This window comes from Mustelus asterias, chromosome 31, assembly GCF_964213995.1.
Source record: "Mustelus asterias chromosome 31, sMusAst1.hap1.1, whole genome shotgun sequence".
NCBI lineage: Eukaryota > Metazoa > Chordata > Chondrichthyes > Carcharhiniformes > Triakidae > Mustelus > Mustelus asterias.
Window position 1 is genome coordinate 5,475,225 of NC_135831.1, and position 67,500 is coordinate 5,542,724.

At 47.4% G+C, this 67,500-nt stretch overlaps 1 protein-coding gene across 3 annotated transcripts; it reads left to right on the forward strand.

Moving 5' to 3' along the window:
• The first annotated feature begins 1,232 nt into the window (after nucleotides 1-1,232).
• On the forward strand, nucleotides 1,233-55,977 carry chrne (cholinergic receptor, nicotinic, epsilon). 3 transcript variants are annotated; one of them, XR_013495765.1, is made up of 13 exons: nucleotides 1,233-1,395; nucleotides 13,618-13,751; nucleotides 16,341-16,385; nucleotides 16,581-16,690; nucleotides 19,026-19,181; nucleotides 27,017-27,114; nucleotides 29,667-29,867; nucleotides 35,242-35,356; nucleotides 38,948-39,062; nucleotides 42,237-42,444; nucleotides 50,912-51,045; nucleotides 54,128-55,089; nucleotides 55,142-55,160. XR_013495765.1 is itself a non-coding variant. In XM_078200882.1 (13 exons), the coding sequence occupies exons 2-13, from the start codon at nucleotides 10,252-10,254 to the stop codon at nucleotides 54,293-54,295; spliced, it is 1,488 nt and encodes a 495-aa protein (XP_078057008.1). In that variant the 5' UTR covers nucleotides 1,238-1,395; nucleotides 10,130-10,251; the 3' UTR covers nucleotides 54,296-55,977. The 3 variants fall into 3 exon arrangements, 2 of the variants coding, with proteins under 2 accessions (XP_078057007.1, XP_078057008.1); XM_078200882.1 differs by adding an exon at nucleotides 10,130-10,255 and having other exon boundaries at nucleotides 1,238-1,395; nucleotides 54,128-55,977; XM_078200881.1 differs by having other exon boundaries at nucleotides 54,128-55,977.
• The last annotated feature ends 11,523 nt before the right edge of the window (nucleotides 55,978-67,500 follow it).

The window sequence follows — 67,500 nt, forward strand, 5'->3', positions numbered from 1 at the left end:
CCCTTGTTGCCGGGAAACCCCTGGTGGGAGGGGGATCTCCGTTAGCGGGACCGGAAAATCCCGCTGGCGAGAACGGCTGGAAAATTCCAGCCGATTTTCCAAGAAAACCCCATTTTAACACTTGAAGATTAATCTAACCTCAGGCGCCAAAACAATTCGCTAAAATTCAGTCTATGATTATTAAAGTTTGGAAATTATAAATCAGTATATCAAACGTATAAACATCTCGATTCTTAAAGTAGAATGATAGAATTTTACAGCACAGATAAGGCCCTTCGGCCCATTATGTCTTGCTATCTATCAAGCACCTACCTATTCTAATCCCATTTTCCAGCACTCACTCCGTAGCCTTGTTCACTCCGGTGTTCCAAATGCTCAATCTAAATGTTTCTTAATAGTTGTCAGGGTTCCCACCTCTCCCACCTTTTCAGGCAACAAGTCCCAGATTCCCACCACCCTCTGGGTGAAACACTTTCTCCTCAAATCCCCTCAAAATCTCCCGTCCCTTATCTTAAATCTCTGCCCCCCCCCCCCCCCCCCCCCCCGCTGGTTACTGACCCCTCTACTAAGGGGAAAGGTTGCTTCTCATCTACCCTATCTGAGTCCCTCAGAATCATAGAACCCCTACAGTGCAATAGGAGGCTAAATTGCCCCTTAGTGTCCAAAGATGTGCAGGTTAGGTGGATTGGCCATGCTAAATTGCCCTTTAGAGTCAAAAGATGTGTAGGTTAGGTGAATTGGCCATGCTAAATTGCCCCTTAGTGTCCAAAGATGTGTAGGTTAGTGGATTGGCCATGTTAAATTGCCCTTTAGAGTCAAAAGATGTGCAGGTTAGGTGGATTGGCTATGCTAAATTCTCCCCCAGTGTACCCGAACAGGCGCCAGAATGTGGCGAATAGGGGGATTTTTACAGTAACTTCATTGCAGTGTTAATGTAAGCCTACTTGTGACACTAACAAAATAAACTTTAAACTTAACATTGTGAGTCTCTCCCTGTTAATATTCACTGCAGGTGAAATGGGCTGGGGACTTGCCGGAGTTGGTAAGCGTTGCTGTAGCTTCAGGGAGCTAGGAAAAGGGTAAGCTGAACTCTCGCAGCTTTGCTGCTTTCCCCGGGAGGCCACAGCCAGCTGTTTCGCAGCCGGATAGAGTTACCACAGGGGGGGGGGGGAGGGGGGGGGGGGAACAGGGGAAGGAGTTAATCTGCCAGCTGGCAGCCCTCAGGAACCTTCAGTGATCTGCCCAACAGCTGGGGCCTGACTGAGAGGGGAGGTGAAACCCGGTGCTGTGCAGGAAATAGCCCCTCACCGCGGGCAGAGCGGCACACTCGCGAAGGGCGCTGACCGGCTGGCATGGCCCTGCCACTTCTGCTGATCCTCTGTCTGCTGTCTGGAGGTAAGACGCATCGGCTGTCAGCTAAAATCAAACGGGAACCCGAAATGATTCCGGTGCCCCATCCTCCTCCGGCGCTGTTCCCGAGTTGGCACCGAGAGTTTCCTCGGTGGGTTTTACAATCCTTTCCTTTTGAAGGTTTTAATCCGACTGGAACTAAATCGTCACCAGTGAGCCCAAGTTGGCCAGCGGTAGGAAGGCAATGTTTTTGTGGCAGAGGTATTGGTAGGCAGTGGCTGAGGAGAGAGAATCTAATCTAATGTCCACTGGAAGATAACAGAGTTTCATTTACATCACCATGTTTCGCAGTCTCGGGCACAGCCAGGTGCCTCACTGTCACTTAAATACTTCTGAAATGTTTTCACTCTTGAGGAGCAGGGACTAATTTGTACACAGCAGGATCCCACAGAGAAGACCACATAAATCTGTTTTTTTTAAAAAAGTGATATTGTTTAGACTTCCCAATGCACGAGGCACGCTCCCTCTGTCTTTCCGTCCCCGGGAACAGGTGGCTAGGCTGGAGGCAGGGACCCTGGCTGGAGGGGGGGAGCACCCGCTCAGCTTGAAACAGGGCTGAGCGGGGGCGTCTCTTAACGACCTGCCCCGGCGAAGGATTTGCGGATTTGACCCTCATCCTGTCTTGGCTGCGTAATGAAGGCGCTGAGTCCTGGGGAGGGATTCGAACCCGGAGGTTCTGCCTCAGGGGCGCTAACCCCACTGCGCCACCAGACCTCCCAATGTTGATTGAGGGATAAATGTCTTTTTTTTAAAGCGGTACAGACGGGGAGGGAAGGTTGGGATTTGACCACTAGTCATAACAGATTATCAACTATATTACTGCAGCGTTATAGTTGTCATGTTAGCAGCAGATTTACACAGGGTAAATATTAACGGTTATGTTAACCAGCCTGTCTGAGATTGTTCTCAGGGCAGTGGGTAATTGCATTATCCGCTGGATCCTGATCAGATCCCACAACGAGCATTGGTCTCCACTGAATGGTCCGACTTCAGCCAGTTGTCCAGAATGTGGTTTGCATTTCTGTAGCCTCTCTCATACCCCTAGGATGTCCCCAAAAATGCTTTTCAGTCAATGAAGCCCCTCTTAGACGTCCAGTCTCTTGTGGAGACGAAGGAAAGGCGAGCTCGCCCAAACAGCAGTGTGATCATAACCAGATCACCTGATTTTGTGATGTTGGCTGAGGGATGAAGGTTGGCCAGGAAAACCCGCTCCCTCCCACAAAATAACGGAGGCAACATGTTTGGTGCTCACCTGGGAAGGGCAGACAGAATCTTAGTCGAAATCTGACAGTGCAGCCCTCCCCCTAAGTAATGCACTGAAGTGAGATCACTGTCGCTCTGGAGAAGCGCACAGCAGGATCCCGATAAACAGCCGTGGCGGGAATTATTGCTTGATCTGTACATTCTGTGTTCTTTCAGTCGCAGTTCCTCCTGAGGCGTGTTATAAACCACCTTTCGGAATGTCCCTGGGCATTTCAAACCTTTTCACGTTGGGTTTGGTGACATTTTCCTTCCATGTCGCTGAGCCTCTGATGAAACTCGAGTGGGAGGTCAGAGGAAATGCGGGAGGCCATTCAGCCCTTTTACACCATTTCTAGGAAGATTCAAACATGAGGAGGCCATTCAAGTTTTAAGTTTATTTATTAGTGTCACAAGGAGGCTTATATTCACACTGCAATAAAGTTGATGTGAAAATCCCCTAGTCGCCACACTCTGGTGCCTGTTCGGGTAACACTGAGGGAGAATTTAGCACGGACAGTGCACCCTAACCAGCACGGTCTTTCAGACTGTGGGAGGAAACCGGAGCACCCGGAGGAAACCCACGCAGACACGGGGAGAAGGTGCAGACTCTGCACAGACAGTGACCCAAGCCAGGGTCCCTGGCGCTGTGAGGCAGCAGTGCTAACCACTGTGAGAGGTCAGCCTCTCAAGCCTGCTTCACCGTTGAATTAGATTATGTACCTTAACTCCACTTCCTTTGATAATGCTTACTGAACAATAGTCTATCCATTTCAATTTAAAAAGCTCCAATTAACCCACAGGAGAAGGGTACCTGACTCGTACCTGCTAAAAGAAATGCTGCTTCATTTCCCTGCTAAATGATCTCGTTCCAATTTTATGGTTATGTCTCGTTAAGGTAGGGAACAGAAACCCAAAGTATGTTATGAAGTCTGACTAGACCCCAGCAGCTTTTCTATTTTGACATTAGTGTGAGGATGAGGTGTTTCACTCCAGGAGTGATTCTATTGACAAACTAGGAAACTTTTATCAAAACAAACTCTAGTTAACAATACTATAACTATAACAGATGAATTAGCTTAACTTTTACCAGTCAAAATACTTAGACATGACAAGATACAATTCTTAACTGCTAACCTATCTCTATTCAAGCAATATTCCTCTTATAGACTTAAACTCCTCTTCAAAGTCAATTAGCAATGCATAGGCTTACACGCTTGTACTTCGGCTGCCAGTCCTCAAGCCTCCAGAACACCTTTGGAGAGAGAGAGAGAGAGAGAGACAGAGAGAGAGTGAGACCTATTTTCTCCTAGCAGGTCCCAAACAGCAGCCTCCAGAGAGAGAGAGAGAGAGAGACCTCTTGCTTCTCTCAGGACCCAGCAGTAACTGCCTGCTTTTCTCTGTCTCTGTCTCCAGAGGTGTTCTGGAGGCTCGATGTTGGTTAATTATTACACTGCGGGGCAGAATGAATGTGAATGAGGTGGTCCAGTATAGAGGATCACTCCAGCCAGACATGGTGGTCAAGTGTTCCCCAGGAGGTGGTCATTATTCTGGTCGTGGGAGTTCCGAGTTTGTCTTTTCACACTCCACCTCAAAACAATTGTGGGAGGGAGTGGTGGTAGTGAGGGCTGGAGGTGGGAGGGGGGGGGCCGTGCTGGTGATGGGCATGAGGATGGTGAGAAGGTTGGTTCCACGATCCCACCAACCTGCCCTACTGTGATGGGCACTCTCTGAATCGCTGTGATACACCACACTGTGGAATGAAGGGAGCGTGTCTATGTTTCCACAGAGAATCAGCTCTTGACGGCTGCCGTGGCTATTGTTAATTTCTTTTTCCTTAATCCTTTCACTAGACGTAGGCGTCACTGGCTGGGCCCAACACTTATTGCACATCCCTAATTGCCCCTTGAACTGAGGAGCCGTGGCTGTGGGTCTGGAGTCACATGTGCAGACAAATTGGCACCGTGTAAATCAGAGCTGAATTTTAAATATACCCCTTACAAGAAATGGGTAAGGACAGCAGATATCCTTCCCTTAAGGGGACATTAGTGAACCCAAATGGGTTTTTACGACAATCGATGATAGTTTCACGGTCACCATTACTGAGACTAGCTTCCGATTCCAGATGTTATTAATAGAATTGTAAATTCCACCGGCTGTCCTGGTGGGATTCAAACCCATATCCCCCAAAGCATTAACCTTTGACATTATCACTGTGCCACCACTTCCTCTGTATATGGGGAGGCCAGCGAGATCCACACAGGGATTATATGGAATGTATGGGGTAGAAACAGGCCATTCGGCCCAGTTTCTGTATTCCTGTCTTAATTCTCCATGTGAGCCAAAGATGGAGTGAGTGCAAAGAATGATGGGACCAATTATTCCAAGTCAACAGGATCCATTCCCTCACTGCAGGGAAGATGAGCTATTTCCTGATCGCACTCTCTTACCTTCCTTCTGGTTTGATTTGATTTGATTCAAATTGTCACATGTATTAGTGTACAGTGAAAAATATTGTTTCTTGTGCGCTATACTGACAAAGCATGCCGTTCATAGAGGACATAGAGGAGAAGGAAAGGAGAGAGTGCAGAATGTAGTGTTACAGTCATAGCTAGAGTGTAGAGAAAGATCAGCTTAATATAAGGTAGATCCATTCAAAAGTCTGACAGCAGCAGGGAAGAAGCTGTTCTTGAGTCGGTTGGTAGGTGACCTCAGACTTTTGTATCTTTTTCCCGACGGAAGAAGGTGGGAGAGAGAATGCCCGGGGTGCGTGGGGTCCTTGATTATTCCTGCTTTTCCCGAGGCAGCGAGAAGTGTAGACAGAGTCAATGGATGGGGGCTGGTTTGCGTGATGGACTGGGCTTTGTGCACAACCCTTTGTAGTTTCTTGCGGTCTTGGGCAGAGCAGGAGCCATACCAAACTGTGCTACATCCAGAATGGAGCAAGGAAGAGAGAGAGAGAGAGAGAGAGAGGACCAACATTGTTTTGTAATCCTGTTGCTTTCCAACTAGGTAGCAGGTCAGCACAGGCCCTGAATGGAGACTCAGAGACACAAGAAATATGGGAGGCCATTCAGCCCCTCAAGTCAGTTCTGCTGTTCAATTGGATCATGGCTGATCGACCTGAGGAATTCGGCTGAGGGAGGGAGAGGAAGAGGAGGGCATTTAATGGCTTCTAGCATCATGGGACCTCAGAGTCTTCCTCTTACCACTCTACTGGGATCCTTTGGTCTTTTTAATTGTGGAGGTCGGGCCTTCTTGTGTTGGCCTGTTTATATTGAAGAGCTATTTTTACAGCAATATTTCATCTCTATTTAAATCTCGCAAAGAACACTCAACAAATATAGATCTGTGAAGCATTAACAAGGGTCACCTTACACCAGACACACATTCAGGGCAGGTGCTGAGAGCCAAACTTTAGCTCAACTATCTCAACAAACCCTTCTCCTCATTACAGCCTAAACACCCAGAAATGTCTCCCAGGCTAACCCCCTCCACTGTGCTACCGTTCCCAGTGTTGGTCACTGTAACAGGAGTGGTTCCTGCCGTTCACTTTAAGCTTCCCCTAAAGTTTGTACATTTTGTCATTCATCCACTGGAAGCGGGCGTCATTGGCTGGCCCAGCATTAATTACCCTGCCCTAATTGCCCCTTGAGAAAGTGGTGGGTGAGCTGCCTTCTCGAACCCGCTGCAGCCCCGTGTGGCGTAGGTACACCCACAGCGCTGTTAGGGAGGGAGTTCCAGGATTTTGACCCAGCGACAGTGAAGGAACGGACAATGTATTTCCAAGTCAGGATGGTGAGCGATTCGGAGGGGAACCTCCAGGTGGTGGTGTTCCCCATGCGTCTGTTACTATTGTCCTTCTAGATGGTAGCATCTAGATACCATCGAAGGAGTCTTGGTGAGTTCCTCAGTGCATCCTGTAGATCCATACATAGGAACACAGAACTTAGGAGCAGGAGTAGGCCATTCAGCCCTTCAAGCCTATTGCAACATTCAGTAAGACTATGATTGATTTGGTGGTGGTTCCATCTCCACTTTCCTCTCTGCCTCCTTTGCCCAGTGACTTTCTTGTTGATCAAAAATCTCTCAAACTCAGCCTCGAATGAATTCAGTGACCTGCAGCCCCTGGGGGAGAGAGAATTCCACAGACTAAACACCCTCTGTGAGAAAACATTTCTCAGCTCAGCTTTAAAAGGCGTTCACCAGTTCTAGCCCCTCCCATCCTTTGGCATGTCCGCTACGACTCTCACCAACTTTTACAGGTGCACCACAGAAAGCATTCTTTCTGGTTGTATCACAGCTTGGTCTGGGCTCCTGCTCTGCCCAAGATCGCAAGGAACTGCAAAGGGTTGTAAAAGTAAAGTTAAGTTTATTTATTAGTCACAAGTAGGCTTACATTAACACTGCAACAAAGTTACTGTGAAAATCTCCCAGTCGCCACACTCTGGCGCCTGTACGGGTAACACTGAGGGAGAATTTAGCACGGCCAATGCACCTAACCAGCACGTCTTTGAACTGTGGGAGGAAACCGGAGCACCCGGAGGAAACCCACGCAGACATGGGGAGAACGTGCAGAGTCCACACAGACAGCGACCCGAGCCGGGAATCGAACCTGGGTCCCTGACACTGTGAAACAGCAGTGCTAACCACTGTGCCACCGTGCCACCCAGTCCATCTCGCAAACTAACCCCAATCATAGAATCCTACAGTGCAGAAAGAGGCCATTCGGCCCATCGAGTCTGCACCAACCACAATCCCACCCAGGCCCTATCGACATATCCCTACATATTTACCCACTCACCCCTCTAACCTATGCATCCTGGGACACTAAGGGGCAATTTAGAATGGCCAATCAACCTAGCCCGCACATCTTTGGACTGTGGGAGGAAACCGGAGCACCTGGAGGAAACCCACGCAGACACAGAGAGAATGTGCAAACTCCACATAGACAGCGACCCGAGCCGGGATTCGAACCCACGTCCCTGGAGCTGTGAAGCAGCAGTGCTAACCACTGTGCTACCGTGCCACCCTCCTATCCACTAACTCTGTCTACACTTCCCGCTGCCTCGGGAAAAGCAGCCAGCATAATCAAGGACCCCACGCACCCCGGACATTCTCTCTTCCACCTTCTTCTGTTGGGATAAAGATACAAAAGTCTGAGGTCACGTACCAACTGACTCAAGAACAGCTTCTTCCCTGCTGCCGTCAGACTTTTGAATGGACCTACCTCGCATTAAGTTGATCTTTCTCCATACCCTAGCTATGACTGTAACTCTACATTCTGCACTCTGTCCTTTCCTTCTCTATGAACGGTATGCTTTGTCTGTATAGAAGGCAAGAAACAATACATGTGACAATAATAAATCAAATCAAATCAAATCTAATCCACCCTATCAAATCCCCCACAGGATCTTATATGTTTCAGTCAGATCACCTCATTTTCTTCTAAACCCCAAACTCTTCAACCATTCTTCATTTGCCCTATGTCCTATTGCTAAGGTTTATCTCACACAGGAATATTCAGCATTTTTCCTGTCTATGTTTGCCCTGTGAGTGCCTCCCTTCTGAACGCACCTACTTTCAAGGTAAAACATAGAAACATAGAGCAGGAGGAGGCCATTCGGCCCTTCGAGCCTGCTCCACCATTCATCACCAACATGGCTGATCGTCCAACTCAATAGCCTAATCCTGCTTTCTCCCCATAACCTTTGATCCCATTCACCCCAAGTGCTATATCCAACCGCCTCTTGAATTCAATGTTTTGGCATCAACTACTTCCTGTGGTAATGAATTCCACAGGCTCACCACCCTTTGGGTGAAGAAATGTCTCCTCATCTCCGTCCTAAATGGTCTACCCCGAATCCTCAGACTGTGACCCCTGGTTCTGGACTCCCCCACCATCGGGAACATCCTCCCTGCATCTACCCTGTCTAGTCCTGTTAGAATTTTATAAATCTCTATGAGATTCCCCCCCCTCATTCATCTGAACTCCAGTGAAAACAATCCTAACCTGGTCAATCTCTCCTCACACATCAGTCCCGCCATCCCTGGAATCAGCCTGGTAAACCTTCGCTGCACTCCCTCCAGAGCAAGAACATCCTTCCTCAGAAAAGGAGACCAAAACTGCACACAATACTCTCGGTGTGGCCTCACCAAGGCCCTGTATAATTGCAACAACACATCCCTGCTCCTGTACTCGAAACCTCTCGCAATGAAGGCCGACATACCATTTGCCTTCTTTACCGCCTGCTGCACCTGCATGCACGTTTGGGGTGGTATATTGGCACAGTGGTTAGCACTGCTGCTTCACAGTGCCACGGACCCGGGTTCAATTCCCAGTTTGGGTCACTGTCTGTGTGGAATTTGCACGTTCTCCCCGTGTCTGCATGGGTTTCCTCTGGGTGCTCCGGTTTCCTCCCACAGTCCAAAGATGTGCGGGTTAGGTGGATTGGCCATGCTAAATTGCCCCTTAGTGTCAGGGGACTAGCTAGGGTAAATATGTGGGGTTACGGAGATTGGGGCTGGGTGTGATTGTGGGCGGTGCAGACTCGATGGGCCGAATGGTCTCGTTCTCCACTGTAAGGATTCCATGATTCTATGAAGACAGAATTTCCATTTCCAACAAACCTGTCAGGACTCCAGGGAGTCCCGGAGAAAAGTACAGCCAATAGACTCTGAGGTAATGTCAGAACCAGCAGTCGATAGGTCGGCAGTAACCTTCCACGAACAGCAACGTGATAATGAGCAGATCATCAGATTATTTTGATGATGTTGGCGGGGAGATGAATATGGCCCAAGGCTCTGGAGAGAACTCCCACAAAGAGTCCAAGTTCCTCGGTGTTTTACCTCAAGCTTCTTACAACTCTTACCAACGGCTCCAAGTGTGTTGGTGACCAGCGCTGGAAGCCTTGTTCAATAATCAGCTTGACGCTACAAACACTTCCAATGTCACGCACGGCAAGAGAAACTCCAACTGTCTGAATAACTCGCATCCAATCACTGACCGCTGATCCAGAGGAACTGGAGGTTAAGAACATAAGAACTAGGAGCAGGAGTAGGCCATCTGGTCCCTCGAGCCTGCTCCGCCATTCAATGAGATCATAGCTGATCTTTTTGTGGACTCAGCTCCACTTACCCGCCCGCTCACCATAACCCTTAATTCCTTTACTGTTCAAAAATCTATCTATCCTTGCCTTAAAAACATTCAATGAGGTAGCCTCAACTGGGCAGGGAATTCCACTGATTCACAACCCTTTGGGTGAAGAAGTTCCTCCTCAACTCAGTCCGAAATCTGCTCCGCCTTATTTTGAGGCTATGCCCCCCTAATTCGGGTAACCATTTTTTTTCCCTCTAATTCGGGTAACCATTGAGTTTGCAAAGACCTCATTAGCACCTCCTTCAATTTCATCCTGAGGTTTTTCAATATTCATACCTCTGCCGCTGCTCCTTTTGGTAAAACCTGGCACTTATCTTTCAGGTATGTCACGGGATGTGAGTTTCCCAGGAAGAGGATGAGCAGTTTTTAGACAGATCAGAAGAGTACATTGTCCCACTAACAGGAAACACCTCAGTTCGGCGGTTGCACTATCCAGGGAGGACATGCGTATGTTAATCTTTACAAGGGGACAGAACCATCAAAGGGAAACATTAACGTCCTTGCCAACTTTTCATGGAAGCTGGGAAGCAGATTCCACCTAGCAGCCGGTCCTAGCTCGCAGACCAGAAGCAAGAGTGCAGAAACCTTTGTGCAGGCAATTAGAACCCACGTCTTCATCAGATGGAGGATGAGATGCTTCAGTGTGATTTGGACCGGCTGAGTGTTTGGGCATGTGCATAGCAGATGGATAAATGTGAGGTTATCCACTTTGGTAGCAATAATAGAAAGACAGATTATTACTTGAATGAGTATAAATTGAGAGAGGTGGATACTCAATGAGACCTTGGTGTCCTTGTGCATCAGTTGCTGAAAGTAAGCGCGCAGGTACAGCAGGCAGTGAAGAAGGCAAATTGTATGTTGGCCTTCATAGCGAGAGGATTTGAGTATAGGGATAGGGATGTTTTGCTGCAATTGTACAGGGCGTTGGAGAGGCCACACCTGGAATATCGTGTGCAGTTTTGGTGTCCTTATCTGAGGAAGGATGTTCTTGCTATAGAGGGAGTACAGCGAAGGTTTACCAGGCTGATTCCTGGGATGGCAGGTCTGTCAGATGAGGAGAGACTAAGTTGGTTAGGATTATATTCACTGAAGTTTAGAAGAGTGAGGGGGGATCTCATAGAAACTTATAAAATTCTAAAAGGGTTAAGACAGGGTAGGTTCAGAAAGAATGTTCCCGATGGTGGAGGAGTCCAGAACTAGGGGGTCACAGTTTGAGGATAAGGGGTAAACCTTTTAGGACTGAGGTGAGGAGAAATTTCTTCACCCAGAGGGTGGTGAATGTGTGGAATTCACTCCCACAGAAAGTAGTTGAGACCAAAACATTGTGTGATTTCAAGAAGAAATTAGATATAACTCTTAGAATCATAGAATCCTACAGTGCAGAAGGAGGCCATTCAGCCCATTGAGTCTGCATCGACTACAATCCCACCCAGGCCCTATCCCCATAACCCCATTCATTTACTCAAGCAAGTCTCCCTGACACTAAGGGGCAAATTAGCATGTCCAATCCACCTAACCCGCACATCTTTGGACTTTGGGAGAAAACCGGAGCACCCGGAGGAAACCCATGCAGACACGGGGAGAACGAACAGACTCCACACAGACAGTGACCCAAGCCGGGAATCGAACCCGGGTCCCTGGAGCTGTGAGGCAGCAGTGCTAACCACTGCTCTTGGGGCTAAAGGGATTGAGGGATATGGCGGGGGAAGGGGGAATCAGGATATTGAATTCGATGATCAGCTATGATCAAAATGAATGGCGGAGCAGGCTCGAATGGCCTACTCCTATGTTTCTATGTTTCAAACCTAGAAGAGATGTTCCCAGAATAACTCTTCAATCGTGTACGGTTTGGTAACTATAAGCTGGGCTTTACGTATGGATCTATTGAAGTGGATGTTGTTTGGGAACAGGGAAGTTCTGAAAGATTTCAGAGCTGATCAACATACATCAGATAGCAAAGGGTAATTTCTACATAAGTGGTGTGGGTGTGTTTAGTAACTGCCTTAGATTATTATAGTCCTGTTCATGTATATGTGTCTTTTCTTTATTGTGATAAATAGTCTTTAGTAAGTGTTATACTATGACTGGGCTGGTTAATTTTTCACTGGGTCTCAGACGTACCTTGTCACACTATTCTCGTAAACAAAATTATATTTTTTTTATTCATTCGTGGGACACGGGCATCGCTGGCTGACCAGCATTTATTGCCCATCCCTAATTGCCCTGGAGAGCAGTTGAGAGTCAACCACATTGCTGCGGTTCTGGAGTCACATGTAGGCCAGACCGGGTAAGGATGGTGGATTTCCTTCCCTAAAGGACATTAGTGAACCAGGTGGGTTTTCCCGACAATCGACAATGGTTTCATCAGCAAATTCTTAATTGCAGATTTTTTAAAAAATGAATTCCAATTCCACTATGGCAGGATTCGAACCCAGGTCCCAGAGAATTACGTGTGTTCCTGGATTGATAGTCAAGTGATAATGCCACTAGTCCATCACTTCTCCATCACGTAGCACCACGGACCAGTGTTCCAGGTTGGGACTCCCTCACAGATAAGATGTGCTGGGTTCGTGACAATGTGCCAGTCCCTTATATGGGTGTAGTCGTAACGTCACTAGACTTGTAATCCAGAAGTCCTATTGGTCTGAAGGAAACATGGCTTCAAATCCCACCACGGCAGCTAGTGGAATTTAAATGCAATTAAAAAAAGCTGGTCTCAGTAATGGGGACATAGAACATAGAACAGTACAGCACAGAACAGGCCCTTCGGCCCATGATGTTGTGCCGAGCTTTATCTGAAACCAAGATCAAGCTATCCCACTCCCTATCATCCTGGTGTGCTCCATGTGCCTATCCAATAACCACTTAAATGTTCCTAAAGTGTCTGACTCCACTATCACTGCAGGCAGTCCATTCCACACCCCAACCACTCTCTGCGTAAAGAACTTACCTCTGATATCCTTCCGATATCTCCCACCATGAACTCTATAGTTATGCCCCCTTGTAATAGCTCCATCCACCCGAGGAAATAGTCTTTGAACGTTCACTCTATCTATCCCCTTCATCATTTTATAAACCTCTATTATCAGCCTCCTCCGCTCCAGAGAGAACAGCCCTAGCTCCCTCAACCTTTCCTCATGTGACCTACCCTCCAAACCAGGCAGCATCCTGGTGAATCTCCTCTGCACTCTTTCCAGCGCTTCCACATCCTTCTTATAGTGAGGTGACCAGAACTGCACACAATACTCCAAATGTGGTCTCACCAAGGTCCTGTACAGTTGCAGCATAACCCCACGGCTCTTAAACTCCAACCCCCTGTTAATAAAAGCTAACACACTATAGGCCTTCTTCACAGCTCTATCCACTTGAGTGGCAACCTTTAGAGATCTGTGGATATGGACCCCAAGATCTCTCTGTTCCTCCACAGTCTTCAGAACCCTACCTTTGACCCTGTAATCCACATTTAAATTAGTCCTTCCAAAATGAATCACCTCACATTTATCAGGGTTAAACTCCATTTGCCATTTGACCTTAAAACAAATGGCAAAAAAAGCATCTGGTTCATCAATGTGAACAAGAAAATCTGCCATCCTTACCCCGTTTGGTCTACATGTGACTCCAGACAATCACAGCAATGTGATTGGCTCTTAACTGCCCCCTCTGAAATGTTCTCACAAGCCACTTTGTTGAAGGGCAATTAGAGATGGGCAACATGTGCTGGCCTTACCAGCGACACCCGCATCCCATGAGAGAATCAATAAAAACCAAGCTGGAAATCTGAAATGAATTCACCTCTACTTCATCTACAGCGAGTTGCAATGTGGAAGAAAAGCTTTTGGATACGTTGATGGCCAACTATGACAAGAGAATCTTTCCGGCCAAGTTCTACGGGGACATTATTGATGTGACACTGAAGCTTACGCTAACCAATCTCATCTCATTGGTAAGGAAATTCTTTGCAAATGCATTAAAGTGTCAACATTCCCTGAATTTTGAGACCACTCGGCCCCTTGTTTTGCTAGTATGAAACCTCTTTACACATTTGGACACAGTCAACTAACTCAACTCACCGAACCCATCCAATGTGATTGGTTCAACGACAACAAATGTAAGATCCTTGAGGGGCTTCTTGACAGGGTTGATGTGGAGAGGATGTTTCCCCTTGTGTGAGAACCTAAAATCATAGAATCCCTGCAGTGCAGGAGATCATTTGGCCCATCAAGCCTGCACCGACAACAATCCCACCCAGGCCCGATCCCTGTGACCCCACATACTTAACCCTGCTAATCCCCCTGACATTAAGGGGTGATTTAGCATAGCCAATCCACCTAACCGCCACATCTTTGGACACTAAGGGGCAATTTAGCATGGCCAATCCAAATAACCTCCACATCTTTGGACACTAAGGGGCAATTTAGCATGGCCAATTCAAATAACCTCCACATCTTTGTACACTAAGGGGCAATTTAGCATGGCCAATCCAAATAACCTCCACATCTTTGTACACTAAGGGGCAATTTAGCATGGCCAATCCAAATAACCTCCACATCTTTGGACACTAAGGGGCAATTTAGCATGGCCAATCCACCTAACCTCCACATCTTTGGACACTGAGGGAGAATTTAGCATGGCCAATCCACCTAACCTACACATCTTTGGACTGTGGGAGGAAACCAAAGCACCCGGAGGAAACCCAAGCAGGCACAAGAATGGGAAGGCGATGGGCTTGGGGTATTATCACTAGACTATGAATCCAGAAACTCAGCTAATGTTCTGGGGACCCGGGTTCGAATCCCGCCACGGCAGATAGTGGAAATTGAACTCAATAAAAAATATCTGGAATTAAGAATCTACTGATGACCATGAAACCATTGCTGATTGTCAGAAAATCCCATCTGGTTCACTAATGCTGTTTGGGAAGGAAATCTGCCATCCTTACCCGGTCTGGCCTACAGGTGACTCCAGAGCCACAGCAATGTGGTTGACTCTGAATACCCTTGGACAACTAGGAATGGCCAATAAATGCTGGCCAGCTAGCGATGCTTTCTACTTCATCCCCATTGATGTAGACAGGAGCATGTTCTCCTTTACACTTCCAGAAGTCGATGACAATCTCCTTCATTTTGTTGACATTGAGGGAGAGATTATTGTTGCCGCACCAGTTCACCAGATTCTCTATCTCATTCCTGTGCTCTGTCTCGTCATTGTTTGAGACCTGACCCACTACGGTGATGTCGTCAGCAAACTTGAAAATTGAGTTGGAGAGGAATTTGGCCGCAGTCATAGGTGTATAAGGAATATAGTAGGGGCTGAGAACACAGTCTTGTGGGGCACCGGTGTTGAGGATGATCGTGGAGGAGGTGTTGTTGCCTATCCTTACTGGTTGTGGTCTGTGGTGGAGCGGGCTTGAGGAGCTGAATGTTCAGAACGATTCAATCACGCCAATGTGATACAATGCAGCACGGTGGCACAATGGTTAGCACTGCTGCCTCACAGTGCCAGGGACCCAGGGCAGCACGGTGGCACAGTGATTAGCACTGCTGCCTCACAGCACCAGGGTCCCGGGGCAGCACGGTGGCACAATGGTTAGCACTGCTGCCTCACAGTGCCAGGGACCCAGGGCAGCACGGTGGCACAGTGATTAGCACTGCTGCCTCACAGCACCAGAGACCCAGGGCAGCACGGTGGCACAGTGATTAGCACTGCTGCCTCACAGCGCCAGGGTCCCGGGGCAGCACGGTGGCACAATGGTTAGCACTGCTGCCTCACAGCGCCAGGGTCCCGGGGCAGCACGGTGGCACAGTGGTTAGCACTGCTGCCTCACAGCGCCAGGGACCCAGGGCAGCACGGTGGCAGAGTGGTTAGCACTGCTGCCTCACAGCGCCAGGGTCCCGGGGCAGCACGGTGGCACAGTGGTTAGCACTGCTGCCTCACAGCGCCAGGGTCCCGGGGCAGCACGGTGGCACAGTGGTTAGCACTGCTGCCTCACAGCACCAGGGACCCAGGTTCGATTCCCAGCCTTGGGTCACCGTCTGTGTGGGGTCTACACATACTCCCCTGTGTCTGCGTGGGTTTCCTCCTGATGCCAAAGATGTGTGGGTTAGGTGGATAATGTTAAAAGATGTGTAGGTCAGGTGAATTGGCCATGCTAAATTGTCCTTTAGTGTCCAAAGATGTGCAGGTTAGGTGGATTGACCATGCTAAATTGCCCCTTAGTGTCTAAGACATCCTGGTTAGGTGCATTGGCCATGCTAAATTCTCCCTCAATGTTACCCGAATAGGTGCCGGAGTGTGGCGAGTGGGGGACTTTCACAGTAACTTCATTGCAGTGTTAATGTAAGCCTACCTGTGACATTAATATATAAATAAATTGTCGATAAACTGCATGGAAGCCCTGATGGTGTAAAGATGATAAGTGTGATATCAATAGGGAAACGTGACTCAGTGTCCTTAGTTTCCAAATGTGCGAAATGTCTGCCATCAGGAACCTTACAAAGACTCGCAGTGACACCTATTCTCTGCTCTTAAACAGAATGAAAAGGAGGAGACGCTGGCGACAAATGTTTGGGTTGAAATTGTAAGTATTACTGAGCCGGTCGAATTCACTGACCTATCATGGTGACTGTGGAGTGACGAGATTAAAGTTGGAGTAACTTCATGCATGTTATTAAAGTTGAGAGTTGATACAGCTGAGGGCAGGGGAATGAGTTTCTGTTTTACATGTTGTTTTGAAGCAGGGTGATGATGTCTCTGTGTTCCCTATCTTTAACAGCAATGGCACGATTATCGCTTGTCGTGGAACACATCTGATTATGATGGCGTTGAACTGGTCAGAATCCCTTCCCCCATGGTCTGGCTCCCTGAAATCGTGCTTGAGAACAAGTGAGTATCTGAATCATGTGGTTTCACTCGATGCTCACTATTATCCTGTTACACACTGAGTGTGGCACACACTCCCTGCTCACTATTATCCTGTTACACACTGAGTGTGACACACACTCCCTGCTCACTATTATCCTGTTACACACTGAGTGTGGCACACACTCCCTGCTCACTATTATCCTGTTACAGACTGAGTGTGGCACACTCCCTGCTCACTATTACCGAGTGACACGCACTCCCTGCTCACTATTACCCTGTTACACACATAGAACATAGAACATAGAACATAGAACATTACAGCGCAGAACAGGCCCTTCGGCCCACGATGTTGCACCGACCAGTTAAAAAAAAAAACTGTGACCCTCCAACCTAAACCAATTTCTTTTCGTCCATGAACCTATCTACGGATCTCTTAAACGCCCCCAAACTAGGCGCATTTACTACTGATGCTGGCAGGGCATTCCAATCCCTCACCACCCTCTGGGTAAAGAACCTACCCCTGACATCGGTTCTATAACTACCCCCCCTCAATTTAAAGCCATGCCCCCTCGTGCTGGATTTCTCCATCAGAGGAAAAAGGCTATCACTATCCACCCTATCTAAACCTCTAATCATCTTATATGTTTCAATAAGATCCCCTCTTAGCCGCCGCCTTTCCAGCGAAAACAATCCCAAATCCCTCAGCCTCTCCTCATAGGATCTCCCCTCCATACCAGGCAACATCCTGGTAAACCTCCTCTGCACCCTCTCCAAAGCCTCCACATCCTTCCTGTAATGTGGGGACCAGAACTGCACACAGTACTCCAAGTGCGGCCGCACCAGAGTTGTGTACAGTTGCAACATAACGCTACGACTCCTAAATTCAATCCCCCTACCAATAAACGCCAAGACACCATATGCCTTCTTAACAACCTTATCTACTTGATTCCCAACTTTCAGGGATCTATGCACACATACACCTAGATCCCTCTGCTCCTCCACACTATTCAAAGTCCTCCCGTTAGCCCTATACTCAACACATCTGTTATTCCTACCAAAGTGAATTACCTCACACTTCTCCGCATTAAACTCCATCCGCCACCTCTCGGCCCAACTTTGCAACCTGTCTAAGTCTTCCTGCAAACTACGACACCCTTCCTCACTGTCTACCACACCACCGACTTTGGTGTCATCAGCAAATTTGCTAATCCACCCAACTATACCCTCATCCAGATCATTAATAAATATTACAAACAGCAGTGGCCCCAAAACAGATCCCTGAGGTACACCACTTGTAACCGCACTCCATGATGAATATTTACTATCAACCACCACCCTCTGTTTCCTATCCTGCTCACCATTATCTTGTATAACATTGTGTAACACATTCCCAGCTCACTATTATGGAGTAACACACAGTCTCAGCTCACTACTACCAAGTGACACACTCCCAGCTCATTATTGTCCTGTATAACACTGTGTAACACACTCCCAGCTCACTATTATGGGGTGTGATACACACTCCCTGCTCACTATTATGGGGTGACACACCCTCCTAACTCACTATTATTCTGTGTAACACTGTGTAACACACTCCCTTCCCACTACTACCAGTGACACATACTCCTAGCTCACTATTATCCTATATAATAGAGTGTGACACACATTCCCAGCTCACTATTATCCTGTAATACACTGAGTGTGACACACACTCCCAGCTCACTATTATTCTGTATAATACTGAGTGTGACACACATTCCCAGCTCACTATTATCCTGTATAATACTGAGTGTGACACACCCCCCAAGCTCACTATTATCCTGTAATACACTGAGTGTGACACGCACTCCCAGCTCACTATTATCCTGTATAATACTGAGTATGACACACACTCCCTGCTCACTATTATCCTGTATAACACTGTGTAACACACTCCTTGCTCACAATTACCGGGTGATGCACACCCCCAGCTCACGATTATCCTGTATAACACTGTGTAACACACTCCTTGCTCACAATTACCGGGTGATACACACTCCCAGCTCACGATTATCCTGTATAACACTGTTTAACACACTCCCAGATCACGATTGTCCTGTTAAAAAACTGTGTGGTACATTCCCTGCTCACTATTACCGAGTGACAAGCACTCCCAGCTCACTATTATCCTGTATAATACTGAGTGTAACATACTCCCTGCTCACTATTACGGGGTGACACTCATTTCCAGCTCATTATTATCCTGTATAACACTGAGTGTAACGCACACAGCTCACTATTAGTGTGTGAATCTATAAGAATGCTGTAACATTTTATGGTGCTCTGGGTGTTAAGTTTTCCTCCTTCCTCCCTACAGTGTTGATGGTCAGTTTGAAATCGCTTACTACGCAAATGTTCTTGTCTACAACACTGGCAGCATCTACTGGCTGCCGCCCGCTATCTATCGCAGTGCCTGTCCAATTGCAGTGACTTATTTCCCGTTCGACTGGCAGAACTGTTCCCTCATCTTCAGGTAGGTGTCCAAGGCAAGCTTTAGATTCCTAATCAAGAGGAAGAGGCGATGGCCTCGTGGTACGGTCGCTAGACTATTAATCCAGAAACCCAGCTAATGTTCTGGGGGACCCGGGTTCGAATCCCGCCACGGCAGACGGTGGAATTTGAATTCAATAAAAAAAAACCTGGAATTAAGAATCTACTGATGACCCATTGTTGATTGTCAGGAAAAACCCATCTGGGTTCACTAATGTCGCTTTAGGGAAGGAAATCTGCCGTCCTTACCCGGTCTGGCCTACATGTGACTCCAGAGCCACAGAAATAGGTTTAACCCTCAACTGCCCTCTGAAATGGCCCAGCGAGACACTCAGTTCAAGGGGCAATTAGGGATGGGCAGTAAACGCTGGGTCCAGCCCAGCGACGCCCGTGTCCCATGACTGAATAAAAAAGAAGTGAGTTAATAACCCCGGAAGAGCAGACAGATTTCCTCTTCCGTTGTTACTCAAACCTCCGCTGGTCGCGCTGGCCACAGCCGCTGGCTACTCAGTCACAGTCTCGAAGATATTCAATTCTTTTAGTCAACTGAATGTCCAAAAAAAAATCTGTTTTCGCTGCTGAATGCAGCAGTTTGAGGTTTTTTTTTGTCAGAAAATTTGCATTTCTGTAGTGCCTTTCACAACCTCAGAGTCCTCTGAAGAGCTTTGGAGCCAATCTTGAGCGTATTGGAACAGAGGAACACAGGAATTAGGAGCAGAAGTGGGAAAATTCAGCCCTTCGAGCCTGCTCCGCCATTCAATCAGATCATGGCTGATCTCTTCCTGGTCTCAAACACACCTCTCCACCTGTTCCCCATATCCCTTTTTTTTACTGGAAATATATCTATCTCCTTCTTATAGAACATAGATAGAACATAGAACAGTACAGCACAGAACAGGCCCTTCGGCCCACGATGTTGTGCCGAGCTTTATCTGAAACCAAGATCAAGCTATCCCACTCCCTATCATCCTGGTGTGCTCCATGTGCCTATCCAATAACCTCTCAAATGTTCCTAAAGTGTCTGACTCCACTATCACTGCAGGCAGTCCATTCCACACCCCAACCACTCTCTGCGTAAAGAACCTACCTCTGATATCCTTCCTATATCTCCCACCATGAACCCTATAGTTATGCCCCCTTGTAATAGCTCCATCCACCCCAAGAAATAGTCTTTGAACGTTCACTCTATCTATCCCCTTCAACATTTTATAAACCTCTATTAAGTCTCCCCTTAGCCTCCTTCGCTCCAGAGAGAACAGCCCGAGCTCCCTCAACCTTTCCTCATGTGACCTACCCTCCAAACCAGGCAGCATCCTGGTGAATCTCCTCTGCACTCTTTCCAGCACTTCCACATCCTTCTTATAGTGAGGTGACCAGAACTGCACACAATATTCCAAATGTGGTCTCACCAAGGTCCTGTACAGTTGCAGCATAACCCCACGGCTCTTAAACTCCAACCCCCTGTTAATAAAAGCTAACACACTATAGGCTTTTGTGGTGAACCATAGTTGGTTACCACTATGAGTACTGAACCATAGATGGTCAGCACTATGGGTGTTTGTAGATATGTTACTGTTGTCACTGTTGGGGTTAGGGTTGGGCTGTTCGACCTGTTGATATTGTTCTGTGGTACACTCCAGTTGGCTCCGCCTACCTGGAGGAGTATAAAGGTCACTGCACTGCCTGGTGACCCTTTAGTCTGGGATTGTATTGTATATAGTGTGCTCCATTCTTGTTAGTAATAAAAGCCTTTATTTCCCGGGTACGATCTAGCCTCCCGAATGATTTAATCGCGCATCAGCCTTCTTCACAGCTCTATCCACTTGAGTGGCAACCTTTAGAGATCTGTGGATATGAACTCAAGATCTCTCTGTTCCTCCAGTCTTCAGAACCCTACCTTTGACCCTGTAATCCACATTTAAATTAGTCCTACCAAAATGAATCACCTCACATTTATCAGGGTTAAACTCCATTTGCCATTTTTCAGCCCAGCTTTGCATCCTATCTATGTCTCTTTGCAGCCTACAACAGCCCTCCACCTCATCCACTACTCCACCAATCTTGGTGTCATCATCTTGAAACCATTCAACGATTGACTCCACCGCGCTATGGGGCAGCGAGGTCCACAAATTCACCACCTTCTGCCAGAAGTAGTTCTGACTCATCTCAGTTTTAAATCTATCGTCTCTCAATCTATACTATGGTGGCACAGTGGTTAGCACTGTGGGGGTTAGTTTATGAGGAGAGATTGAGTAGACTGGGTCTGTACTCATTGGAGTTTAGAAGGCTGAGGGGAGATCTTATAGAGACATATAAGATAATGAAGGGGCTCGACAGGGTAGAGGCAGAGAGATTCTTTCCACTTAGAAAGGAAACAAGAACTAGAGGACACAGCCTCAAAATAAGGGGGAGTCAGTTTAGGACAGAGTTGAGGAGGAACTTCTTCTCTCAGAGGGTAGTGAATCTCTGGAATTCTCTGCCCATTGAAGCAGTGGAGGCTATCTCGTTAAATATGTTTAAGTCACAGATAGATAGATTTCTGATCAATAAGAGAATTAAGGGTTATGGGGAGCGGGCGGGTAAGTGGAACTAAACCCACTATCAGATCAGCCATTATCTTATTGAATGGCGGGGCAGGCTCGAGGGGCTAGATGGCCTACTCCTGCTCCTATTTCTTATGTTCTTATGTTCTTACTGCTCCAGGGAAGGTTCGATTCCCAGCTTGGGTCACTGTCTGTGCGGAGTTTGCATGTTCTCCCCGTGTCTGCGTGGGTTTCCTCCAACTGCTCCAGTTTCCTCCCACAGTCCGAAAGACGTGCTGGTTAGGGTGCATTGGCCGTGCTAAATTCTCCCTCAGTGTTACCCGAACAGGCGCCGGAGCGTGGCGACTAGGGGATTTTTGCACTAACTTCATTGCAGTGTTAACGTGAGCCTACTTGTGACACTAATAAATAAAACACGGGGGAGAACGTGCGAACTCCACCCAGACAGTGAGCTGAGGCTGTAATCGAACCCAGGTCTCTGGCGCTATGAGGCAACAGTGTTAACCCACTATGCCACCTTACTGCCCACTAATGGCAGCTAGACTCACAACTGCAGAAATCTCAGTTCTTTTTTCCCTTGCTCGGGAAGAGAACCTCGCCTGATAATATAGGCAATGAGTCATAGAGGATAGTAAACTGGGTGAGGGGGGGAGGGGGGGGAATGTCTTCACATCCTGTAGAAATTCCAACACATTCAGGCTGTCATTAAATCCCCTCGCAACTGTAAACTGACCCGAGCTGGTTGTATAGTGAAACGGAAGCTGGAGATTGAATTCCTTCCAGTCAATGGTAGCCAAGTACGTGAACTTACTAAAAATGTCTTGTTAATTGCTTGTTACCGGATATATCTGCCAGGTTGTTGGATTAGAAACTTGGTGAGACCACACTTGGAGAACTGTGATATCGAGGAGTCGGAGGAGCTTCAATAAAGCTTTTACAAAACTGACACCACTTACCAGGAAAAGGACGTTCGGGCTGGGTCCCTGGAACGGGGGAACACTGGGGGGGTGAAGATGCAGAGAGAGTGCTTTTTGTCGGGTTCATGCAGAGAGATTGTTTCCATTCGTCGATAGGGCAAAACCAGACAGCAGTGTCAACCAAGTTGGAGTTTCAAAAGAAAGGGCATAGGTTTAAGGTGCGAGGGGCAAGGTTTAAAGGAAATGCACAAGGCAGGTTAGTTTACACAGAGGGTGGTGGGTGCCTGGAACTCGCTACTGGGTGAGGTAATGGAAGCAGATACGATGGTGACTTTTAAGGGGCCTCTGGACATATAAATGAATAGGATGGGAATGGAGGGATATGGTCTCCGGAAGGGTAGGGGGTTTGAGTTCAGACAGGCAGCATGGTCGGTGCAGGCTTGGAGGGCCGAAGGGCCGGTTCCTGTGTTGTAATTTTCTTTGTTCTTTGATCTTTGAAACATTTTCACCCACAGACTGGCGAGAATGAAGAGGCAGATTAAGAGACAGCTAGATTTTTAAATTATACAGGGGATGTGGTCATCCATCGTCCATCCCTAACTGCCCCTTGAACTCAGTGGTTTGTCAGGCCATTTCAGAGGGGCATTAAAGAGTCAATCAACCACATTGCTGTGACTCTGGAGTTACATGTAGGCCAGACCGGGTAATGATGGCAGATTTCCTTCCCCGAAGGGGACATTAGTAAACCAGATGGGTTTTTCCAACAATCGACAACGGTTTCATGGTTATCAGTAGATTCTTAATTCCAGATATTGTTTATTAAATTCAAATTACACCATCTGGCATGGCGGGATTCGAACCCAGGTCCCCAGGGCATTATAATAGGATTATTAATCCAGTGACAATACCATTAGGCCACTGCCTGACCCGTAAGATAAGCACATGAAGGAGAAAGGAATACAAGATTTTAGAACATAGAACGTTACAGCGCAGTACAGGCCCTTCGGCCCTCAATGTTGCGCCGACCAGTGGAACCAATCTAAAGCCCCTCTAACCTACACTGTTCCAATATCATCCATATGTTTATCCAATAACCATTTGAATGCTCTTAATGTTGACGAGTCCACTACTGCTGCAGGCAGGGCATTCCACGCCCTTACTACTCTCTGAGTAAAAAACCTACCTCTGACATCTGTCCTATATCTCTCACCCCTCAATTTAAAGCTATGTCCCCTCGTGCTAGCCAACACCATCCGAGGAAAAAGGCTCTCACTATCCACCCTATCTAATCCTCTGTTCATCTTGTATGCCTCTATTAAGTCACCTCTTAACCTTCTTCTCTCTAACAAAAACAACCTCAAGCCCCTCAGCCTTTCTTCATACGATTTCCCCACCATACCAGGCAACATCCCAGTAAATCTCCTCTGCACCCTTTCCAACACTTCCACATCCTTCCTATAATGCAGTGACCTAATCAAATTTTCTCGCTAAGTACTCAACGAGGAAGAATAGGAGAAGCATAAACCCTGGAGCCAAGTTCCCAGTGAAGCAATCCCTTCACCTTCAAAACGTTCATCCATGTTTGGAAAGCCTACCATGCACCACCCCCCCGCCGCCTCCCCCCTCCCCCCCGCCCCTCCACAAATTTCTGAAACCCCCTTCAGCCCCAAAACCCTCAGAGCAAACCTGGATTTTTAATAATTCCACAACTGGTGGCTGAACCAATGGCCCTAAGCTCAGGGATTTTATCCCCAAAATCTCTCAGCTCTCCCCTCCTTGAAGATGCTCCTTAAAGCCGATCTCTGACCAACTTCTGGTCTTCCGTCCTCAGAATCTGCGAAAGGGCCCGGGTGTCGGATTTTACATCTGAAGATTCCAGTGAAGTGATGTTTTATTAACGTTAAAGATGCAATATAAATACAAGTTGTTATTGAATGGTCTGTTTCTGTGCTGTATATTCTATCTAATTCTCTGTATCTGTGCTGTATATTCTATCTAATTCTCTGTTTCTGTGCGGTATATTCTATCTAATTCTCTGTTTCTGTGCTGTATATTCTATCTAATTCTCTGTATCTGTGCTGTATATTCTATCTAATTCTCTGTATCTGTGCTGTATATTCTATCTAATTCCCTGTATCTGTGCTGTATATTCTATCTAATTCTCTGTATCTGTGCTGTATATTCTATCTAATTCCCTGTATCTGTGCTGTATATTCTATCTAATTCTCTGTTTCTGTGCTGTATATTCTATCTAATTCTCTGTACCTGTGCTGTATATTCTATCTAATTCCCTGTATCTGTGCTGTATATTCTATCTAATTCTCTGTACCTGTGCTGTATATTCTATCTAATTCCCTGTTTCTGTGCTGCATATTCTATCTAATTCTCTGTATCTGTGCTGCATATTCTATCTAATTCTCTGTTTCTGTGCTGTATATTCTATCTAATTCTCTGTACCTGTGCTGTATATTCTATCTAATTCCCTGTTTCTGTGCTGTATATTCTATCTAATTCTCTGTATCTGTGCTGTATATTCTATCTAATTCTCTGTATCTGTGCTGTATATTCTATCTAATTCCCTGTTTCTGTGCTGTATATTCTATCTAATTCTCTGTATCTGTGCTGTATATTCTATCTAATTCCCTGTATCTGTGCTGTATATTCTATCTAATTCTCTGTTTCTGTGCTGTATATTCTATCTAATTCTCTGTACCTGTGCTGTATATTCTATCTAATTCCCTGTTTCTGTGCTGTATATTCTATCTAATTCTCTGTATCTGTGCTGTATATTCTATCTAATTCTCTGTATCTGTGCTGTATATTCTATCTAATTCTCTGTATCTGTGCTGTATATTCTATCTAATTCCCTGTTTCTGTGCTGTATATTCTATCTAATTCCCTGTTTCTGTGCTGTATATTCTATCTAATTCTCTGTATCTGTGCTGTATATTCTATCTAATTCCCTGTTTCTGTGCTGTATATTCTATCTAATTCTCTGTTTCTATGACGGAGCCAGTTCTGTATCTTTGGGCAGTAATCACTCTTACAGAGAGACCGTGAAGCACGGAACAGCTTCAATACCATCAATATTCTTGCTATGATGAGTGTCGACTGCCTGGAAGTTTTCAGGGAGAATGTGTTTCAGAGCAGCTTGTTGAAGCCTCTGTGTCCAAACAATTCCCAGCTAGAACTGAAAAGCTTGTTTTTGGAACAAATCCAGCTCTGCATATGGACCGCATGACCCTGTCAATCACTCTATTCAAAATCCCCAGGGTCCTCTTGTACAAACAAAACGTCTATTTATTTATTAGTCACAAGTAAGGCTTACATTAACACTGCAATGAAGTTACCGTGAAATTCCCCTAGTCGCCACAGTCCAGTGCCTGTTCGGGTCAATGCATCTATCCAGCACGTCTTTCAGAATGGGAGAGGAAACCGGAGCACCCGGAGGGAACCCACGCAGACACGGGGGAGAACGTGCAAACTCCACACAGACAGTGACCCAAACCGGGAATTGAACCCGGGTCCCTAGCGCTGTGAGACAGCAGTGCCAACCATTGTGCTACTGTGCTGTCCCACAGCATGGTCCACTAGGTCTATCTAAGTCCACTAGCTCTATCTAAGTAAATGCTAGCAAGGCTAAATTGAGTAAATATCCTGCTTTTCCAGCATCTGAGCTGAATGTTTTCCAGACACACCGACTGCCTGCAGAATAAATCTGAAATTTTAAGCATTCCCCTTAAACATGAAAAAAAACAACATGAGGGAATGGCTGGTATATTTCCAAGTCAGGATGGTGAGTGGCTTGAAGGAGGACCTGCAGGTGATGATATTCCCCAGGTATCTGCTGCCCTTGTCCTTCCAGATGGTAGTGGTCATGGGTTTGGAAGGTGCTGTCTCAGGAGTCTTGGTGAGTTCCTGCAGTGCACCTTGTAGATATTCCATACAGTTGCCACTGTGCATTGGTTGTGCAAGGAGTGGATGTTTGTGGGTATGATGCTAAATCAATTGGGCTGCTTTGTCCTGGATGGTGCCGAGCTTCTTGAGTGTTGTTGGAGCCGTACCCATCCAGGCAAGTGGGGAGTATTCCATCACACTCCTGACTTGTGCCTTGTAGATGGTGGACAGGCTTTGGGGAGTCAGGAGGTGAGTTACTCACCGCAGGATTCCCAGCCTCTGACCTGCTCTGGTAGATGGAGGGATGGAGGTAGGGGGGATTGGGCAGGGGTGGGGTGGGGTTATTTTCTCACTCTTCTTTACCGATGTATGTAACTGAGCTAGGGTTGTAAAGTCCTCAGGAAAGGAGAAATGGAGAAACTGATTGATCAGAAATTGACAGAATTCTGATTGGTTTCCAGGTCCCAAGCATACAACGCCCGTGAAATTAACTTGAGACTATCGGAAGAGGAGGGGAAGTTGATTGAATGGATACATATAGACCCTGAAGATTTTGCTGGTGCAGTTAAATAATACAACTGGATCTTGTTAGATTTTATCCTTCAGATGCTAATCCCAAGTTCAATGTTACAATGTTGCTTGCTTAACACCCACAAAAATGACCTAACTTCCCAGGAAGTCCAGAATCTGTCCCTTGCCTGTCCTATAACCACACTCACATAATTCTAGACCTTTCTCTCGTGTTTTCCTTCGACTCGTGAACTTCCCTTTGTGCTACCACCAGGCCCTGACCTTTCACTGACCCGACAGTGAGTTTTCAGCCTGAATTAAATAAATGCTTTAAAATCATTCCACAATCGCCAAACCCACTCACAGCTTTCTATGTCTGTCATGTAATTCACTGTTAGGTATAATTTAATGGATGAATAACTCTTTCCTAGATTACCATCATTCCGTCTGTAACTCAGTCTTAGATATTTATTGCTGTTGCATATATAACTCACTCCCAGATATCCATTATCCTGTATATAACTCACTCCCAGATATCAATTATTCTGTATATAACTCACTCCCAGATATCCATTATCCTGTATATAACTCACTCTCAGATATCCACTATCCTGTATATAACTCACTCCCAGATATCCATTATCCTGTATATAACTCACTCTCAGATATCCATTATCCTGTATATAACTCACTCTCAGATATCCATTATCCTGTATATAACTCACTCTCAGATATCCATTATCCTGTATATAACTCACTCCCAGATATCCACTATCCTGTATATAACTCACTCCCAGATATCCATTATCCTGTATATAACTCACTCTCAGATATCCACTATCCTGTATATAACTCACTCCCAGATATCCATTATCCTGTATATAACTCACTCCCAGATATCCACTATCCTGTATATAACTCACTCCCAGATATCCATTATCCTGTATATAACTCACTCTCAGATATCCACTATCCTGTATATAACTCACTCTCAGATATCCATTATCCTGTATATAACTCACTCCCAGATATCCACTATCCTGTATATAACTCACTCCCAGATATCCATTATCCTGTATATAACTCACTCTCAGATATCCATTATCCTGTATATAACTCACTCCCAGATATCCATTATCCTGTATATAACTCACTCTCAGATATCCACTATCCTGTATATAACTCACTCCCAGATATCCATTATCCTGTATATAACTCACTCCCAGATATCCATTATCCTGTATATAACTCACTCCCAGATATCCATTATCCTGTATATAACTCACTCTCAGATATCCATTATCCTGTATATAACTCACCCCCAGATATCCATTATTCTGCATATAACTCACTCCCAGATATCCATTATTCTGCATATAACTCACTCCCAGATATCCATTATCCTGTATATAACTCACTCCCAGATATCCATTATTCTGCATATAACTCACTCCCAGATATCCATTATCCTGTATATAACTCACTCCCAGATATCCATTATTCTGTATATAACTCACTCGCAATTATCCATTATCCTGTATATAACTCACTCCCAGATATCCATTATCCTGTATATAACTCACTCCCAGATATCCATTATCCTGTATATAACTCACTCCCAGATATCCATTATCCTGCATATAACTCACCCCCAGATATCCATTATTCTGTATATAACTCACCCCCAGATATCCATTATCCTGTATATAACTCACCCCCAGATATCCATTATCCTGTATATAACTCACTCCCAGATATCCATTATCCAGTATATAACTCACCCCCAGATATCCACTATCCAGTATATAACTCACCCCCAGATATCGATTATCCTGTATATAACTCACCCCCAGATATCCATTATCCAGTATATAACTCACCCCCAGATATCGATTATCCTGTATATAACTCACCCCCAGATATCCATTATCCAGTATATAACTCACCCCCAGATATCCATTATCCTGTATATAACTCACTCCCAGATATCCATTATCCAGTATATAACTCACCCCCAGATATCCACTATCCAGTATATAACTCACCCCCAGATATCGATTATCCTGTATATAACTCACCCCCACATATCCATTATCCAGTATATAACTCACCCCCAGATATCCACTATCCTGTATATAACTCACTCCCAGATATCCATTATCCTGTATATAACTCACTCCCAGATATCCATTATCCTGTATATAACTCACCCCCAGATATCCATTATCCTGTATATAACTCACTCTCAGATATCCATTTTTCTGTATATAACTCACTCCCAGATATCCATTATCCTGTATATAACTCACTCTCAGATATCCATTATTCTGTATATAACTCACTCCCAGATATCTATTATTCTGTATATAACTCACTCCCAGATATCGATTATTCTGTATATAACTCACTCCCAGATATCCATTATTCTGTATATAACTCACCCCCAGATATCCATTATCCTGTATATAACTCACTCTCAGATATCCATTATTCTGTATATAACTCACTCCCAGATATCCATTATTCTGTATATAACTCACTCTCAGATATCTATTATCCTGTATATAACTCACTCCCAGATATCCATTATCTTTTGAACAGAAAATGGTGAGTGGACAATAAAGCACAAACCAGCAAAGAAGAACATTAACAGCCAGTTCACAGTGGATGACATCGAGTATCAGGAGATTATTTTCTTCTTGATTATCCAGAGGAAACCTCTATTCTACGTCATTAACATAATCGTTCCCTGTGTCCTCATCTCATCGCTGGTGGTTCTGGTCTATTTCCTACCAGCACAAGGTAAGAAGTCAAAAAGTTTCCACAAACGTACAAAATTGTTGGGAAGGAGAATTTAGGCTTAGTGTTCCAAACCTGCCTCACATCACCTCGATCCTCATTCGTCCTCGATCTGAGTGGCTTTCATGGAAAACCTTGGGATCCAGATTCAAAGGTGATGCCATCCAAGGTCTACCCTGGACCTCTCCCCAGGTCCAGTCATCTCTTCTTCCCCCACTGGAGTGACTGGTTTTCTGGATGTTACTCCCCGTATCATCATGAAACAATGCCACTGAGGCGAGAATGGGGGAAAATCTGGGAGGATTGAATGAGGGAGGTATAAGCTTTTTATCTTAACATTGAAACTGGAAGCAGGAAGAGGCCATTCGGCCCTTCGAGCCTCCTCCACCATTCATTTTGATAATGGCTGATCATCAAATTCAATATCCTGATCCCCCCTTCCCCCCCATATCCCTCGATCCCTTTAGCCCCAAGAGCTGTATCTAATTTCTTCTTGAAATCACACAACGTTTTGGTCTCAACTACTTTCTGTGGTGGAGAATTCCACACATTCACCACTCTCTGGGTGAAGACATTTCTCTTCACCTCATTCTAAAAGGTTTACCCCTTCCCCTCAAACTGTGACCCCTAGTTCTGGACTCCCCCACCATCGGGAACATTCTTTCTGAATCTATCCTGTCTAACCCTGTTAGAATTTTATACATTTCTATGAGATTCCCCTCTCACTCTTCTAATCTACAATAAATACAATCCTAACCGATTTAGTCTCTCCTCATTTGACAGACCTGCCATCCCAGGAATCAGCCTGGTAAACCTTCGCTGCGCTCCCTCTATAGCAAGGACATCCTTCATCGGATAAGGACACCAAAACTGCACACAATACTCCAGGTGTGGCCTCACCAACGCCCTGTACAATTACAGTAAAACATCCCTATTCCTAAACTCAAATCCTCTCGCTATGAAGACTAGTTGCCTTCTTTGCTTTTCAATATCATTCAGATACAGCAACAAACCAGGTTTAATTAAGTCTCATTACGAAGTGGGATCCAAAATCTTCCCGTCTCCCTCCTCCAGTAATGTCAGCACTCAGGAACAGATAGAGGCCATTCAATCCCTCTCGCCTATTCAACCCATTCAATGGTTAATCCAGAATAGAATAGAATCCCTACAGTGCAGAAGGAGGCCATTCAGCCAACAACAACAATCCCACTCAGGCTCTATCCCCCTAACCCCACGTATTTACCCTGCTAATCCCTCTGACACTAAGGGGCAATTTAGCACGGCCAATCCACCTAACCTGCACATTTTTGGACACTAAGGGGCAATTTAGCATGGCCAATCCACCTAACCTACACATCTTTGGACGCTAAGGGTCTGATTTTAAGTTGTGTCCGTTTTCGGGCACGAAAAGTTGGACATGAGGCATGTAGTGCGATCCGTGACCACCTCCGCACCCGTTCCCCCTTTACCAAGCGCCTAAAATGGCCGCAATCGGAACCGTGCCTGAAGTGGGTGCGATGGCAATTTAAATGCATTTGCATGCATTTAAATTGACTTAATGGGCTGGATGCCCAAACTTACTGGCACCTCCCCCCCTACCACCATGTTCACCCGTCCAGATTCGGCGCGAAACAGGCATGGTCCTCAAAGGTCCGATTCGGGCACTCCAGCTTCTGAGGAGGTAAGTTCAGAGCTTCCGGCGGCTCTCTGACTCAGATCGATGGGGGGGAGGTGGGTCAGATGGCTCTCTGGTTGGGTGGTGGAGGGAGGCAGGTTAGATGGCTCTCTGGTTAGGGGGGGTGGTGGAGGGAGGTGGGTCAGATGGCTCTCAGGTGGGGGGGAGTGAGGCAGGTTAGATGGCTCTTTGGTGGGGGGGAGGTGGGTCAAATGGCTCTCTTGTGGGGGGAGGGAGGTGGGTCAGATGGCTCTCTGGTGGGGGAGGAGGGAGGCAGGTCAGAGGCTCTCTGGTGGGGGGGGGGAGGGAGGTGGGTCAGAGGCTCTCTGGTGGGGGGGGGAGGTGGGTCAGTTGGCTCTCTAGTCGGGGGTGGGAGGTGGGTCACATGGTTCTCTGGTGGGAGGGGTGGGAGGTGGGTCAGATGGCTCTCTGGTGGGGGGGGAGGGAGGCAGGTCAGATGGTTCTCTGGTGGGGTGGGGAGGGAGGCAGGTCAGATGGCTCTCTGGTTGGGAGGTGGGAGGCGGGTCAGATGGCTCTCTGGTGGTGGGAGGAGGGTGTTGGGTCAGATCGCTCTCCGGTGGAGGGAGGAGGGAAGTGGGTCAGATGGGTCTCTGGTGGGGGAAGAGGCAGGGGGGTCTGCTGCCACTCTGCGTGCGATCGATGGGGGGGGGAGGGGACAGGGGCTGTGATTGGTCTGGGTAGCGGTGGGGTGGGGGCATAAAGGGACGGTTGTGGGGGTGGGGCAATGTCTGTGGGGGCGGGGAGGCATTATCATGCCCGGGAACGATGTGGCAGGGGAGTGTTTTTCTATTTTTTTTACTGTGCATGCACAGTTGAAGGCTCCGATCGGAGCTGCAGGATTTCGGGCGCATTAAATCCCACCCACAGGCTTCCGCAGCGCGATTCAGAATCACTGCTTTTTTTTCAGGCAGAGTGCATCTGGGGGCGCCTGAGAATGCGATCCGAAACACTCCCAGTTTCAGCACTTAGACTCAAAATGGTAAAATCGGGCCCAAAGGGGCAATTTAGCACGGCCAATCCACCTAACCTGCACATCTTTGGACACTAAGGGGCAATTTAGCACGGCCAATCCACCTAACCTGCACATTTTTGGACTATGGGAGGAAACCGGAGCACCCGGAGGAAACCCACGCAGACACGGGGAGAATGTGCAAACTCCACACAAACAGTGACCCAAGCTGGGAATCGAACCCAGGTCCCTGGCGCTGTGAGGCAGCAGTGCTAACCACTGTGCCACCATGCCGCCCCATCAAATATATTTATCCACCTCAGCTTTTCATCAATCACAACCCCTGAACCCCACAAAAATGTATCCATCCCAGTCTTGTAATTGCCCACCAGTGTTGGCAGCCTTTTTGTTTGTGTGTGTGTGTGTGTGTGTGGGATGGGGGGGTTCCAAACTTTCACTTGCTTCTGCATACTCTCTTTTGTTTCCCACCCAACTCCAGTCCTCAATCTGCCCACAGAGAGTTACAATATAGAGTAAACCAAATGAATTCTCCTCCCACCATCCACACTGGCTAAAAGTAAAAGTAAAGTTTATTTATTAGCCACAAGTAGGCTCACATTAACACTGCAATGAAGTTACTGTGAAAATCCCCTAGTCGCCGCACTCCGGCGCCTGTTCAGGTAACACTGAGGGAGAATTTAGCATGGCCAATGCACCCTAACCAGCACGTCTTTCGGACTGTGGGAGGAAACCGGAGCACCCGGAGGAAACCCACGCAGACACGGGGTGGAACATGCAGACTCCACACAGACAGTGACCCAAGCCGGGAATCGAACCCGGGTCCCTGGCGCTGTGAGGCAGCAGTGCTCACCACAGTGCCACCTTGCCGCTAAAGCTGTCCCTTTGTCGAAATTCGGACTGGTTTGAATCGTAGCCCGCTCGCTAGGCCCTCAGAACTCTGGCAGGGGAGCCACTGAGCTGCTGAAAGTGAAGTGGAAGTGAAGTCCAGCTCGCAAGGTGACCACTCGATAATCTTGGGCACTGAAGGACGTGGGCGTGAGTGGGCCCAATTTGGTACCAACCATTTTTGGAAAGGGATGAGGCTCATGCACCTCGAAGTTCCTGATTTTAAATGATTCATCCTCCCTCCCTGGGGCGGAATTCTCCCCAAAAATGGGGGGGGGGGGGGGGGGGGGGTGGCGAGGGGTGACCTGGTAGAGGTTTATAAAATTACGAGGGGTGTGGATAGGGTGAACAGTTGGAAGCTTTTTCCCAGGGAAGAAATGACGATTACAAGGGGGCACAAGTTCAGGATAAGGGGGGGAAGGTTCAGTGGAGATGTGCAGGGAAGGTTTTTCACACAGAGGGTGGTGGGGGCCTGGAATGCGCTGCCAAGTGAGGTGGGGTGAGGCAGATACGTTGGCGACATTTAAGACCTATCTGGATAGACACATGAACAGACGGGGAATAGAGAGATACAGACAGTTCGTCTAGATGAGACAATGTGATCGGAGCAGGCTTGGAGGGCCAAAGGGCCTGTTCCTGTGCTGTACTGTTCTTTGGTCCCACGGGCGCGTCCCACATTGAAATTCTCCCACAGTCACTCTTTTGGAGAGTTAGGTGTTTGGCATGGTATTGGGGAGAGGGGGGGGGGGTGCAGCGGGGGAAGGCTAAACACGCCTATGTGCCCGGCTTAAAGCACTCGGGCAGGGTTTCGCAAGGGCGCCCGGACCTCAGAATGCACTGGAGACCCCCTCCCTACCGCCACGGGCATTGGGAACCACCACCCCACCGCCCCACCCTCTCATTGGCGGCATGTTCTCCTGCCCCCGCCCCTTCCTCAGCACGAGTCGCCAGCATTGGGGCACGGGGGTCTCCTGATGGGTCCCCCTGACATCCCCCCCCTTCCCCCATCAAAACCGCCTTCACGAACCACCCCGTTCAGGGCACAATCCAGTTGCGCCATTAGGAAGGGGGTTGGGAGACTCGCAAACTGTTTGGCACCGGGTGCAAAATGGATTTTTTAGGCCAGCACGCAATTCTCTGGGACTGCCGTGGTCTACTAACGGCACGGCGGGGTCAGAGAATCACCTGCCGCACCCCCCCTTCACCCCCCGCCCACCCCCTCACCCCCCCGCCTCCCCCAGAGAAAGTCCTGGTTGAACAACAAAGGGACATTGAGATATGGGCAGCACAGTTAGCACTGCTGCCTCACAGCGTCAGGGACCTGGGTTCGATTCTGGCCTCGGGTGACAGACTGTGTGGAGTTTGCATGTTCTCCCCTCTGTCTGCATGGGTTTCTTCCCACAGTCCGAAGATGTGCAGGTTAGATTAATTGGCCATGCTAAATTGCCCCTTCGTGTCAGGGGGATTAGTAGGGTAAGTACATGGGGTTATGGGGATAGGGCCTGTGTGGGATTGTTGTCGGTGCAGGCTCGATGGGCCGAATGGCCTTCTGTACTGTAGGTATTCTATGATTCTATGCTTAAAGGTGAGGTGAAAAACAGGAGGAATTATTTAACACAGTGTTACGAGGATGTAGAATTCACTCGGGGAGATAGTGGTTAAACAGGTGCTAAGTTAACAGTTAAGAATATATCAGTCAGTTAGCTGAAGAAAGGGGTAATAAAAGAACGTGGAGACAGAGGCGGGGGGGGGGGGGGGCGGCACTTGCATGAAATCCTGGTTTAAAAAAAAGTATTTAAATTTTCCTTTATTTTACTTCCATACAGCTGGATGTCAGAAATGTACACTTTCCATCTCTGTCCTGCTGGCCCAGACTATCTTTCTGTTTCTGATCGCCCAGAAAGTTCCAGAAACTTCACTCAACGTTCCGCTCATTGGAAAGTAAGTGACGCTGGGTCTCATCCTTTCAGCCAGCAAGTTGTTAGGATCGCCGCTCCCACCGCTTCCTCCCCCCCAGACTCCATCTGGCCGCACGGCAGAATATCCAGACTGGGATTTTCCGGATTTTTCTGCCAAAGGTGCCCTCCCCACTCTACCCTCCACCTCACCCCATCCCCCACCCTCCCCCCCACCCCCCCACCCCACCCTCCCCACTCACACCCCCCCCCCAGCCCCCCCACACCACCCTCCCACCCCATAGCCCCCCCCCACCCTACCCCACCCCCAATCCCCTCACCCACCCCCACACCACCCCCCCAACCCCCCCAACCACCCTCACCCCCAACCCCCCACCCCCCCACCCCCCCCCACCCTCCCACCCCCAGCCCTAACCCCCCACCCCCCTCTCCCAATCCCCCACCCCCACTCACCACCCTCTGTGTGAAAATATTGTCCCTCTGGACACTTTTGTATCTCTCCCCTCTCACCTTAAACCTATGCCTCTAGTTTTAGACTCCCCTACCTTTGGGAAAAGATATTGACTATCCAGCTGATCTATAGAGATTTACAGCACGGTGGAGGGTTGGGGGGGTTGGGGGGGGTGGAATGTGAGGATAAAAATTCCCAGCCTCAGAGACACACGAACCATCCTTTGCAACCCCGGGAAAATATGGGAAGAATAAACTGCCAGGGTTCCTGCTCTTTGTCCTGTCCATAAATGGACGTGAGGTGAGGTCAACCTTAGACTCATTTGAACATTAAGACCTGGGAATGGGCTTTCAATGTCTTTCTCCTGCTCCCTCAATCAATTAGATCATGGCTGACCTCCACATTTGCTCTGTACTCCTTCACACCCTTAACCAACATAGATCTGTCAATCCCAATTTCGAAAGGCCCACCTGTCATCTATAGCCTTTTGGGGACAGGATTCCAGATGACTACAACAAAACCGACCTGAATTTTTATACGAACTTTCATCGAATAGAATCCATGGAATTCTGACAATGCAAAAGTAGGCCATTCGGCCCATTGAGTCTGCACCGACTCTCTAAGAGAGCATCTTATCCAAGCCCAAACCCTGCCTTATCCCCATAACCCTGTGCATTTACTATGGCAAATCCATTTAACCTACACATGCTGGGACACTAAGGGGCAATTTAGCATGGCCGATCCAACTAACCTACACATCTTTGGACACTAAGGGGCAATTTAGCATGGCCAATGCACCGAACTTGCACATCTTTCGGACTGTGGGAGGGAACTGGAGCACCCGGAGGAAACCCACGCAGACACGGGGAGAACGTGCTCACACCACATAGACAGTGACCTGAGGTGTGATAGGTTTTAAAGAGTAAGTGAAAGGGGGGAGGAGTGAGGCAGAGCCGTTTTGGGAAGGAATTCCAGAGCTCAGGGGCCCCCCTCGCAGCTGGAGGCACGGCCGCCATTGGCGGAACAATGAAAAACAAAAATGCACAAGAGTCCAGGATTGAAGAAGTACAGAGCTTTCGGAGAGTTGAAATGATGGAGGAGGTTAAGATACATATACATGTGAACATACGATTTAGGAGCAGGAGTAGGCCATTCGGCTCCTCGGGCTAGCTCCGGCCTTTGATAAGGTCACGCCTGATCTGATTGTGGCTTCTACCTTCCTGTTTATCCCCCTTTGCCTCACCCGGCAGCCAAGAATCCATCCAACTCAGCCTTAGGATTATTCCCCTGAGTACAATCTCAGAGATGGGGAGGGGGTGCAAGGCCCTGGAGAGATCTGGAAACAGGCGATCGACAAGCCGACCCCATTCTAAAACTGAATTCCGACCAATCTGGTGACCCAGGACTTCATGCCAGAAAAAGTGACTCTGCAATACTGCTGGAGTTGCAGGATTCTAACAGGGTACGGTGTCTCACTCCCAATGCCGTAGGAGGGAGCCTTAGCAAGCCATTCAATGAGGCTGCAAAGCAGGTGGTGAGGGGCAGGATGTGAACAACCTTCTATCCTGTAACGTGGTCACTGTTTCCGTCTGTGTATGTTACAAAAAGTCAAGGTCCCAAGGTGAATTGACAACTGCAGAAATTCCGCTGGCTAACATTTAAGAACTTATTAATAGTGTTAACTCGATACAGTGTCAGAGACGGGGGGAGGGAGCAGCTGACCCCAGCAGGAGTGGTTTGTAGCCTTGTGCATGATCCCACCAATTTAAGAGAATGGCAATTATCCTAAACCTTTAACACCTTGGCATTGATGAAAGTGGGTGCACCCTCTGAGTAATTTAGAGTTTGTGTGTCAGCAGCTTATCTGAGGGGTGGGAGAAGAAATCAATTGCCTCCCCCTCTCTCCCCGCCAGCCCCCCCCCCTTCCCTCCCCCTCCTCTCCACCCTCTTCGTCACAGACGTACCTGGCTGATTTACTGCGTTCCTATCTCGGGGAATCAGGGTTAATTGTCATAGCAGCACTCTCCTCTATGAATGTTGTGCCATGTGCCTCAGAGGCTGACCATCAGAATTGAGTTTAACCGGAGAATCCCATGGCCAATCCACCTAACCTGCACATCTTTGGACACTAAGGGACAATTTAGTGTGGCCAATCCACCTAACCTGCACATCTTTGGACACTAAGGGGCAATTTAGCATGGCCAATCCACCTAACCTGCACATCTTTGGACACTAAGGGGCAATTTAGCATGGCCAATCCACCTAACCTGCACATCTTTGGACACTAAGGGACAATTTAGTGTGGCCAATCCACCTAACCTGCACATCTTTGGACACTAAGGGGCAATTTAGCATGGCCAATCCACCTAACCTGCACATCTTTGGACACTAAGGGGCAATTTAGCATGGCCAATCCACCTAACCTGCACATCTTTGGACACTAAGGGGCAATTTAGCATGGCCAATCCACCTAACCTGCACATCTAAAGTTTATTTATTTATTCGTCACAAGTAGGCTTACATTAACACTGTAATTAAGTTACTGTGAAAATCCCCCAGTTGCCACACTCCGGTGCCTGTTCGGGTAACACTGAGAGAGAATTTAGCACGGCCAATGCACCCTAACCAGCACGTCTTGCGGACTGTGGGAGGAAACCGGAGCACCCGGAGGAAACCTACGCTGACATTGGGAGAATGTGCAAACTTCACACAGACAGTGACCCAAGCCGGGAATCGAACCTGGGTCCCTATCGCGGCTGTGAGGCTGCAGTACTAACCGCCGTGCCACCCCACCAAAGCACCCGGAGGAAACCCACGCAGACACGGGGAGAATGTGCAAACTCCACACAGACAGTGACCCGAGGCCGGAATCGAACCCGGGTCCCTGGCACCGTGAGGCAGCAGTGCTAACCACTGCGCCAGCCGTGCCGCCCTCTTTTTCCATTGAAAAGGTGTCACTTCTATGTTGCAGAAAAGAGAAATATTTGCATTGATGTGGCGCTTTGCAGCTCATCACAGCTCACAGTCACAGCTCACAGTCACAGCAGTGCTTTCTGAAGCATGGTGACTGTTGTAATGTCGGGAATGCGAATGCCAATTTGTGCACAGCAAGATCCCACAACCAGCAACGTGATGACGGGACAGTTTGATGTCTTTTTGTTACAGGTACTTAATATTCGTCATGATCGTCTGCACGTCGATTGTAACAAACTGCGTCATCGTCCTGAATGTTTCCCTGAGGACACCAAACACCCACAGCTTGTCTGAGAAGATCAAACACGTAAGGAACTTTTACAATCATTTTCCCTACGGAATTATGAATGGAGCTTTTCACATATCGCCCTCCCTCGTCTAGACGTTAACTTTTGTGCGTGCTCGATTTGGAAGTTTCAATGTTCTTTTCTTCAATCATGGGCCATGGGCGTCGCTGGCTGGGCCAGCATCTATTATCCATCCCTAGTTGGCCCTTGAGAAGGTGGTGGTGAGCTGCCTCCTTGAACCCGCTGTGTGGGTTGAGCCACAGTGTGTTGGGGAGGGAATTCCAGGAATTAGACTCAGCGAGTGTGACGGAATGGCTGATATATATCTCCATCCTTCCAAGGGGGGCTGTGTCTGGAGCTGGTATACACACACACACACACACACACACGCATATCCACACACACACAAGCATATCCACACACATACACACGCAGATCCACACACACACACACACGCAGATCCACACACACACACACACGCATATCCACACACACACACACACACAAGCATATCCACACACATACACACGCAGATCCACACACACACACGCAGATCCACACACACACACACACAAGCATATCCACACACATACACACGCAGATCCACACGCACACACACACGCATATCCACACACACATACACACGCAGATCCACACACACACACACACAAGCATATCCACACACACACACACACAAGCATATCCACACACACACACACAAGCATATCCACACACACATACACACGCAGATCCACACACACACACACACGCATATCCACACACACACACACAAGCATATCCACACACACACACACAAGCATATCCACACACACACACACACGCATATCCACACACACATACACACGCAGATCCACACACACACACACAAGCATATCCACACACATACACACACGCATATCCACACACACACACACAAGCATATCCACACACACACACACAAGCATATCCACACACACACACACACGCATATCCACACACACACACACAAGCATATCCACACACATACACACGCAGATCCACACGCACACACACACGCATATCCACACACACACACACAAGCATATCCACACACATACACACGCAGATCCACACGCACACACACACGCATATCCACACACACACACACAAGCATACCCACACACATACACACGCAGATCCACACACACACACACACACATATCCACACACATACACGCACACATATATGCACGTACGCACACACAATCTACAAGATGCATTGCAGCAATTCACTAAGACACCTTCAACAGAAGGAGTCATAGAGTCATCGAGGTTTCCAGCATGGAAACAGGCCCTTCGGCCCAACTTGTCCATGCCGCCCTTTCTTTTTTAAAACCCCTAAGCTAATCCCAATTGCCCGCATTTGGCCCATATCCCTCTATACCCATCTTACCCATGTAACTATCTAAATGCTTTTTAAAAGACAAAATTGTACCCGCCTCTACTACTGCCTCTGGCAGCTTGTTCCAGACACTCACCACCCTCTGTGTGAAATAATTGCCCCTCTGGACCCTTTTGTATCTCCCCCCCTCACCTTAAAGTCTGACGAAAAGTCATCCAGAATCGAAACGTTAAGTCTAATCCGGGGTTATCCAGACTCGAAACGTTGGCTCTGTTCTCTCTCCACAGATGCTGTCAGACCTACTGAGACTTTTTGGCATTTTATGTTTTTGTTTCAGATTCCAGCATCCGCTGTCATTTGCTTTTATCCTTCAATAGGATCTTCCAAGCCCACAGCCTCTATCACCTAGAAGGACAAGGGCAGCAGCCACATGGGGAACACCACCACATGGAGATTCCCCACCGAGCCACTCACCATCCTGACTTGGAAATATATCGGCTGTTCCTTCACTGTCGCTGGGTCAAAATCCTGGAACTCTCTCTCCCTAACAGCACTGTGGTTGTACCTACACTGCACGGACTGCACCCACCACCTTCCCGAGGGCAATTAAGGATGGGCAATAAATGCTCTCCTAGCCTACGATGCCCACATTCTATGACAGAAGCAAAATGATTTGTGTACCACACATCTCCAAATGTCTCCCTTCCTGCAACTCCACCGGGTGAAATAGTTACACAGCCATGTAACCTATTTCATCCGGGTTTTCCAGAGGGTCCAGGTGTGGATCAAAGACTGGGAATGATCCCATGCTCAATCCCATATCTGTTAGATCGGAGAGAGGGGCAGAGTGGGAGGTATAGCCAAGGTTCTCATTCCTGATCATTTAACCTGTGACGGCATGCTGGAAAATATGTCTGGGAATCTGAGGTCCAGGATTCAATACATCGGACAAAATATTGACTCATCTAGGTTTGTGCAAGGTGTTTTTCATTTGATTTGATTTTGATTTTGCTTTATTATTGTCACATGTATTGGGATACAGTGAAAAGTATTGTCTCTGGCGTGCTATACAGACGAAGCATACCGTTCATAGAGAAGGGAAAGGGAGAGGGAGCAGAATACAGTGTTACAGTCATAGCTAGGGTGCAGAGAAAGATCAACTTAATATATGGTTGGTCCACTCAAAGATCTGATGGCAGCAGGGAAGAAGCTGTTCTTGAGTCGGTTGGTGCGTGACCTCAGACTTTTGCATCTGTTTCCCGACGGAAGAAGGCGGAAGAGAGAATGTCCGGGTGCGTGGGATCCTTGATTACGCTGGCTGCTTTTTCCCGAGGCAGCGGGAAGTGTAGATGGAGTCAATGGATGGGAGGCTGGTTTGCGTGATGGATTGGGCTACATTCACGACCCTTTGTAGTTCCTTGCGGTCTTGGGCAGAGCAGGAGCCCATACCAAGCTGTGATACAACCAGAAAGAATGCTTTCTATGGTGCATCTGTAAAAGTTGGTGAGAGTCGTAGGGGACCTGCCAAATTTCCTTCATCTTCTGAGAAAGCAGAGGTGTTGGTGGGCTTTCTTAACTATAGTGTCGGCATGGGGGGACCAGGACAGGTTGTTGATCATCTGGACATCGAGAAACTTGAAGCTCTCTGGAATATTGGGAGAGTACGTCATTGAGATGCAAGCTGAGGGGGTATAAATGGGTGATTGAGGGCCTTTGAAGGCTTTTGACCGCATTGTCTCAATCAATGTGGGGTCGGGGGGGGCTGCTTATGGATCTCAGGTGGACCTGACTAAATTGCAGTCTGTACTTGCAGGTATTCCTGGAGTTCCTGCCTCAATATCTGGGAATGCACTTGGAGCCTTCTGAGGATTCCTGGGAGACGCCCCAGCCGAGGCGTAGGAGTTCTTTCGGGATCATGTTGAAAGCGGAGGAATATATCCTCAAAAAACCACGGAGTGAGCTGATGTTTGAAAGGCAGCGAGACAGGCACGGGCTAAAGAGAGTGAACAATGCGACTTCAGGTATGTTGCTGGGCGGTGAGGCTTCAGGTTTTAGATTCACAGGGCGACACGGTACCAAGGCTGTCGGGTGACATGAGGAAGCATTTCATCTCACAAACCTCATTACAGGAAGGATGTGGAAAAGATTGAAAGGGTGCAGAGGAGATTTACAAGGATGTTGCCTGGATTGAGTGGCATGCCTTATGAGGATAGGCTGAGGGAGCTCGGTCTTTTCTCCTTGGCGAGACGAAGGATGAGAGGAGACCTAATAGAGGTATATAAGATGTTGAGAGGCATAGATCGGGTGGACTCTCAGAGGCTTTTTCCCAGGGTGGAAATGGCTGCTACGAGAGGACACAGGTTTAAGGTGCTAGGGGGTAGGTACAGGGGAGATGTTAGGGGTAAGTTTTTCACACAGGGTGGTGGGCGAGTGGAATCGGCTGCCGTTAGTGATGGTGGAGGCAAACTCAATAGGTCTTTTAAGAGACTCCTGGATGAGTACATGGAGCTTAATAGGATGGAGGGTTATAGGTAGGCCTAAAAGGTAGGGATATGTTCGGCACAACTTGTGGGGCCGAAGGGCCTGTTTTGTGCTGTAGTTTTTCTATGTTTCTATGTTCTAAATGGTCATGAAGATCTGGAACTCACTCCCCTGAAAAAGACATTGGGAGCGTTTCTCCCATCCCACCTCGCGAATCCCGCCTCGTGCGGCGAGCTGGGAGAATCGCGTGTTGGCCGATTCGTGGGATTCGCGCATGCGTTCCCGCCGTACATGCATCTCCCAGCATCGGATGTCCGGCGCCATCTGAGCCGCACTGGAAACTGACGGGAACACCAGCTAAGTGTCTGTTTTTAATCTGATTTTAATGTGATTATCGGGCCCGGGACTGAATTCTCTGGGCCCGCTAGCATCTCCCACCCTGCCAGGGGTATTTCCCACTTTTGGGGAACTAGCGGAACGACCCCACTGGAGCGATGGGGGCAATCGGTGCCCCCCAGGGGGTTGGGCGGTGGGCGGTGGTGCCCCCTGGGCATAGGCACCCTGGCAGTGCCAGCCTGTGCCCCCTGCCACTGCCCAAGGGGCAAAGTGCCCAGGCCCAGGGGCATCTTGGCACTGCCCAAGGGGTTGGAGCCAAGGGGTTGGAGCCAATTGAAGGTGGGGCCTGCTGGGGGCAGGGCCAGGGGGTGATCGGTGGGGTGGTGGGTCCCACTGCCACTCTGCCTGGGGGGCGATCGATGGGGGCTGGAAGGAGGTGAGCGATCGGGGCAGGCTGGGGGGGGGTGTGGTCAGCTGGAGGGGGTCTGCCTCCTGTGGGGGGGGGGGGGGGGGGGACGGAGTCTGCTGCGGGGGGTGGGGGGCGGCGTGTGGGGGGGCCATCACTGCTGGGGAAGGCCTGGGGTTCAGGCGGCCCAGGACAGGAGGGGGGGTCGGGGCTGGCCCAGGAATGGTCATGGGGCTGTGATCGGGCTGTGAGGCGGGGGGGGGGGGGGGAGGGGCAGCACTGCGAGGGTCCCAGGCTGGCCAGCGGTTGAGCTGTCCAGCAAAGTGCAGGCTGACAGATCGGGTCCACCGGACATGCGCAGAGTTCCGGAACTGTCAGCCTCCGGTGTGAATAGGCCCCACCTCCCGAGCTTTGAATGATATTCACGATTGTGACCTCGGCATTGCACAGAGTGCGGGAGAATCTTATCTGAAGATGCACTGAAAAAAACCCAGCATGATTTACACCAGTTTTCCCGTGAATTCGACACTTAGAACTTATTTGGGAGAATCGCGGCCATTAAGTCTTGGGGCCAATTGAATATTTCCAAAGAATGATTGATATATTTTTATCAGGCGAGGGTGGTCAGCATTAGGTCGGGAAGTTCGACTGCTGGAGTTAAGGCCTTGTTCTTCCTGAATGGTGGAAAACAGGCTCGATGGGCAGAACGGCCTCACACTGTTTCTAGGAAAATAGTCAGTCATTAACAAAACTATCTGCTAGTAAATAAAGTGATGTTGATATTAGATTATTGTTCGTGACATCCTGTCCAAGGCCAGAGTCTTAGGCAGGGATTAGTTAGTTCAGTGGTGGGCAGCCCGGGGGTCACTTGAGGCCATCTGGGATCTGAGTGCGGCCCCACCAGACATTTGTTGACCGTGCTGTGCACGCACTGGGTTTCCACATTCCGCTGATTGCCGTCCGGGTGGTTGTTTTTCCTTTCGGTGTGACTGAAAGTGATTCGCACATAAAGCAATGACATGTGAAGTGAGGTGCGTGCTGATAGCTCACAACACTGACTGTGAGAGCCGTGCGTTCCCTCTGTGTCCATTTGAAGTTGATGAGAGTTCTATTAATACATAAACGATGAAGCGTTTTCTATAACTCGTTATGAAATATTCGGCGTGTATTAAATGTATTTAATTTTATTCATGGGGTCACGGTTAGAGAACAATGATTTCAGCGGCCCACTGAGATAGAGTCATAGAGGTTTACAGCATGGAAACAGGCCCTTCGGCCCAACTTGTCCATGCCGCCCTTTTTTAAAAAAAAACCCTAAACTAATCCCAATTGCCCGCATTTGGCCCATATCCCTCGATACCCATCGTACCCATGTAACTATCTAAATGCTTTTTAAAAGATAAAACTGTACCCGCCTCTACTACTTCCTCTGGCAGCTTGTTCCAGACACTCACCATCCTCTGTGTAAAAAAATTGCCCCTCTGGACACTTTTGTATCTCTCCCCTCTCACCTTAAACCTATGTCCTCTAGTTTTAGACTCCCCTACCTTTGGGAAAATATATTGTCCATACCCCTCATTATTTTATAGACCTCTATAAGGTCACCCCTCAGCCTCCTACACTCCAGAGAAAAAAGTCCCAGTCTATTCAGGATGAAGGAGGCCCACTCATTAGCCCACGTTGCCCATCACTGGTCCAATTTGAATGGTCTAATATGAAATGAGAGTGAGACCTTGGAGTCCTCGTGCATCAGTCACTGACAGTAAGCACACAGGTGCAGCAGTCAGTATGTTGGCCTTCATAGAGAGAGGATTTGAGTATAGGGATGTTTTACCGCAGGGTGTTTGTGAGTTCACACTTGGAGCATTGTGTGCAGTTTTGGTGTCCTTATCGGTCCTTGCTATAGAGGGAGTACAGCCAAGATTTACCAGACTGATTCCTGGGATGGCAGGTCTGTCATATGAGGAGAGACTAAGTCAATTAGGATTGTATTCATTGTAGTTTAAAAGAGTGAGAGGGGATCTGATAGAAACTTATGAAATTCTAACAGGGTTAGACAGGGTAGATTGAGAAAGAATGTTCCCGATGATGGGGGGAGAGTCCAGAACTAGGGGTCACAGTTTGAGGATAAGGGGTAAACCTTTCAGGACTGAGATGAGGAGAAATTTCTTCACCCAGAGGGTGGTGATTGTGTGGAATTCACTCCCACAGAAAGTAGTTGAGGTCAAAACACTGTGTGATTTCAAGAAGAAATTAGATATAACTCTTGGGGCGAAAGGGATCAAGGGATATGGGGGGAAGGGGGGGATCAGGATATTGAATTTGATGATCAGCTATGATCATAATGAATGGCGGAGCAGGCTCGATGGGCAAATGGCATCCTCCTGCTTCTAGTTTCGGTGTTTCTGTTTCTACAGTATATAGCCATAGTTCCTTTAAGTGATAAATTTTTTATTATCATAACGTCACCCTAAACAGTTGCTACTGGAGTTTTATTATGAGATAATTTGGATATTGACCTAGTGCCTATTGGCATGGCTATCCCAGAATCACAGTACAAACCCTTGCTTTCTTGAGTAACAGAGTGGACCTGGCCAAGACCAGGCCTGGGTCACATGTCTCCAGTTGCAAAGAAGAGCAACCCTTCCCAGAGAAACAGGCAAAGGAGAAGTTGCTGTAAATGGTCAGATAATGGATGCCTTTCTGCTGCAGTGAGGCAATGTCCACTTTTCTCCACCTGCTGCATGAACAATGGAAGAGAATGGATGGTAAAGTAGTGGCAGTGGAACAGGCTGCAGGAGCTAAATGAATGGCCCACTCCAGCTCCCATGTTGGCATATGAGTTTGTTTGAAGGGTAACCACCACAGGGCAAAAGTCACCTCAACTTACATTTAGTGTCTTTAACCCTCAGAGAAACATCCCAAGGTGCTTCACAGCAATATAATCAGGCAACAAGATGAAGGTATCAGGACAGGTGACCTGGTCGAAGAGTTGGGTTTTAGAGAGGTTTCGGTGGGGAATTCCAGGACTTAGTGCTTTGGCTGCTGAAGGAATGATTGGCACCCCATCCACAAACATTCACTTCCTCCACCACTGTGGCAGCCCTGTGTACCATCTACAAGATGCCATGCAGAAATTCACCAAAGTTCCTTAGGCAGCATCTTCCAAATCCACCACCACTTCCATCTAGAAGTACATGGAGGTTTCACAAGAGTGTGGAGTCCTTGGAGGGTTGTAGGGACAGAGGATGTCCATAGAGATGGGGGTAGCGAGGCTGTCGAGGGATCTGAACACTGAGGATGAAGATTTCAAACGTCTGTGTCGGTGGATCAGAAGCTGCAATAGGTTAACGAGCACAGAGGATAACTGTGAACGGGATCTAGTACTTTTCACTATCGGGCCAGATGATGTCGTGAGCACATGTTCAGCTGTGGTGTTGAGTTGAGACGAGGGAGTTGGGCTCAATGGTTTTGCAAGGTGAGGCAGCAATGCATTCTGGTCAGATTTCTGCTTTCATTCCAGTCAGACAGGGTTCACATTGGCAGAGGCCAACCTCCCCTCCCTCCAACAACACCCCCCCCCAACCCCTGCACCCCCCCTCCCCCCACCCGTTCCTCCACCCCCACCCCTCCCTAGCATCTTGACAAACAACTGCTAACATCCTTGGGGTTACCATTGACCAGAAACTCAACTGGACTCACCACATAAACACAGTGGCTACAAGAATAGGTCAGAGGCTGGGAATACTGCGGCAAGTAATTCGCCTCCTGACTCCCCAAAGCCTGGCCACATCTGCAAGACACAAGTCAGGAGTGTGATGGAATACCCCCCACTTGCCCGGATGAGTGCGGCTCCAACAACACTCAAGAAGCTTGACACCATCCCAGGACAAAGCAGCCCCACTTGATTGGCACCCCATCCACAAACATTTGCTCCCTCCACCACCGACCCTCAGTAGCAGCTGTTGGTACCATCTACAAGATGCACTGCAGAAATGCACCAAAGATCCTTAGGCAGCACCTTCCAAACCCACGGCCACTTCCATCTAGAAGGACAAGGGCAGCAGATACCTGGGAACACCACCACCTGCAAATTGCCCTCCGAGTCACTCACTGTCCTGATTTGGAAATATGTCGGCCGTTCCTTCGCTGTCGCTGGGTCAAAATCCTGGAATTCCCTCCCTAATGGCATTGTGGGTCAACCCACAGCACGTGGACTGCAGCGATTCAAGAAGGCAGCTCACCACCACCTCCTCAAGGGCAACTAGGGATGGGCAATAAATGCTGGCCAGCCAGCGATGCCCAAGTTCCACGAATGAATAAAAGAAATAACAGCAAGGAGCTCCATCGCAAGGTAATTATACGTGGAATGAAACTGGGGAAAACTGGGAGCTCCAGCAAACATGGACAATACTCCTGGGGACCCCTGGAGAAACGGATACACTCCCAGGGACTCATGCAGATATTGATTGACTGTTGCTATTGGGGTCCCAATGCAAATACTGACACAAGCCCAGAGAATTCCTGCAGTTATCGTGATACTCTCCTGCAAATAGAAGCGCATTGGCAGGGTTCTCTGGAAAATAGCAATCCTAGGGACATACTGAAAATAGGGACACATTCCTGGAACCTTCCAGAAAATGTCAGTGCACTCCCAGAGTAAACCCTGTAAATCCTGAAGTGCTCCTGGGGACCCATCCACCCTGAAATACTGACACTCTTGGAGATTGTCTGTCTCATTCTTCAAAGCTCAATGAAGGAAAGAGACAGTATTATATTGCAGAGAAGAATCTCCATTGGTACGGACAAAGGGAACAAATCTGGTGAGGGGTGGGGACATGTTTGTTGTCTTTGTTGGGGCGGCGGGGGGGAGAGCTATGCTGCAATTCCATAGCTTCTGGTTAACTCGGCTTGGAAAGTTTGAAAATATGTCAAGCTAATGTAGTCCTCCTTTAAATCAGCTCATATCAGACTGTTTGCAAGCTAATGTCTAGCAAGGGGTAAAGGACCCACATGGAGAATGTCCAAGATGAGAGAACTTTAGGAAATTTCTCCTTGTTCTCAGACATAATCAAGGTGTCAATCTGTTAGCAGTTTTTACGTCAATTTCTACACAGGCCAGTCACTAAATATTGTTTGAATCATTGTTATTAGGGGTTGGCTCAACAGCTTAGCGATGTGGTATTGAGTTACACAGACGACAAAGCTTCAACTGCAGAGCTGCGTTGAGTTAGTTTCGGGCGTTAGTTGTGGCTCAGTGTTTCTCTTATATCTGTGTCAAGAGGTGATATGTTCAAGTCCCAATCTCGGCTAAAACTCTGACTGTAGCGCTGAGGGAATGCTGCACTGATTGGGTAAACTGGGGTTGTTCTCCCTGGAAAGATGGAGAATGAGGGGAGATCTAATAGAGGTATACAAGATTATGAAGGGTATAGAAAGGGTGAACGGTGGGAAGCTTTTTCCCAGGTCGGAGGTGACGATCACGAGGGGTCACGGGCTCAAGGTGAGAGGGGCGAAGTATAACTCAGACATCAGAGGGACGTTTTTTACACAGAGGGTGGTGGGGGCCTGGAATGCGCTGCCAAGTAGGGTGGTGGAGGCAGGCACGCTGACATCGTTTAAGACTTACCTGGATAGTCACATGAGCAGCCTGGGAATGGAGGGATACAAACGATTGGTCTAGTTGGACCAATGAGCGGCACAGGCTTGGAGGGCCGAAGGGCCTGTTTCCTGTGCTGTACTGTTCTTTGTTCTTTGGAGTACTGCCTTTCTGAGGCCCTTCAGCCCACATAGGAGGGTGTCAAACATCCTAAGTGAGCATTTCTGAAGATAAGCTGGGAGAGTTCTGCCCAGTGTGTATTTATTTCCTGAACAATATCACCATACGGGATGGTCTGGCCATTACCATATTGCTGTTTGTGGGATCCTGCGGTGCACAAATTGCTTGCTCTGCTTCCTACGTTACAACAGTGATTACACTTCGAGGAGTATCTCATTAGCTGCAATGTCGGGGAATTACATTACAATTGATCAAAGCAAGCCGAGGGAATTTCATCCCTAGCTTATTGTCCTGTGGGGTGTGTGTGTGTGTGTGAGAGAGAATGAACAGGAGTGTTTGCACATCTGGTGAAGGTAAAGTATGGCTCAACTGGGTCATCCTTTCCAAAGCCCAACTCTCCAACCCATACAAGCTCCTCCAACCTTGATTGAACACAAAGAATGGAAGGAGAGGAAAGAATTAATGGGAACCTGAGGAGCAACTTTTTTACACAGAGGGTGGTACATGTGTGGAAGGAGTTGCTGGAGGAAGTGGTTGAGGTAGGGATATTGACAACATTTAAAAGGCTTTTGGACAGATACATGGATAGGAAAGGTTTAGAGGGGTGTGGGCCAAATTCAGGCAATGGGGTTAGCTTAGATGGGCTTTTTGGTTGGCATGGATCAGTTTGGGCCGAAGGGCCTGTCTGTGCCATACAATCTATGATTCTATGAGACCATTCAGCCCATCGAGCCCTATCTGCCATTCAGTACCACCATGGCTGATTTTGGGCTTTGACTCCATTTTCTCGTCCACAACCCTCGAATCCTAAAGGGGCCAAAAAGAAAATATGTCTAACACACAGCCTTAAATGTGTTAGATGATGGAGCATCCACTAGTCTGGGGGACAGAATTCCAAAGATTCACAACCCTCCGAGTGAGGAAATTTCTCCCCATCTCAGTCTAAAATGGCCGACCCCTTATCCTGAGATTACGCCCCTGTGTTTTAGATTCCCCCGATCAACGGGAACAATCTCTTGGTGTCTCCACTATCAAACCCCCTCAGTTTCAATAGGATTCTCCTCAGCCCCAAGGAATATGGAGCTGATTTATCGAGCCTTGCGTCATAGGCCAAACCCTCTCACCCCAGGCAACAAAGGGAATTCAGTGCTGGTATATGTCCAATGGAGTACATGTATTGAGCCTCGAGAATAAGTCCAGACTCACTCCATTTGTACGTTGGCCAAGGACTTGTTGGAGAGGGGGCATCTCTCAGCCCACTGTTTGTTTGACCTTGTCTCTCACCTTTCAGTATGAAGTTATGTGCCATGAATGACTCTGAACCTGAGTCAATAGTTCCCTGGCAAAACTTGTTGGACCATGGTCACTCCTGCGGCAAATTTTGGGAAGTGGGGGAGTGGGAAAGGGAAGAACAAGGTGGGAAAAGTATGATTTTTAATCTGTAATTTTGAACAAATAATGATCCTTATATTTCCGTCTCATTCAGGCGCAGAAATTGATATTGGAACCACAGTTGACTTGTACAGAAACCTGGCTCACTTTGCCCCAGAGATAAAGACCTGTGTCGATGCCTGCAACTTTATTGCCAAAAGCACTAAAGAACAGAATGACTTTGGTTCTGTGAGTATATTTGTGGGGTTGGGGACGGGTTACAGAATTGTAATTGTGGGTTCAAATCCTATTCCAGAGACGTGAGCAGAAAATCTAGTCAGGTGATCTGCATGCACTGACTGAGGGATGCTGCACTGTTGGATGTGTCATCTTTCAGATAGAAAGATCATCTTTCAGGTCAGATGGTAAACTAAGATCCCAGCATCCGCACAGTTGCTGCCAGACCCGCTGGGATTTTCCAGCTGTCTCTGTTTTTGTTTCAGATTCCAGCATCCTCAGTACCTCCCCCACTGGGCCATCTGTCACTTGTTCTTAAGTGTTGCTACATGTTTGTTGCAATCTCTCCCAGTTCCCACTCATCACTGTTCCACCCCGTCTCGTAAATAATCACACACTTCCCTTTCTTTAATTCCAAAGAAATATCAAGCGGACTTGAAACATTAACTCTGATTCCTCTCCCTACGGTTGCTGCCAGATCACAGAATCATAAAATCATAGATTCCCTACATTGCAGAAGGAGGACATTTGACCATTGGGCCTGCAGCAACAGCAATATTTGGACACTAAGGGACCAATCCACCTAGCCTACACATCTTTGGACATTAAGGCGCAATTTAGCATGGCCAATCCCCCTAACCTACACATCTTTGGACACTAAGGGGCAATTTAGCATGGCCAATCCACCTAATCTGCACATCTTTGGACACTTAGGCTGGAATTCTACCGGCATGCCTGCTCGAGGCTTGTAAGATCGTGCCCGAGGCCAATGGAGAATGCCGCTCTGCGAACCTCACCTGCCCCGGAATAGGGGCAGGTGTGCTGGAAAAATCAGGGCCTAAGGGGCAATTAAGCATGGCCAATCCACCTAACCCGCACATCTTTGGACACTAAGGCGCAATGTACATGGGCAACCCATCTAACCTACACATCTTTAAACACTAAGGGGCAATTTAGCATGGCCAATCCACCTAACCTACACATCTTTGGACACTGAGGGGCAATTTAGCATGGCCAATCCATCGAACCTACACATCTTTGGACACTGAGGGGCAATTTAGCATGGCCAATCCACCTAACCTGCACATCTTTGGACACTAAGGGGCAATTTAGCATGGCCAATCCACCTAACCTGCACACCTTTGGACACTAGGGGCAATTTAGCATGGCCAATCCACCTAACCTACACATCTTTGGACACTAAGGGGCAATTTAGCATGGCCAATCCACCTAACCTGCACATCTTTGGACACAAGGGGCAATTTAGCATGGCCAATCCCCCTAACCTACACATCTTTGGACTGTGGGAGGAAATCGGAGCACCCAGAGGAAACCCACACAGACAAAGGAAGAACATGCAAGCTCTACACAGACAGTGACCCAAGGCCAGAATTGAAGCCGGGTCCTTGGCATTGTGAGGCAGTGGTGCTAACCCACTCTGTCACCTGCTGAGGTTTCCAGTTTTCTGCTTTTATTAAACTGAGATCCTGTTTGCTCTCTGAAATTTCCTCTCTGCTTCTCTATTTCTTTCTCCTCCTTTCTGAAAACATATCTGTTTGACCAAGCTTTGACCCATCCTAATATCTCCGTATGGAGCTTCAGTGTCACATTGATAAAGCACCTATGACGTGCCCTTCCATGCCGTCCTATATCGAAGGTGCTATATATAAATGCAAGTTATTGTTGTGGCTGTAATTCAATCCTGATGTGAACTTCCATGTAACAGTCAGATGTCTCAAGCGTGGTTTGATATTGAAACCTAAACATGCTTGCTGATCCGACATCGCCAACAGTGAGGGTGACCTTGGCTCATAAGGTCAAAAGGAACTTGCACTTCCACATTCCAAGGATGTCCCAAAGTGCACCCATGATGTACATTTGAAATGTTGTGAAGCAAGAAGGCCAACAACATTATACTGAGGCAGAATGGGGAGGCGATGGTGTAGTGGTATTGTTGCTAGACTAGCAATTCAGAGATGCAGGGCTCTGGGGACCCCAGGTTGAATCCCACCGCGGCAGATCTGGAATTAAAAGTCCATGAAACCATTGTCGATTATCCTGAAGACCCACTTGTGCCCCTTTAGGGAAGGAAATCTGCCGTCCTTACCCGGTCCGGCCTACATGTGACTCCAGACCCACAGCAATCTTTTTTATTAATTCATGGGACATAGGCGTTGCTGGTTGACCAGCATTTATTGCCCATTCCTAGTTGCCTCATCCCCAGTGGCCCTTGAACTGAGTGGCTTGCTAGGCCATTTCGGGGGCAGTTGAGAGGCAACCACATTGCTCTGGAGTCACATGTAGGCCAGACCAGGTAAGGACGGCAGATTTCCTTCCTAAAGGGGCATTAGTGAACCAGATGGGCTTTTCTGACAATCGGCAATGGTTTCATGGTCATCAGTGGATTCTTAATTCCTGATTTTTTAATTGAATTCAAATTCCACCATCTGCCGTGGCGGGATTCGAACCTGAGTCCCCAGAACCTTAGCCGAGTTTCTGGGTTAACAGTCTAGTGATAATACCACTAGGCCATCACCTCTCCTGACTCTGAAAACACGCAGTAAGAAGAGTCACTCACCTGATGAAGGAGCAGCGCTCCGAAAGCTCGTGATTCCAAATAAACCTGTTGGACTTTAACCTGGTGTTGTGGGACTTCTTACTGTGCCCACCCCAGTCCAACGCTGGCACACAGGTCAAGGGCAAATAGGGATGGGCAATAAATGCTGGCTCTGCCAGCGACACCCACAATGAATAGAATAAAAAAGAATTCTTCCACTATTGTGTTTGTTTAAGGCTGATGTTAAGTAAGCACTGGGGGAGTTCACAAACAGGCCACTAAAAAAACCTGAAGGAATTAGTATTTTCAGTTCCCGGAGAGTTTATCTGTAGATTCAGAATGACTAATTTTGTCTGTACTATTCCATCCACCACTACCGAAGGTGTGGTGTAACTTGATGTCGAAAGTGTGAGGGTCGCCATAAGCCTTTCCAGATGTGTACATAAATGGATGTATCTCATAGAAATCGGCCATGCATTAACAAGTGCCCATCGCTGTTGAATTTACAGTCACACCATGTTCCTTCTGTCCCTTCAGGAGAATGAAAACTGGATTCTGATTGGGAAAGTGATCGACAAGGCGTGTTTCTGGATTGCACTGCTCCTCTTTACCATTGGCACGGTGACAATCTTCCTCACGGGCCATTTCAACCTAGCACCGGAATTCCCTTTTGCCGGAGACCCCAGGAAATATACACCAGATTAATGCGCGGCGTACTTCAAGCTCATTACCTTCCCCCGATTCTAACTGGGAAGCTCAACCATTTCTGATCTCTTTGCGTTTAATTTTTAATCCTTCAAGATAAATTAATACTCCGACTACATGTGCTGAGCAGCAACAATAAGGCCCCAGTGCAACTCCTGCAGTGGGCATCTCTTCCCTCCCTTCAAGGGTAATAGAAGAACAAAGAACAGTGCAGCACAGAACAGGCCCTTCGGCCCACCAAGCCTGTGCTGACACATGACGCCTTTCTAAACCTTTCACCTCTATGCAGTCCGTATCCCTCTATTCCCTGCCTATTCATGTATCTGTCAAGATGCCTCTTAAACGTTGCTATTGTATCTGCTTCTGCCACCTCCTCTGGCAGCGCATTCCAGGCGCTTACCACCCCCTGTGTAAAATATTTACCCCTCACATCTCTTTTAAACTTTCACCCTTTTACCTTAAACCTACTTCCTCTGGTAATTGACATTTCGACTCTGGGTAAAAAGACTCTGACTCTCCATTCTATCCGTGCCTCTCATAATTTTGTAAACTTCTATCAGGTCGCCCCTCAGCCTCTGATGTTCTAGTGAAAACAAACCAAGTTTGTCCAATCTCTCCTTGTGGCTAATACCCTCCAAACCTGGCAATATCCTGGTAAACCTTGTTTTTGTACCCTCTCTAAAGCCTCCACATCCTTGTGGTAGTGTGGTGACCAGAAATGTGCACAATATTCCAAAGGTAGGTTAGATTTGTTAGCCACGCTAAATTGCCCCTTAGTGCCCAAAGATGTGCAGGTTAGATGGATTGGCCGCGCTAAATTGCCCCTTAGTGTCCAAAGATGTATAGGCTAGGGGGATTAGCCATGCTAAATTGCCCCTTAGTGTCCAAAGATGCGCAGGTTGATGGATTAACCATGGGAGATGTGGTGGGTTATGGGGTTAGGGCCTGGGTGGGATGCTCTGTTGGTGTGTTGTTGCAGACTTGATGGGCCAAATGGCCATCCGCACTGTAGAGATTCTATGGCTCTGTGGTGAAAGGCCGATGGGAGGAGATTCAATTGTAACTTCCAGAGGTTGGGACTGGATGTATTGTTGAAAAGGAATTTTCAGTGCTGTGGGAGAAAGAATAAGGAGAGCTGACCCAGGCACAATGGGCCAAGTGAGTCCTCCATCATTCTGCAATTCTGTCCCCCCCTACAGCCAAAAAGAATGTTTCGATTAGGTTAGAATAGTATTGCTGGCTGTTTTCTTGACAAGACTGGCTAATGTTGGCATGCTGGTTCCTACTTAGTGACTCTATACCAGTTGCCCAGAATGTTCACACCTAGTGCCCAGCAGTAATGGGGCTAAAAGCTGAGGCTTATAAGACCCACTGAGGGGGTGAGTCTTCATTCCTGGGAATGGGAAAAATCAGTTGGACAGTCTAACTTCAACAGATGTCAAGAGGACCCAAGAGGTGCAACAGTGCCTACAGCTCAAGTGGACATAGTATGAAGATTATTTATCCCCAGTGTTACTGAAATCCCCATGAAAGCTCTGTGCTGCCTAGTTTTATTGGGAAGTGCAAATGCATGAATTTTGTTTTCAAATAAGTCATAATATTTGTTACAAAGCTTTTATCAAATCACTCATTTTGCTTATATACCTGATTGTAACGTGGTTACAAATAAAGTTTAAAGTTTATTTTATTAGTGTCACAAGTAGACTTACGTTAACACTGCAATGAAGTTACTGTGAAAATCCCTTAGTTGCCACACTCCAGCACCCGTTCGGGTAACACTGAGGGAGAATTTATCATGGCCAATGCACCTAAACAGCACGTCTTTTGGACTGTGGGAGGAACTGGAGCACCCGGAGGAAACCCACGCAGACACGGGGAGAACGTGCAGACAGTGGCCCAAGCCGGGAATCGAACCCGGGAACCTGGCACTGTGAGGCAGCAGTGCTAACCACTGTGCCACCCTATGAATATGAAGGGCTCCAATGGAGGAGATAGTGAGAAACTTTTTCCAGCTTTAGAAGGGTTGGCAGCCAGAAGGTAGAGTTAAGACTGTTGCCGAAATAGCTTCGGGGAGGTGAGCAGAAGTATTTTTTCTACACTGCAAGTTGTGAAATGAAACATGCTGCCTGAAAAGCTGATGGAAACAGATTCACCAGAAACTTTCTGAAAGGGTATTGGATAAATACTCAACGAAGAAAAGTTTATATTGCTATGGGGAAGGAGCAGGGAGTGCACTTGTCAAGGAGCACGATAGACATGATGGGCTGAATGGCTTCTACTGTGCCCTATGAGTCTAATGGGGCGGCACAGTGGTTTAGAATGGCTACCTCACAGCTCCAGGGGCCCGGGTTCAATTCTGGCCTCGGATGATTATGTGGAGTTCACACGTACTCCCCATGTCTGCGTGGGTTGCCTCCGGGTGATCCAGTTTCCTCCCACACTCCAAAGGTTTGCAAGTCAGGTGGATTGGCTATGCTAAATTGCCCCTTCGTGTCCAAAGATGTGCTGGTTAGGTGGATTGGCCCTGCTAAGTTGTCCCTTGGTGTCCAAAGATGTGGTAAATGTGTGGGGCTGTGGGGTAGGGTAGGGGAGAGGGCCTGGATAAGATACTCTGTCAGAGAGCTGGTACAGACTCAATGGATTGAATGGTTTTTTCTGCACTGTCAGGAATCTATGATTCTATGAGGGAAAGTTTAAAAAAAAGTCTTGGCACATGCGTGGCATCAAAAATAAACTTATTTCTGCAAAAGAAGTTGCCTTATCCGAGTTACGATGTCATTTATTGCACAGTCCACATGAGTAGTCTTTGATTCCAAGATGAAGATGGTTCCTCCTTTGATCAGGAACCTGCTTATCTCTACGTAAGGTCTTGTTTTCAGTTTGGGAATGGTGCACGTGGATATTACCCTGATAAAATCAGATTTTGGCACCCCTCTTTACATAACTCAGTAGGGATGAGAGCATTTTGTCCTTTCACTATCAGTAGTCAGTGTTAGATCGTATTTACAAAAAGAAAATCAGTTCTTCTTTCAGTGATGCAGCCAACTTACTGTTCCGATCCGTTTAATGCTCTAAAGGCAAAATACTGCGGACACTGGACTGTCATAGGGACTCGAAATGTTTCCCTCTCCGCAGCCACAGTAGGCCTGCTGGGTTTTTCCCAGCATTTTCTGGTGCTGGGAGCTCTGGGTGTTGGCTGGTTTGCGCAGTGTGTGTCCGGAATGCCAGATGTGGTAGTTATATCGGGTGTCTCTTGCCTGGTGCGAATCATCATCATCAACGACAGTGGCTGCCACCTGCCCATCCTCGCTGCCCGAGTCATAGCCATAGGTCGGAGCTCTACAATCTCACCCGCCAAGGAATCGGAGCAGGTTAGGGTCCGACAACGGAAATCTCCGCTGACCTCGGGTGAGAATTTCTGGTCTCGCCCGAGTGAAGCTGTAAAATCCGTGGAAGGATGGGTTAGTAAATTTGCGGATGACACTAAAGTCGGTGGAGTTGTAGACAGTGCGGAGGGAAGTGGCAGGTTACAGAGGGACATAGATAAGCTGCAGAGCTGGGCTGAGAGGTGGCAAATGGAGTTTAATGCGGAAAAGTGTGAGGTGATTCACTTTGGAAGGAGTAACAGGAATACAGAGTACTGGGCTAATGGTAAGATACTTGGTAGTGTGGATGAACAGAGGGATCTGGGTGTCCATGTGCATAGATCCCTGAAAGTTGGCACCCAGGTTGATAGGGTTGCTAAGAAGGCGTACGGTGTGTTAGCTTTTATTGGTAGAGGGATTGAGTTTCGGAGCCAGGAGGTCATGCTGCAACTGTACAAAACTCTGGTGCGGCCGCATTTGGAGTATTGCGTACAGTTCTGGTCGCCGTATTATAGAAAAGATGTGGAAGTGTTGGAAAGGGTGCAGAGGAGATTTACTGGGATGTTGCCTGGTATGGTGGGAAAATCATATGAGGAAAGGCTGAGGGGCTTGAGGTTGTTTTTGTTAGAGAGAAGAAGGTTAAGAGGTGACTTAATAGAGGCATACAAGATGATCAGAGGATTAGATAGGGTGGATAGTGAGAGCCTTTTTCCTCGGATGGTGTTGGCTAGCACGAGGGGACATAGCTTTAAATTGAGGGGTGAGAGATATAGGACAGATGTTAGAGGTAGGTTCTTTACTCAGAGAGTAGTAAGGGCGTGGAATGCCCTGCCTGCAGCAGTAGTGGACTCGTCAACATTAAGGGCATTTAAATGGTCATTGGATAAACACATGGGTGATATTGGAATAGTGTAGAGGGGCTTTAGATTGGTTTCACTGGTCGGCGCAACATCGAGGGCCGAAGGGCCTGTACTGCGCTGTAATGTTCTATGTTCTAATCCCACCCATAGAGTCTCCATGTTCTCAATCGTTATAGGGATTTTAGGTGCGTATCGCAAAGCCTTTCAGGCTTGTTAAATCCATGTTCTAAATCTGCAGGACCTAACGCCCTGGTTTAGGATTTGACTGCTAGTGAAGCATCCTATACAAACCTTTAAACACCAATTCTCGAGAGCTGACTTACAAATTCCGGGAATAACTTGGATTGACATAGATCCTTTTGTGATTTCCCAAAGGACACAGGGCGGCACAGTGGTTAGCACAGCTGCCTCAGTACCAGGGGACCTGGGCTCGATTCCGGCCTTGGGTGACTGTGTGGAGTTTGCAAGTTCGCCCCATGTCTGCGTGGGTTTCCACCGGGTGCTCAGGTTCCCTCTCACCCTCCAAAGATGTGCAGGTTAGGGGGATTGGCCATGCTAAATTGCTCCTTAGTGTCCAAAGTTGTGTAGTTAAGGTGGATTACAGGAATAAGACGGGTGGGGCTGGATAGGATGCTCTTTCGGAAAATCTGTGCAGACTCGATGGGCTGAATGGCCTCTTTCTGCACTGTCGGGATTCTACAGGTCCCAGTCAATGAAGTGATTTAAGTGCGACACGTAATTTGTAGATAGCCACACCCCTCCAACAGCAACGACCAGATAATCTTTTCTCAACGCTGTTACTGAAGGGTTAGTGTTGACCCCAGGATCATCTTCTCTTCACCTTTTTTTTTGAAATCGTACCGTGGGATTTTTTTTTACATTCATTGAGGGGGTAGGCTCTGTTAAATATGTAACACCAATCCACCATCGAAATTTCAACACACAAAGTAAATAGCTGTTCAGTGGTACAGAGTTGGAGCAAATCACTCTCAACACCTTTCTTCTCTCACAGTATGAAGTTTTTCTTCGCATCGGTATTCCTGCGGATTCTCCAGATGAGTGCAAGCTGTGCAAAGTAACTCTTTCCAACGTATGTAAATAAACTGGGAGATGTAGCTCAGATTAGCATAGACTTCCTAGTGCCACGGTTTATCCCTGCATCATGCTGAGCTAATTGATCTGAACTATTCAAACCTTGGTTAGACCACACAGAGGACAGCGTGCAGCTGTGGTCACCAACTTATAAAAACATGCAGAGATACCGGGAAGGGTAGAGAAGGTTTACAAGAATGAAACACAGAAACTAGAAGCAGGAGTAGGCCATTTAGCCCTTCGAACCTGCTCCGCCATTCTTTTTGATCATCAAATTCAATATCCTGATTCCCCCCCCATACCCATGATCCTTTTAGCCCAAAGAGCTATATTTAATTTCTTCTTGAAATCACACAACGCTTTGGCCTCAACTACTTTCTGTGGGAGTGAATTCCACACATTCACCACCCTCTGGGTGAAGGAATTTCTCCTCACCTCAGTCCTAAAAAGATTATCCCTTATTCTCAAACTATGACCCCTAATTCTGGACTCTCCCCCCACCATCGGGAACATTCATTCTGAATCCACCCTGTCTAACCCTGTTAGAATTTTATAAGTTTCTATGGGATCCCCTCTCATTCTTCTAAACGCCAGTGAATATAATCCTAACCAGTTTAGTTCCTCCTCATATGACAGACCTGCCGTCCCAGGAATCAGCCTGGTAAACCTTCGCTGTACTCCCTCTATAGCAAGGACATCCTTCCTCAGATAAGGACACCAAAACTGTACATAATATTCCAGGTGTGGCCTCACCAACGCCCTGTACAATTGCAGCAAAACATCCCTATCCTCAAATCCTCTCGCTATGAAGGCCAACATACCATTTGCCTCCTTCACTGCCTGCTGTACCTGCGCGCTTACTTTCAGCAACTGATGCACAAGGACACCAAGGTCTCGCTGCGTATCCACCTCTCTCAATTTACACCCATTCAAGTAATAATCTGTCTTCCTATTATTGCTCCCGAAGTGGATAACCTCACATTCATCCACATTATACTGCATCTGCTGTGCATACGCGCGCACACACTCAGCCTGTCCAAATCACACTGATGTATCACTGCATCCTCCTCACGCTTACCCTCCCACCCAACTTTGTATCATCTGCAAATTTGGAGATAATATATATGTGAACAGTTGGGATCCTAGCACTGTTAGGATTCCTGTGGTATCCCACCAATACCAGAAATGATGTGGAGATGCCCGCATTAGACTGAGGCACAGTAAGAAGTCTCACAGCACCAGGTTAAAGTCCAACAGCTTTATTTGGAATCATGAGCTTTCGGAGCACTGCTCCTTCATTAGGGCGTGGAGATGCCGGCGTTGGGCTGGGGTAAACACAGTAAGAAGTTTAACAACACCAGGTTAAAGTCCAACAGCTTTATTTGGTAGCAAACGCCACTAGCTTTCGGAGCAGCACGCTCCGACCTGTTGGACTTTAACCTGGTGTTGTTAGACTTCTTACAGTCCTTCATTAGGGAGCAGTGCTCCGAAAGCTCGTGATTCCAAATAAACCTGTTCGGACTTTAACCGGGTGTTGTGAGACTTCTTAAGATACCAGAAATGTGTATGAATAAGGAGGTAATGTTGGAGTTGTACAGAGCATTGGTTAGGCCACAGCTGGAGTACTGTGCGCAGTTCTGGTCACCTCACTATAGGAAGGATATGACAGCGGGATATGACAGCGGGAGCACAGAGGAGATTCACCAGGATATTGCATTTGAGCTCTAAGGAGTGACTAGATAGGCTTGGACTGTTTTCTTTAGAGCAGAGAAGGCTGAGGGAGGATATGTTTGAGGTGTATAAGATTATGAGGGGTGTCGGCAGGGTGAGTGAGGAGGAGCTGTTCCCCTTACTTGAGGGGTCCATCACGAGGGGGCATCGTTTTTGTTTGAGGGGCAGGAGGTTCAGAGGGGATTTGGGAAAAAATACCTTTTCACTCAGAGGGTGGTGGGAATCTGGAATGCGCTGCCCGGGAAGGTAGTGGAGGCTTTAAAAAATATTTGGATGAACATTGAAATATCATAATATTGAAGTATATGGGACAAGTGTTGGAAAATGGGATTAGCACGCCTTTAATGGTAGTTATTATTGGTGCAGACTCGATGGGCCGGAGGGCCTTTTCTGCACTGTATGACTGCGTGGGGGTATAAATATCAGGAAAAAGAGGGTGAGGTTAGATCTCTTTTCTTTTGAATAAAGAAGGCAGAGGTGCGACCCAAGATGGGAGGAGCTTGGGTCGATAAATGTTTGCCATTTCCCACTCTCAAACCCTTGTTGTAAGCGCTCTGCAGGTAAGCAGCAAGAGGCAGGAGGAACAGCAATGTTTGATTACATTTCAACAACTTGCAAAGATTACCACACAGAACGAGTGAAGAGTTGAGGCCATAGACGTCGCCAAGTCATTTTATTATTTTACTCTCCCACCGTATAATTAGTTGATAACGACGCCACTGAAGATATTGTACCCACACATATAATTTCTGCAGTGCCTAAACCCTCAAACTACCCTCATGTGTCTAATTTTTTTTCACATCTCGATTGCATTACTGAGGTAATTAATAAATTATTATAGAGAATAGTTGAGGCCCCAGCAACGCTCATTATCCTGACTCGCTTATACTGCCTGAGCAATCTCCTTATCGGGTCAATAATTTGCCATGACTTCTACAAGCTTTCATTTCAGTTAACAGTCTATTATTTGGGACCTTATTGAATGCCTTCTGGAAGTCCATATAAACAACATCCATCGCCGTTTCTCTGGCTGTTACTTTTGGTAACAACGAGATTTGTTAGAGATGACCAATCCCTCACAAATGTTAGCTTTTGCTAATTGGCTTAAACCTCTCTGAGCGCTTATTACGTCAAGAGTCCAGCACGCAAACCAACCTCCCATCTATTGACTGTCTACACTTCTCGCTACCTTGGGAAAAGCAGCCAGCATAATCAAGGACCCAACGAATTCTGGACATACTCTCATCCACCTCCATCCGTCAGGAAAAAGATACGTCCGAGGACACGTACCAACCGAACAACAACTTCCCTGCTGCCATCAGACTTTTGAATGGACCCACTTTATATTAAGTTGACCTTTCTCTACACCCTAGCTATGACTGTAACACTACATTCTGCACTCTCTCGTTTCCTTCTCCCCTATGTACTCTATGAACGGTATGCTTTGTCAATATAGCGCTCAAGGAACAATACTTTTCACTGTGTCCCAGTACCTGTGACAATAATAAATCAAAATCAAAGAGATTGCGATAACATACCAGTAACAGGTATGTGGTAGCGTGGCTCTTTTTGTGCCTTGCTAACTCTAAACAATGGTGTTCTCTATTAAATTTTGAGATAAGATCAGAATGGAGACAAATACTTAACAAGTGGCAAGTAACACCCGCACCACATTAATGGCTATCCCGAACAAGTGGTCCCACTGACTTCCTCTTAATCCAGTAAGAGTTTTAACAACACCAGGTTAAAGTCCAACAGGTTTATTTGGTAGCAAATACCATTAGCTTTCGGAGCGCTGCTCCTTCGTCAGATGGAGTGGAAATCTGCTCTCAAACAGGGCACAGAGACACAAAATCAAGTTACAGAATACTGATTAGAATGCGAATCCCTACAGCCAACCAGTATTCTGTAACTTGATTTTGTGTCTCTGCCCTGTTTGAGAGCACATTTCCACTCCATCTGACGAAGGAGCAGGACTTTAACCTGGTGTTGTTAAAACTCTTACTGTGTTCACCCCAGTCCAACGCCGGCATCTCCACATTATGACTTCCTTTGAATCACCAGCCACAGGCACCATGGCTAAAAGCCCCACCCTCGCCATCTTTGGGTTACCGTAACCAGACCTTTAATTGGTCCAAGCACATCAGTACCCTCAAAGCAGCACAGGGTACTCCGATGATCGGCTCCTCTCTCAATCCTCTTGATCAAGTCTGTCACAGAATGCTCAACACTTGCCTGGAGGGTGCAGCCGCAACAGCACAAGACTATCGATACCATGCTGGCACGCATACCACTAAATACAATCTGCATCTCTTCCACTGTTGGTGTACTGTGGCTGTTGTCTGTCCAATCTATAAAATACATACAATTGTAATATTTATTAATGATCTGGATGAGGGTATAGTTGGGTGGATTAGCAAATTTGCTGATGACACCAAAGTCGGTGGTGTGGTAGACAGTGAGGAAGGGTGTCGTAGTTTGCAGGAAGACTTAGACAGGTTGCAAAGTTGGGCTGAGAGGTGGCGGATGGAGTTTAATGCGGAGAAGTGTGAGGTAATTCACTTTGGTAGGAATAACAGATGTGTTGAGTATAGGGCTAACGGGAGGACTTTGAGTAGTGTGGAGGAGCAGAGGGATCTAGGTGTATGTGTGCATAGATCCCTGAAGGTTGGGAATCAAGTAGATAGGGTTGTTAAGAAGGCATATGGTGTCTTGGCGTTTATTGGTAGGGGGATTGAATTTAGGAGTCGTGGCGTTATGTTGCAACTGTACACAACTCTGGTGCGGCCGCACTTGGAGTACTGTGTGCAGTTCTGGTCCCCACATTACAGGAAGGATGTGGAGGCTTTGGAGAGGGTGCAGAGGAGGTTTACCAGGATGTTGCCTGGTATGGAGGGGAGATCCTATGAGGAGAGGCTGAGGGATTTGGGATTGTTTTCGCTGGAAAGGCGGCGGCTAAGAGGGGATCTTATTGAAACATATAAGATGATTAGAGGTTTAGATAGGGTGGATAGTGATAGCCTTTTTCCTCTGATGGAGAAATCCAGCACGAGGGGGCATGGCTTTAAATTGAGGGGGGGTAGTTATAGAACCGATGTCAGGGGTAGGTTCTTTACCCAGAGGGTGGTGAGGGATTGGAATGCCCTGCCAGCATCAGTAGTAAATGCGCCTAGTTTGGGGGCGTTTAAGAGATCCGTAGATAGGTTCATGGACGAAAAGGAATTGGTTTAGGTTGGAGGGTCACAGTTTTTTTTTTAACTGGTCGGTGCAACATCGTGGGCCGAAGGGCCTGTTCTGCGCTGTAATGTTCTATGTTCTATGTTCTATGTTCTATCTATAATCTTCATAAAGCTCTGGTTAGGTTACAACTGAAATCTTGTGTCCAGTTCAGATCATAGCTTATAGAATCCCACAATGCAGGCGGCCATTTGGTCCATCAAGTCTGCACCAACTCTGACAGAGCATCTTACCCATGCCCTAGCCCTAGAAACACATGTACTTACTCTGATAATTCACGTAAACTTCACATCTTTGGACACCAAGGGGCAATTTAGCATGGCCAATCCACCTAACCCGCGCATCTTTGGACACTAAGGGGCAATTTAGCATGGCCAATCCACCTGACCTGCATATCTTGGGAACCAAGTGGCAATTTAGCATGACCAATGCACCTAACCTGCACATCTTTGGACTGTAGGAGGAAACCCCTGCACACACAGACAGAACATGCAAACTCCACACAGACAGTGACCCAAGGCCAGAATTGAACCTGGGACCCTGGCGCTGGTGAGGCAGAAGTGCTAACCACTGCCATCATTCTGCCCTCAAAGCGGCTCGGTGGCTCAGCCTCTGATTCTATAAACCACAATCTCAATATTAACTGCAATCTGGCAAAGCTTCATGCTGAAAAATAGCAAAATGCAATGTTTGATTACATTTCAACAACTTGCAAAGATTACCACACAGAACGAGTGAAGAGTTGAGGCCATAGACGTCGCCAAGTCATTTTATTATTTTACTCTCCCACCGTATAATTAGTTGATAACGACGCCACTGAAGATATTGTACCCACACATATAATTCCTGCAGTGCCTAAACCCTCAAACTACCCTCATGTGTCTATGTTTTTTTAACATCTCGATTGCATTACTGAGGTTACTAATAAATTGTTATAGCGAATAGTTGAGGCCCCAGCAACACAGATCCTTATAGGACAGAGCAAATAATTTCTGCTCAGTTTCAGTGCACGCTCATTATCCTGGCTCGCTTATACTGCCTGAGCAATCTCCTTATCGGGTCAATAATTTGCCATGACTTCTACAAGCTTTCATTTCAGTTAACAGTCTATTATTTGGGACCTTATTGAATGCCTTCTGGAAGTCCATATAAACATATAAACAACATCAATCGCCGTTTCTCTGGCTGTTACTTCTGGTAACAATGAGATTTGTTAGTTACGACCAATCCCTCACAAATGTTGGCTTTTGCTAATTGGCTTAAACCTCTCTAAGCGCTTATCACTGTCAAGAGTCCAGCACGCAAACCAGCCTCCCATCTATTGACTGTCTACACTTCTCGCTACCTTGGGAAAAGCAGCCAGCATAATCAAGGACCCAACGAATTCTGGACATACTCTCATCCACCTTCATCCGTCAGGAAAAAGATACGTCCGAGGACACGTACCAACCGAACAACAACTTCCCTGCTGCCATCAGACTTTTGAATGGATCCACTTTATATTAAGTTGACCTTTCTCTACACCCTAGCTATGACTGTAACACTACATTCTGCACTCTCTCGTTTCCTTCTCCCCTATGTACTCTATGAACGGTATGCTTTGTCAATATAGCGCTCAAGGAACAATACTTTTCACTGTGTCCCAGTACCTGTGACAATAATAAAATAAAATTTAAGAGATTGCGATAACATACCAGTAACAGGTATGTGGTAGCGTGGCTCTTTTTATGCCTTGCTAACTCTAAACAACGGTGTTCTCTATTAAATTTTGAGATAAGATCAGAACGGAGACAAATACTTAACAAGTGGCAGAAACACCCGCACCACATAGGTGCCATTAATGGCTATACCAAACAAGTGGTCCCACTGACTTCCTCTTAATCACCAGCCACAGGCACCATGGCTAAAAGCCCCACCCTCGCCATCTTGGGTTACCGTAACCAGACCTTTAATTGGTCCAAGCACATCAGTACTCTGAAAGCAGCACAGGGTACTCCGATGATCGGCTCCTCTCTCAATACTCTTTATCAAGTCTGTCACAGAATGCTCAACACTTGCCTGGAGGGTGCAGCCGCAACAACACAAGACTATCGATACCATGCTGGCACGCATACCACTAAATACAATCTGCATCTCTTCCACTGTTGGTGTACTGTGGCTGTTGTCTGTCCAATCTATAAAATACATACAATCTATAATCTTCATAAAGCTCTGGTTAGGTTACAACTGAAGTCTTGTGTCCAGTTCAGATCATAGCTTATAGAATCCCACAATGCAGGCGGCCATTTGGCCCATCAAGTCTGCACCAACTCTGACAGAGCATCTTACCCATGCCCTATCCCTAGAAACACATGTACTTACTCTGATAATTCACGTAAACTTCACATCTTTGCACACTAAGTGGCAATTTAGCATGGCCGATCCACCTAACCTGCACATCTTTGAACACTAAGGAGCAATTTAGCATGGCCGGTCCACCTAACCCGCACATCTTTGAACACTAAGGGGACGTTTAGCATGGCCAATCCACCTAACCCGTGCATCTTTGGAACCAAGGGGGAATTTAGCATGACCAATGCACCTAACCTGCACATCTTTGGACTGTAGGAGGAAACCCCTGCACACAGACAGAACATGCAAACTCCACACAGACAGTGACCCAAGGCCAGAACTGAACCTGGGACCCTGGCGCTGGTGAGGCAGAAGTGCTAACCACTGCCACCATTCTGCCCTCAAAGCGGCACGGTGGCTCAGCCTCTGACTCTATAAACCACAATCTCAATATTAACTGCAATCTGGCAAAGCTTCATGCTGAAAAATAGCAAAATGCAATGTTTGATTACATTTCAACAACTTGCAAAGATTACCACACAGAACGAGTGAAGAGTTGAGGCCATAGACGTCGCCAAGTCATTTTATT

Coding starts and splice junctions, on each gene's coding strand:
- chrne (XM_078200881.1), top strand. CDS start 1,353: ATGGCCCTGCCACTTCTGCTGATCCTCTGTCTGCTGTCTGGAG. Junction 1,396..13,617: donor CCTCTGTCTGCTGTCTGGAG/GTAAGACGCATC, acceptor CTTCATCTACAG/CGAGTTGCAATGTGGAAGAA. Junction 29,868..35,241: donor CTATTTCCTACCAGCACAAG/GTAAGAAGTCAA, acceptor ACTTCCATACAG/CTGGATGTCAGAAATGTACA.